A 72,089-nucleotide genomic window follows, 5' to 3' on the forward strand; every position below is an offset into this window, starting at 1 on the left:
ACGCAAAACGCCTGAAAAACAGATGGAGACTGCTTAGAATAGGTTCGGGGTGATTGGAATAGTGTCTCTCCTTTTGGAACTTTAACTGATCATTGTTAAAGGTAGCATAATCAGTTTTTGAATCTGTTCTGTACAGCAGCTTAAAGTATGTTTCCTACCCTGCTTAGTTTGCTAAACAAAATACGTGTGCAGAGTTACATTCAAATTAAAACAGTTTCAATAAAATGTTGCTTATGTTATAATCATGTTGGCCGGGAGTTCATTGCTTGTTTTGAGTAGTTTACAATGGGAAAGTACAAATGAAAACAGTTTTATAACGGTATAACGTAACCTACCTTACAAAATAACCTCATTATAACGTTATATTTTTCTTCATATAATGTAATTTTTAATTTTTGAATTAAAACTAATCAAAAGATGCTTGTGGTCCCCGTAGCTATGTGGTTAGCGATGTCGATCGGCTTGCTTTCACACGGTTGTTATATCGGGTTCGATTCCCGATCAGGTCGAGGATCTTTTCTAGCTGGAAATTATTTCGATTCACTGGGCACTGGGCAAGGTTTATTGTTGTACTTCACACGTTCCTACACACGAGTTCTGAGGTGCTAAATTTTCGTTTATGCGTATCTAACTTCAAATTTTCAATTGCGTTGAGCTAAAGTTCTAAATTGTGCATCATATTCCAAAACTCCAGACCTCAGATGTGTCTCTTCAAAGAAAAATCCTGAAAAATGTTCGTCTTTTTTCCAAACGTTACACTTATGCGCCATCATTTGAGCTTATTTCCTTCTAACTAATTTTCGTAAAAACAAGTTTAATCGTTGCTTGAATGTTGTATAAAAAAGTGATGTAACCACTGACAGACAAACGTACCACTCCATACAAAATTATAAGAAAAATGTGGTTCCGACTAACTTGTGCGACACCTGCTGCACGATCTTCCCGCAAAAGATAAACATTCTGCCTTTCTGCTGTTTTTGGCAGCACGGTGAGCAACAATTGTTAACTGAGTTTTGAGGAAAAAAGCATATCAGCGCCGTCGCCACTGCGGCAGAAATATTCCTCATAAATTAAACTCATTTGAATTGACTGTTATTTTGATCCACGAGACTAAATTTCGTGGTACGTCTGTTGGTCGGTGGTGTAACGGTATGAGAGTAAAATCAACCGACATGTTGGCAAAACATTGACTGAGAAATAGTTTGTCTATGAACAACCAATGCCACACAAATCGGTGAACATCACAAATCGGGTTTGCATTGGGGAAAAAAAAATTAAAAAATATTTAAGTTGTAAATATGACAATGCTACATACCTTGCTACCAATGCACGTGCTTCTAAAAAGAATTGAAAATTGAAACATTTCTTCCTGTACTGAAAATAGTTCTCAAGCTCATAGTAAATTATCTTTACGAATGAATGCCAATAAACGAGCCCAATTATTTCATCATGTAGTTCCATATCGATTTTTAATATAATCTATCATTTGACGTGCTATGGCATTGTAATCTGAATGTGACGGAGAAAACCGAGAAGAAAAACTTGATTTTGTGCTGCGAATGAACCGCAAGTGTATTGCTCGTCGATATAAAATGTTTAATCTAGTAGCACAGATGTAAATGGAATCCATTTCACAGTAACGTGTCGATTTCTTATAGTGTGGTGAGAAAGGATACATAAACAAACGGGGAATTTTTTCCCTCGAATCACAAACGGTTTCGTCCTACCAATTTGCCGTTGGGGCGGAAATGCTGAATATAATATTTTCATTTCAAAAAGTTCAACAGCAACAAAAAGTTGTTAGAATCACGATGGGAATTGGCAAACTCAGTTTGTTAGAATATTGTAGAAAAAAAAATGAAACCAATAAGACTCATTAAGAACGCGACTTCAGTATTTCATCGATTATGATACAGCAGAATAATTTAATTTATCGTACCACCAGTCCCTCCACAAGATCATAAACTGAAAGATATATGTTTAAGCTTGGTGAGGCCAGTATGGCATACAAAAGCCCAGCAGTAGGCTAGAAGTAAAAGGTATTAGGCTACTAATTGATCGGAAAAAGAATATTTGTAATACTTTATTCAATTCAATTATGTTGCGATCATGAGATAGTTTTAACCTTTTTAGATCATGCACAGCAAAAATTGATCTAAGAAACTAAGGTGTTGGAAACAGTGATAAGTTACCATTCCTAGCGAAAGAAAAAATATAATGCCCCTGGGTCTAGCCGTTTCGCACGATTGCTTTCGTTGCGTTTTTCACCACCTATGGCTTTGGGTCTCAACTATAATTACACTGATAATACAACCGACTGTACTAGCATGCAAACAACTCGCCGCGGCACAGATTATGAACAGACGGATTGCAATGTCGGATGGAAATCGAACCGTTACTTGCAGTCTAAGTTGTTGTCTGTGGCCAATCGACAGCTTATCACTTGCACTTTCGTGTGTATGATTAATGCGTAAGAAGCGCCTTAGGAATCGAAGTTGTGTTCTTCGAGCGTCGGTTTTTTTTTTGCTTTGATACGAATGTTCGATTAAAAGGGTATTGTTTTTTGTCGATTTCCGCGATTATTTTTACGGTTATGTGAGCTACGCTTATAAATAGTTTGGTAATCGGAAAGAAAGTGGTCAGTCCGAGGATTGCCGTGAAAGGTGTCGAAGTTTTTGCGGTTAATTTCAGCATGGTCCAGGTGGGTTGTGATTAACGATCGGTAGTGCATTTTTTTGGTGACTTTTCGTGTCTATGTTTTACAGTGGTTTGATCCAGTTCTACTGCTGGCAACACTGCTGGTAACCTCTGGAAGTACGGCGAAACGAGATGAGTATGATATCAACATTAAGCACGGTTCCTTCAAGATTCACCAGAAACACATCAATGCACGACCTTTCAAGGAAAGCAATCGGGAAGAGCATGGATCTATTGGTCAAAACAATCCACAGATTGGTTACAAGAAAGAAGTGTCAATGTCAGGAGATTCGCAACAATGGATGAAAGGTGAAAGGCGTCCTCTTGGTAAAATGGAAATCAAAAAGGTTACAGTTATCGGAGGTTCCAAGAATGGATCATTCAACCAGGGATCTCGAAGTGGGAATCGAGCGATGAAGGGTACGCGGCAAACCGGTGGCAACATGGGATGGTCCTATTCAACAACGTATGGCGCTGATGAGTCCATGACCACTGAACTTCCCCTCCACAAGTTCGGAAGCAGGCAAATGATGAGTTCCAAGAAGGTAATTAAACCCCTTAAGCGACCATTAAAGGAGTACAACTGGATTTCTACCACTCCCGGATATCAGAATTACGTTACAACGATCATGTCGAAGGAAGAAGAAGTTGAAAAGGAGGGTTTTATTGACGGTCTAGACAAAATTCCACTGCGGGATACGTCAACTGCTATATATGATAAAATTAACCAACAAAGTTCTGGAAAAAAAACCATTTTGGAGGACTATGACCTACACCGAACGACGAAGGCAACTACTATGGCAACGTCTACGGAAGCAGCCAAAACTACTACTGTTGCTCCAGTTACTCCAGATTTATTATTCCGCAATCCTCAACTAAGAGTTCCTTTCGATAGTGATAAAACTGGACCGGTGCAATTTCCGACTGCGAAAGAAACAAGTTCAACGACTTTATTTCCTTGCGTAAGTACTACTAGTACCACGACTACAACAACTACAACTACTCCAGCACCTACGACTACGACAACCGCTAGGAATTTTATTCTGTCACAGTATGCTAAAGAAGAAGAAGATAAGAATGCCGTTTATCTTTTGATTAAATACGTAAAACCAAAACTTCCTGGTGAGAAACCAACAGCCCATCTTGTAGACATCTTTGGTCCGCCGAGTCAAACAAAGCTGAACAAGGAGCGAGGTCGTTTCCGAAACAATTTTGAGCGATCTGATTTTGGGTTTTCTACCAATGACTTGTTGGAAAGCTTGAGAAATATACATTTTGATAGTGGTGAGAAAACGACAACTGGTTACGCAGTCAGCGAAGAGACGGACGATGATGAACGGTTGGTGGTCACTAAACCGCCGCTCCCAGTAGGGAGTTCTCCTCAAAGTAAACAAAAGGCATCGAGTACTGGTTCTAATGACACCCGATTCAATCAAAACGGACCAACTGTGGGTCAAGCAAATACGTCCGGACTCTCCGCGAGTTTTACGTTTCAGCCAGATCGGCTAGCTCAGAATTATGTCGAGCAGCAGAAGGAGAATGAGCGTCATCGTCAGCGGCTTAGTCAGATTGTAGTGAATGATGTGATAACAACTCAATCTAGTCAGTTACCGAACTCACCAGACGTTTCGGCAACATTACCAAATCAAATCATTCCACTCAGTCAACCGACGCAGGCGATGATTCAAGCAGGGTTCCTCCTTCCCACTATACTGTGGGGAATAGCAGCCACTCAACAGCACGAGCGTCAGCAGTTGCAACTACAACAGCAACAGCAACAACAGCAACTTCAACAACAGCTATTGCAGCAGCAGCAACTCCAACAGCAGCAACTTCAGCAACAGCAGCTTCAGCAGCAGCAAAGTCAACAGCAGCAACTGGTGAAACAGCAGCAGATTCAACAACAGCAAATCAAACAGCAGCAACCGGAGCAACAACAATATCAGCAACAGCAACCAGAGCAGCCACGGTATCAACAACAACAACAAGATCAGAGACAATTTCAACAACAACAACCAGAGCAGGAACAATTCCAACAGCAACAACCAGAGCAGCAAAGATATCAGCAACAACAACAGCAACCAGAGCAGCTTCAGTATCAACAACAGAAGTCAGAGCCGCCACGGTATCAGCAGCACATAATATCTGACCAACGACAATTTCAGCAACAGTCACAGCAGCCCAGGTTTCAACAAAAATCAGAACAGCAACAATTCCAACAACAGCAACCAGAGCAGCAACGGTATCAACAGCAACAACAGTTGGAGCAGCTTCAATATCAACAACAGAAGCCAGAGCAGGCACGGTATCAGCAGCAAGAACAGCCAGAGCAGCGACAATTTCAACAACAGGCAGAGCAGCCAAGGTTCCAACAAAAAACGGAACAGCAACAATATCAGCAACAACAACCAGAGCAGCCACGGTTTCAACAAAAACCAGAGCAGCAACAATATCAGCAACAGCAACCAGAGCAGCCACGGTTTCAACAACAACAGCAGCCAGAGCAGCAACGATATCAACAAACCCTGCCACAGATTCAACCCACTGTCGATTTGTTTACCCCTCGTCCAAAAGCAGTGCAAACCCAACCGCCGCGGAGCTCTGAAAATAGGTACAAAGAGCAAGACCTGTCCAGTATACACCTGAATCATGATTCTATTAACTCGCTAGAAGAATCTGATGCAAATGATATTGGTGCATTGCGAGACAGTTATGGACGATTGCTGGGTGAAAATGCTCGAAATTTCGATGAAAACGAGCCGACTCAGCGTCCGAGTACGCAAAATATAGAGAACACGAATGCATCGTTCGAAGAATTCGACGGAACAACGGACCCACTTGAACTAACAGAAATACTCGTGCGTCGGAACGGAGGACTGACCGTCGATCAATTCAACAAACTGTTTAGAGACTTTTTAACAAGAGAACTTACAGAAAGTGACCTTCGCAATAATTACGAAACTGTGAGTACTATTCGCGAAAAAGGCACGGATGAAGAGCAGATAGAATCAAACAGTTCTCAGGAACAGCAACAGTCGGAAGAAGGTGTAAACGAAATCTCAAACTCATACGAGTCGAATGATTCTGAGCAGGGAATTAAAGTGCAGATCAATAAAACACCTGTCCGGTTCGAGCCGATCGTCAAAATTGGATATGGAGGTTCAAAATCTCATCAAGGCGTCTACAAGTCACCAAAGTTCTACGAAAAATTCAAGGGAACCAGTAGTCAGGAGATTCAGCAAGAACAACAACAGCAGCAGTGGGCTTCTACTGAGCTATCGCAAAGTACTACAACTGGGTCATACACCGATAGTCCCCTGTTTGGATTTGTGGCTTCTAGAAACACTGCCAATCAACAGCAGAACCTGGAAAGCAAACAAATTCAAGATACTCCCCCTCAGCAGCAACAAACGCTGCAGGAAAACAACTTAGGTACTGGACCTAATGAAAGTGGCCATCGGGAAGCCGGACTTAGTTATATTAAGTTTGAAAAGTTCAACTAACCAAACAGACTGAGAGCTAACCAAGTAGTAAATTGTTGATTTAGTGCTAGTTGCAGTTGTTACATGTTAATAAATCCAATGTTTAACACGAAAAGCCCGATTATTTTCCTTTTGGTTTCTTTCACGCTAGCACCACATGTTAAGGAATACCAATGAGGAAACGACGGGCCCGATAGTTCACTTTTTAGCATATCCGTAGCATGTTCGCGCTTCGGATACGCTCGCTTTACTTTTATGTTTACCCACTCGGAATGATGCAATTCAATCAAAGCACAGGTGTTTCCACCGGCAAAAAATGAGCCAAGGCATTGTGAAACTGCTGGACCTTGCGGAAATGGAAACCAACCAAGTGTAACTATCGATATATGCATTTTACTTATATAGAAGAAATGTTTACTTTTTGATAATAGATGAATACATTAATCGCAATTATACGTCGATTTTCTTCACTGCAATGTAACTGTGAGCTATCCCGTTTAACTTTTCTCGGCGATTCTCTCCGCTTTGCCTACCTTTACTGTTCTTCTTTTCGATCTCCGTCACGATGGCCTCGAATCCTCGTTTGCTATCCCCTTCGTACTCAACTACACGTTGCTTGCCGTCCGGTTGATCTAAAGCGTAGACGCCTTTCACATGATCACCAATACGCTTCTCCCATTGATCTTTGTGATCACCGGTGAATGGGTCGTACACTCCGTACGCGAATTCATAGTTAGGCAAAACTATTTTCCCTGCCTCTTGCCCACCTTCTTGCTGATTACCCTCTGCTACTTCTTGTGCATTGCCTTCCTGTAAGCCACCTTCACTACGCTGGACGACTTGTTGTTCAACTTGCTGCTCCCCTTCGCGTTCACTTTGCTGCTGTCCGTCTTGTTGAGCATTTTGCTGTTCTCCAACGCGTTGCTCTGTTTCTGCCTGTCCTCGTCTGCGTTGGTTATTTTGTCCTACACCACGTTGTCCTTCGCTAGGTTGATTGCCTTGACCTTGTCGCTGTCTGCCAACTCTTCCTTGTGAGGCTTGGTTTTGAGCACGTTGACCGCCTCGTTCGCCATTGCGTTGGGAAGCTCCCCTCTGCTCTCCCCCTTGTTGACATTGCCCCGCATTTCTTTGTTGTCCTCGCTGTTCACTTTGTTGACCACGTTGCTCTGTGCCACGTTGACGATCGGCCTGCTGCCCTCGCTGTTCATTTTCGGACACTTCACCTTGTTGTGTGTCATCCTGTCCACCATTCTGCTGCCCTTCATTCTCAACTGCTTCTTGAGCCTCTTCCTGGGGAAATACCCCATTCACATCTTGTTCAGCATCCTGATTTTCTCCTTGCTGCTCTTGTTCTTCGATGTCTTCTACGCGTTCCAATTCATCTGCTTCCTGCTCCCCTAAGGCAGCAGTTTCTTGTTGCTGACGTTGTCGATTTCTCTCGGCTGCTGCGGCCGCCACGACTGCTTCTAAACGACGAGGCACTTGACCTTGTCGTCCGCCTGCTCTGCCAAGATCCCAATCTGTCCGAGACTGCCATCGTTCCTGAGGAGCAGCCTTAATGGCGACTACCGCTATCACAAGCAGAACTGTTGTAACCTGAACCAGAACAAAATTAAAAACATTTACACACTACGTTATTTTACAAAAAAAAACTCACCTTAAGCATTTTTTGCTACTCGGTTGTTCTAGATAAGCACAGAAGTACAACTGATAGTGTTCTGGTGGAATAACAAATCTTTTATACAGAGCATTTGTGCACTAATCTAAGCACCGGCAGACATGCGTTTGCCGGGCGGCTCCTCTTTCCGGTGATTCAAGCCGATCGTGCCAGTGGAATGTGATGTTGACCTCTGGTAAGGTGAGGGAAACCACTGCGGGCCGATTTCGTTGTCTAGACATTTTGTCTAGAATAGTTTGCCGGCTATGAAAGGTTCGGCTTGACTGCAGCACGTTTTTCAACATTACAGTCTGTGTTTTTATTGGAAATTGAATGATACACAAGCAGATGTTGGTTTTGTACAACGTTTTTTATGGGTTGTACCAACAAAATATTTGCTTGTTTTTATACAACAATATCGATGGTATATTTGTAGCCAATCAAACAATTTATTGAGTTGCACAGAATGGAACGGCTGTTCAGTTATATTTGTTCTCATGCTAGTACGGATTTACTTGCTGCTTTCTATTCACAGGGGCGGACGAAGGCTGATTTGAGCTGCAGGCGAAGACTGATTTTGCCGCCCCCTCTCAAGTTTTTATTTTATATGAAACGCATTTTCTATAGACTCGAAAATTTGATTAGACAGCATGTGTTGTGTTAACAATTCAAAAATTTACATTTCGCAAAATCCTACGCTCAAAATTACCAAGAGCTCGCCGATCAGCCTCTTTCAGCGTCCATGATTCATGGCCGTAGAGAGCCACCGGAAAAATCAGTGTTTTATAGAGTGCAAGTTTTGTACGGATTTGCAAACTGCGGGACCTTAGCTGGTTACGTAATCCGTAAAAGGCCCTGTTTGCGGCTGCTATCCGCCTCTTTATCTCACGGCTAACCTCGTTGTCACATGTCACTAATGTTCCCAGGTAAAAAAATTCGTCGACTACTTCAAATGTTTCCCCATCTAGCACCACCGCAGCACCAACCTCCGACGGACTACCACGCACTCTGCCAGCCACCATGTATTTCGTTTAGGCAGAGTTTATAACAAGCCCTAATCTCGCAGCTTCACGCCTGAGAGGTCCGAAGGCCGCTTCCACTGCTCTACGATTAATACCAATAATGTCGATATCATCCGCAAAACCTAGAAGCATGTGCGATTTCGTAATGATGGTGCCGCTTCTCTGCACACCAGCCCTCCTCATAGCACCTTCCAATGCGATGTTGAACAATAAGTTCGACAGCCCATCACCCTGCTTAAAACCATCTAACGTCACGAAAGGGTCCGATATCTCACCGGTTATCCTGACGCTTGATGTAGAACCTTCAAGGGTGGCACGTATCAGCTTAATCAGCTTTGTTGAGAAGCCATGTTCAAGTATGATCCGCCATAACTCATTCCTCTTAACTGAATCGTACGCTGCCCTGAAGTCTATGGACAGATGGTGCGTATGCAAGTTGAATTCTCGAAATTTTTTCGAGAATTTGTCACAAGGTAAACATTTGGTCCGTCGTGGAGCGTCCCCCTCGAAAACCGCATTGGTACTCGCCAACAAAGGTCTCCTGCAACGGCCTCTGTCTTTGGAACAGGATGTGGGAGAGATTTTTATACACGGTATTGAGAAGAGTTATGCCCCGATAATTGCTACAGTCCAGGCGATGACTTTTTTTGTAGATCGGGCATATGAGACCCTCCAACCAGTCCGAGGGCAATTCTTCATCAGACCACACTCTCAGCATGATCCGATGGATGGCACGATACAGCTGTTCGCTCCCGACTTTGAAGAGTTCGGCGGGAATGCCGTCCTTCCCAGCTGCCTTGCAGTTTCTCAGCTCTTTAACTGCTTTCTTCACCTCGTCCATGGAAGGTGGATCCACAGCTTGGCCATCATCCTCAATAGTCATCCCGCTCCTTTCGACTCCACTGTTTCCCTCACCGTTCAACAGCACACTGAAGTGTTCCTTCCAACGCCTGGCCACCTCTGTTTTATCGGTTATCAGGTTCCCCTCCCTATCGTTGCACATGACAGGAGCTGACACGTTTCGATTCCTAATTCCGTTGACCTTCTTGTAGAAGCTCCTCGCATCGTGCCTGGAGAAGCAACCTCCCGCCTCCGCAAGATGACGCTCCCAATGCTGTCGTTTCTTCCGGCGATGGAGTCCCTTTTCACCGGCTCTAGCATCTCGATATCTACCCACGCTCTGACGAGTCACAGCCGTGGCCAACATGTGACCCCTGGCGCGGTTCTTCTCCTCCGTTACTCGCTGCACTCAGCGTCAAACCACTCATTGGACGCAGCTGCCGCAGTTGTACCCAACACTTCTCGCGCTGTAGTGCTGATCGAACTGTGGATGTGTCTCCTGCGCTTTCATTGTATGTCTTTTCCAGGAGCTCAAAGAACACCACTTGTTACACTAATGGGTAAAGTGAGTTAAATTCTCAAGGATACAAGAACATTTGGAAAAGTATCAATCAGTTGATTTTTTGTGATGTAGTTTAACGCATTCATTGGAGTCGTCTCAGCTGGCAACATAGGTGATAAAATAACAAGTTCTTGGAGCATTTCATGTCCATCGATGTCACACTCTTTCTTGTGTGTGAGGATTTTCTGTGAATGTAGACAACTTTTCTCTAACTGATCTGTACTACAACCCATTAAACTGTGAATATCATACAAGAAGCTGAAATTGTCACTGTGATTTTTCATTAACTGGAATCGATCATCGAACGATGCAATAGCTACATCCAATACAGAATAGAAGAAATTCACTTTGAAAGAGAGTTTTTTCGATGTAATTGGTTCATCTGACTGTTCGTATGCAAACTGTTTCTTTATCATTCTCGGCCGAATTCGTGTTTCTTTTTGAAACTCAGGATTTACTTCTAAAATGTCGGCACGTTCTTTAGCATCAGTAATGACGCTATTCAAACCTTCTATTCTCATATTTTTCAAGAAGTTTTAAACGCTGCCTCTCAAGTCTATAGTGTTTTCGAGACTGCTATTTATTTTTTGAAGGTACTTACTCACTAAATTGATTTTGAACAAAATTGAATGCCAAGCTACTAAACTGCATAAGAATTTGATTTTTTTTAATTTTTTTTCGCTAGGCTTTTTGCAGTATTTCTTGCAAACGCATCTTGCTTCAGATCCTCGATTGCTTCATATAGGGCATAATAAATTTCTCCTATATTAAACCTCAAGGGAGTGACAGCATCAATTCGACTTTTCCAACGCGTTCCACTCAGAGGCTTTACCGTAAGAGAAGTAATGTGTTTTTTGAACGATGAGTTGAAGCAGAAAAGAAGTTGAAAATTTCTTGCACGACACTGAAAAAGTCTACTGCATCAAAACATGATTTGGCACCATCGCTAACAACAAGACTGAGAAAATGGTTGCTGCATGGAACGGATTGATTTTTACAAAAATTGATTTTTACAAAAATTGATTTTTACAAAAAAAGTTTAAGATAATTAGCTTAAGAGATTATGACAGATCTCGACGTTTCATGCATTTCTAAGACCATTTTTTTCAATATCGAACATTTTACGAACTACCTGTGCATTTTTTATCGGCCGAAAAAGTGAAACTTTGACCGCTTCGAGGCACCACTTTTCGAAGTCCGACCGAGCTGAAATTTTGCAAGAAGACTGTGGCATGTGGAGTGTTAGTACAACGTTAGCACATGAAAATGTGGTTGGTCGCGTCGCACGTGAATGGAAATCCTGCGAGAGAGAGAAAAAATTTCCTCGTCGCTTAAAAAATAAGCACACGCATTAGCCGTCTGTTTGCCGCCCCTCGATGATTGACGAGCAGGCGACCGCCTGCTTCGCCTACGCGTTAATCCGCCCCTGTCTATGCAATAGAACGTAATATGCCGAACTATTTATTTTGGTGTTATGGATTGCGCTTGAAAAGCACGCTTAATAATTCTGTTATTTCCGCAAACACAATTATAATTAATTATTTGGAAAGAACTAATGTACCGTGCTGGATCGAAGCCCGTACAGTATCGAAATCCGTACACCTTAAGGTTTTTTTCAGTTTCAAGCATTATAAAAATGAAAATTCATATGAAAGTTACATGTACATATTCGTTGAGCTGTTGGCCTTCTGTTAAATCAAACTATGCGCCAGTAGGCCATGAAATAAAAATATTAAAAATGAAAAACCAATCGTGTATCGGTTTCAGTTGTCATTTCGTTGTATCGTTAGAGAATTTACTAAGGAAACGTTCTTCAGATAAAAACGACTTTCAAGTGGGATATAAGTGTTTTACTCTGTGAATCTTTTTGAAATTGATGGAAAAGGTAAGTCTTTGTCATTTTCGAGCTGTATATTGTCTGGTAAATAGTGTAAATTGTATTTATTCAACAAAAACTGTGCAGTACGGATTTTGATTCTTGTTAATTGCTTGAATCGAAATCCGTACAGCGTGTGTATCATGCATATATTGTTGAACTTTCTTCGTATTTTCAGCATATTTTGGAAGAAAACAAGTATAAATTTACGGCAAACAATTTCGAAGGAGCTGTGACTGAGGAGCGCAAGGGAAAGTAGTACCGGGAAGCTTCGAGAGGTTCCGGCGTTCCTGTTACTACGATAAGGGGTGCCGCTACGAAACGCTACGAAAATTGCACTATTTCAGCTGATATAAAAAGTTAGAAAACCGTGTGAAACTCTAGGAACCAATTGATCCTCATAATATATCTATTCGTTAATTTAAAGATAAATTATAAATAAAGGATGTTTATTTTTGTACTTCTATATATATACGGATTTCGATTTATTGTTGTATGGTCTTTGATCCAGTCTATATCGCGTGTGTGCGGATTTCGATTCAAAAGTGTACGGGTTTTGATTCAGACAAAAAACTGTGTACGGATTTCGATTCAAAACATGTTCTATTTAAATATGATTTCTCCGAGTTTTGGAGTGATTTTATTCATTTTACTTGAAGATAGTGATAAAATATAAGTAGATCTATAAGTAAACATGTCAGTTTAAAGCAATATGTGATTTCTTGATTTTATATTGACCGTCGAAGATTATCATGTACTTAGGTGTACGGATTTCGGTCCAGCACGGTAATCATTGCGCGGTATTAAACGTGTTCAATAACTCATCAAACTGGTAGTGCACAAAACATTTCTTATCTTGACATTTGCTTATTAGTTTTTGGGACCAAATCTTCAATAATAAATTTTTCTTGTGCATCTACAATGAGCCTCACAATTGTAAGGCCTTCATTAATTGCTATTTTACAAGTTGCATGTTTGTCTAATTAACTTGAGACGATTCAATTCATGTCATTTTTATTTTTCCCATTATTTTTGTGGTAATAATATCTTGACATTCGTATTTCGAATTCTTTCTATTGAGATTCTAACTAGCCCAGTTAAACGTGACGAATACCTTGATGGTTGTATATACTTATACATTGGTTGGTTATAAGTGATAACAAAATGCATAATAATATTTTGGGGTTCACTTTGTTAGAACTTTTTAATCACGTTCGTTTCAAACGCCACTAAATAAATCAACCAATATAACCATTTATAAAGTATCATTGTTTCATAACTACGAGTTTTGCTTGAAGTGTTTCATTTTCCAGAATATTAAATTACCATTCAATATGAGTATTTCCGGAATCGGGATGATGCTTAAGGCCTAAACACACTGGGTACTGCGTTTGCGGCAATTTGACAGTTAGCCCATACATTTTTTGTCAAATTAACGTCAACGCAACGCAAACGTATCCATTGTGTTTGGGCCTTCAGAAATTAACTCCAGATGCATCTTCTTAATCAAAGCAAGCGATTTTCAGTTTCTGAAAAACTGCTAAAATTGGGAGGGTACTATCTAATTCAGGTATTTTCGAAACCGGGAGTTATCCCTACGCCCATTTTGAAATTCAAGATGACAACCTCTGATTTTACATAAACAGCCTAACGTAATCGAATATCATGCAATACGGGTATTCTCTACATCGGGATGATACCTAGCAGTCATAAATCAATCACAGATGCCATTTCGAAATCCAGATAACGAATTACAGTTTCTGGAATACTGTTGGCCAAATATTAACTAGGGTTTGCAATATTTCCGGGAATCGATTTCCCGGGAAACGGGAATAAATTCTCGCATTTCCCGGGAATTCCCGAGAACTGGGAACGGACAAATTTTTTTACAAAGTGAGATTTTAAATGAAGTTCATTAGTAAAAGGTAACAAAAAGTTGTTTAAAATTTCATTCTCGATTTGCACGAAAAAAAAAAAACGAATGTAATACAAAGCATATTCAAGTCAACATAAAAAATTCGCGATCGATTTTTGTAGCATATATGTGCAGAAGAGAGAATTAAGGATCTTCATGTCGTCAAACAATCGCTTCAGATCCACTGACAATTTTCCGTTAAGCTAAAAAATGTTATGCCCTTCTGTAAAACTTTGCTCAAGTCTGCTGAATCACCGCTGATGTTCGATTTCTAGAATACTTTCATATCACCGATTACAGCTTTTGCTACACTTAATTGAAAACTAGTGTCCAATTCTTTCAGTTTGTTGAAGAGAAAACTGAGTGTTAGGCTGGCATTGGACGCGGAAAATATTCGCTATATTCGGTACGAACTGTTTGGGTAAAATATTTTTTACACTACAATGAATATTTACTTTTTTATTTGAGCGGTAGCAAACCTATTCGCTATTTTTCTTTTTTCATTTAAATATATTTGCTATGTGAGTTTTTTTACAAATAAACTGCGTCTCGAATCTAGTTTTTTTTTTGACAGAACAACATTTCAAACCCATTTGAAGTTTATATCATTATTGATTAGAACGTAAAATTCCAAGGAAGAATTTTGGGTAATTAACTACGTTATTTCGTTGATTCGCCGTTCGGTGATTTTCTGTGACCGAGAAAAACCGGAAGGAAACGATAGAATACTAAATAATCAGCTCAATACGACTCAAAATAAGTCAGTCTTAGAACATTTGAATGCTTACTTATTTACATGCAAACACTATACTAACTTTGAGTTTTATTTAATGATTAATTTCAGGTCGTACCAGTTTGACGTATTTAATTTTATTGCAATATTGCATAGGAAAATATAGTGAATCTTAGAAAATTTTTCACGGAACTCGGGAATTCCGGGATCCCGGGATCCCGGGAATTAATATTTCTGTTTCCGGGATCCGGAAATCCCGGGAAAAGCTATTTCCCGGGAAATTGTTCCCGGGATTGCAAACCCCAATATTAACCAAGATTGGTATATCGATGAATGCCAGAATTCATTTTTAAATGCAGGATTCATTTTTAATCCGACTTCTGGTTTCTCAAAAACATCTTGAAATTGCTATTTCCAATCTAATTAATCTAATTCCACTCTGTGCGCTCTAAGAATATTGATGTTAAACTTGAATTAATAACTGAAGTTATACTATATGGGTCATTCCATGTCAAGTGTCCGAGAAAATGCATCGACCATCTCCGATTTCGACTAAAATTTGTGAGTCGATGTATTCTGGGCCGGAACTTATAAGTACAAAGTATAGTACCGATTGGTGGACCCCTCGGCCAATGGGAATGGCTCCACTTTTTGCAAATTTAGCAAAGCACTTTTTTCATTTTGTGAATATCTCGGGACCCTGAAGAGCTACAGGTGATATTAGCATATCATTTTGAAGGGTTTGAGACGTAGAATCGTACTACGTGATCAATTTTTTTTTTCTGTAGTGTTGCCAACATTGCATATTTTTCGATTCAAAACTTAATTTGCGATTTCCTCAAAATAACCCCCTTTGATTTTGATTTTGACCACGCCAATGTGTTTAGCAGACGATTTTTCATAGGAATCACTTATCAGCAAAAAACAGAATGTAGCGTTCTGGAGATACAGCATTTTCAAAATTGCAAGATTTTTGATTTTGTCTACGCACGAAAGCGCTTCTGCATAAATTGCTGCAATCTTAATGGTATCCTAGCAGGCGTTTGTGTAATCGAAGAGATGTACCTTAGAGGAGCATCCGTTAATGATGTAACGCAAAAAATCCCGCTCTAGAATCATTTTCATGAAAGGTTACAGGAGAGTTTGGGCCACACTTTTCGTATTTAAATTCAAACTGTTTTTTGTTAAATGCAGACTTTTGTCCATGATTCGAATTTTGAAACCAACTTGTGACATTGTTAATAGCGTGAAAAAATGCTGATTTCAGATTTCATCGATGGAGTTTGTTATAAAGCTACGTAATTATCAATAGGGGGTCTGACTTTGTGACGAAGTGCTCCGGTGGGAGAGGGCGAAGGGGAGTATAAAAAACCTAAAAAAAACCTACGTCATTTATGCATGCTCCCTTAGTAGCTAGTAAATCTCATTGCGTAAGCTGCTGTGATAACCAATACGAAACAAATTTGTTTTAAATACAATCCAATTAAACACACCATCTCCAAAAATGAAATGACTGCACACATGATAAGACACATTGTTTACAATTTTGAAATCATAGCAAACCTTAAATCAGAAAAAAAACATGACAATTCGCCAGTTAGGAAACGGTTTTAAATTGGATTATTTTTACAATGTGATAAACCAATAAAATGAAGAATCATGGGAAAAGTGTAACCAAAACTCTCCTGTAACCTTTCGTGAAAATGATTCTAAAGCGGGGTTTTTTGCGTTACATCATTACCGGATGCTCCTTTAAGGTACATCTCTTCGATTACACAAATGCCTGCTAGGATACCATTTAGATAGCAGCAATTTATGTGAAAGCGCTTTCGAGCGTAGACAAAATCCGAAATCTTGCAATTTTGAAAATGCTGTATCTCTGGAACGCTACATTTTGTTTTTTGCTGATAAGTGATTTCTATGTAAAATCGTTTGCTAAACACATTGGCGTGCTCAAAATCAAAATCGAAGGGGGGGGGGATATTTCGAGGAAATTGCATATTAAGTTTTGATTAATAAAAAATGCTAAGTTGGCAACACTGCAGGAAAAAATTGACCACGTAGTTCGATTCTACGTCTCAAACCCTTCAAAATAATATGCCAATACCACCTGTAGCTCTTCAGGGTCTCGAGATATTTACAAAATAAAAAAAGGTGTTTTGCCAAATTTGCAAAAAGTGTCCGAGGGGTCCAATAATCGGTACTACACTTTGTACTTATGAGCTCCGGCCCAAAATACATCGACTTACAAATTTTGGTCGAAATCGGAGATGGTCGATGCATTTCCTCGGACACTTGACATGGAATGACCCATAAGTGAAATTTTAAGTAATGTTCGCGAAGTGACTCATACTAGAGAGGCAGTAAAATGGAAATAGACCCGTTTATATAAAATAAAATTATAAAATTATAAAACGTAGTATTCACAGGGTTTTTGATATTGGACTTAGAAGTGTAGTGATTTGTCCATGTTTCATCCATTGTCACAAATCGTTGCAAATTGCTTTCTATTGCACGTTATCAATGCCGGATTGTTAGTCAAGAGCCGTCAATGTGGGCACCGGAAACCGGAAAATTTCTAATAGAAGCAAAAATTAAATGTAGAAAATGTTCCGGTCACCAATTTGCCAAAACCCAAATAAATTCTACTGTTTAGCATCAATGCTGTGTTATAAAGCCACACAGACCGGTTCATTTCACTGAAGAATTTTGCGGATATTCCGAGAAAGTGTCATTTGAGATCTAAATGAAACATTCGACGGGTTCCATGATGTTTGGCTTGGTGGTGTCCAACGGTCTGCTTCCGGCGTCGTTGATAAAAAAGGAGAACACATCGAGTACATTGGTTTGAAAGAACGTAATAGAAGGGAGAGGTAACTGAGCTCGAACATTTTGATATTATTGCCTGAAGTGGTTGAAAATGGTATTTGCATAAATACCATACATTTTCGCATTTTTTCCTTTCGCACCTTGTGTATAAAAAAACCACGTTGAGATCGGACAACTGTAAAACGATTCATTTCATGTTTTGACGTAGAAGTACGTCTTACAGCAACGTTCTGGAATAGGGCTGCAAACTGAACTACCAGAAACATCAAGAGCGTCACGATAATTATCCAATTTCAAATACTTATAACTCAGTCAGTTTTTAATGAATTTCCTTCATCCTTGCGGTAATCGGTCGGAAAATCAGCTAAGCGGAAATTTGTGATTTTATTATGCTAAATATTGTACTATTGGAAAACATAGCGACTTGTTCTAGACGCAGATTAGCAGAACTGAAGTAAGGTCGAATAGCAACATTTTTGAGTTCAAGATGGTGACTTTTGGTTTCCTTAAATCGGCCTAAAATGACTGAATACCACTCAATATGGTTATTTCCGTAACCGGGATGATGCCCAGAGGCTTTAAAGCAACTTCTGGTGCCATTTTGATAACATAATGACTTCCAGTTTCTACATCAACGAACGTAAAATAAATATTTTATTTTGTTATGTTACTTTTATGCAGTGGCGTAGCCAGAAAATACTTTAGAGGAAAGAATGGGTTAAGTCTTGAGAAGCAAAAATAAATAAATCAGACTTCGATTGGTTTCAGACATAGTAACATAGATGCCGGAAAGGATAGTAAAGGTAAAAAATCAAAATATAATTAAAAAACAAGCAGCAAAAAAAAGTAATCGGATAATTGAATCCCGGATAATCAATTCCGACCTAATATGAGTAATTCGGAACCAGGTCGAATAGTATCCAAGGAACGAGGGAAAATCTATATCACATCCTCAGCCCGTGTTCATTTGTTAGCTATTTCGAAAAATCACACCTGCAATCTCCGATGTCTCCGGCATGGTGTTTTGGCCAATTGAACTACTGGGAGAGGTAGTTTCCCCTAAGACCAATATCGATCACTCTTATCTATTGCTCTATGCTCCACACACGCCTCGATCAACCACAAATTCTGCCTTGTGGAAGTATTTTTTTAAAGTTATATTCTGTGGTTTAGCTGTGGTTTTTCTATTTTATTTGTTTATTTTTGAGTTGAAATGGTATATCACACTCAAGCTAGACCGGGAGGTCTCCCCTCTCGAACGAAAAATGTGTGTTTCTGGCAACCGTTTTCAAACAACATTCATTAATCGATTTCATAATAGAAATAAATTAGAAAGTAACCATTTTTATTCTGCTTTGTTTATACCATAAATTTTCCTTCGCCTTGATGCTACATTTCAATTCGGAATTAGAACTTCTATTTATCATACACAGACTTCGCAGCCAACTGTTTAGTGTACAGGACAATTGCGGGACCAGCGCTACGGATCCTATCGACACCAGTGCACAGTGGTCCAATAAGGCTTAGTTAAACATGCTATAGCTTTGTAAGGAAAAGTCCTAGTGGTGTGTGCTCTTCAACAAAAACGTGTATTTTGTATGCCTGAATGCAACTTTGGAACAATGTTTTCTCGTAAAATGTAACTAACAAAAGTTAAGTACAAAAAACTAACTTTTAAGCAACTTTTAAACAAAATACACTGGGGTCTTTTTTTACGCAGTTGGTTGTACCGCGTTGAAAAAATCCGCGTATAAAAAAAACCGCGTAATTTAAAAAAATCGCGTAGAAAAAACTCCATTCAATAATAAGATCCGATTAAAAATAATGGCACGTAAGTAAATATAAACATGAAAAATGATACAAAAATGGTAACGAAACACACAAAATAAATTTTAGTGATTCTAAAATGAAAATTCATTGAAGAACATGGCAATAACTTTTTTATAATAATTTTGCTACATGTTTTAAGCTTTCGTTTCTTAAAAGGAAGTAAATCGCAACGACCCTGACTCGTATCGTTGCACAATTATTTATGTATTTTTGTTTCTTCTTACCGAATCAACGGAATTTGCCTATTTTTTGATAATAACAGCAAATATATTAAAAATATGCATTATTTAGATTAATTAAACAGAATATCTTATTGTCATGAACCATATGATTGATTTTTACTTTATTGGACTTACTTATACTAAACTTATTTAATACCGCGTAAAAATAATCTATCAAATCGTGTAAAAATAATCCGCGTTATTTCAAAAAACCGCGTAAAAATAATCCGCGTTATTGAAAAAAATCGCGTAAAAAAAGTCACACTCGAATGAGTGTGTGCAAAAAACTTGAGAAGCGCAGCATATGTCTCGTTCTCAAGCAGAAAGAGTGAGTAAAATTTTGCTTCTCGCTCGTTGTGCAACGCTGATTGATAATAACAGTCTCTCCCGAGCCCAAGACTAGAACCTGTGAAAACTGGCTTGTTAGACCAGCATCGTACCACGCGACCAACTGGCACCCCACTGGGCACACAGGATACAAAAAATTACAATGTTCACCTGCTAAAGATATCCGTCACGATGAAATATCATTTTGGACAGTATTTAGAGAACTCAGAGACGTTTTCGATGGGATGATCGTGATTTAAAGTGCAATATGTTTCTTTGGATAACAAAAGAGAGAATTAGGTTTTCTATATTCCATCAGAAATAATTCCTTAAGGGGTTATAAACCATTTAAGTTATCAAAAAATCGAAAAAAAAATTTGCATTATCTTTGAGACAACTTCTTGAGAAAATTCTCACAAATTTTCATAAAGATCTGAGCAATAGGGGAAAGTTAGATGGATTTTAAGCGCGCCTTGTCACGGCCGCATAAGCAAAACTTGAAACTTTATATGCGTTTATCTCGGAATGGTGTTTCTGAAAAAAAAAAAGACTTTCCCGTGTTTACGATTGCGGTCAAACTACTGAACCGATATGCTTCATCATTTTTTAATGTTTGTTCTTAGCTCGTTGAAGGATCGGTTTTTGATGCACGAAGTTTGACTTTGCCGAAAATTTTAATGCAATTTTAAGCCCTCAAAACATGTTTTTTCAGGAAAAACGTTTCCGTTCGCACTGAAAATAAAATACTTATAAAAATGATCGGCACACTTTTTTTTTATTCTCGCTTATTTTCCGTCGGTCTAGTTCCGCCACTGTTGCGGCCAATCACCGACGTCCAGGGAGACGACTCCACACCCAGGACCCTAACTCACGACCCGTTTATTAACGGACCGGCGCCAACGGCTTTACTTCCTCATGCGATGGAAGGCCTGATCCCAGAGATTTTTCGCCTCAGAAAATCTCCCGGTGTCGGCTAGGATTGAATCTAGACCAGTTGGGTTGGTTGTAAACCATTGACACCTATGTCGGCGGTGGGATTCGAACCCAGGCGTCGAGCGTGGTTGGCGGAGACGTTACCAACCACACTAGGCCCCCGCTCAGATCGGCACACTTCTAAACTAATGAAATAATATGACTTATTTGATATCAGTTGATCTACTAGGTATCTATTTTAAACACCGCAAACCTCTGCAAAAACAGCGTTTCGGGGAAAAATTTCGTGAAAAGGTCATACACTTAGTTTTTTTTCAAAAGCTGTTCCTTTTTGTACTTCAATTTTACCACGCTCAATATCGAAGCGTGTGTTGAAAACATTTATTCAAAGCTCTTCATGAGTCGAGCTGCTATTGATTGATCGCTGGCTAGCGATTTCTCTCTGTACCATAGACTATAATAACTGGTACTGAAGCGCCACACGACAATTTTCGTATGTAATGAGTATCGCGTCTGATTATAAATACAAGACCGGTTCTTCAAACAAAAGAATTACTTTTTATGAAAGATAGAAAAAACGTTAGAACACATTAAATATATTTTTTAATATCTCAGTTCAGTATATACAATTAACATAGTTGAACGATTTTAACTTATTCGATCCCACCAATAGTGTTCACTATCTAACGCGTTCAGTTAACGTTCTGTTTCAAATAGCTATAACTATGTGCTAACAAACTTCCCTCTTTCGTTATGCCTTTCGCTTCTTCAATGCTTTCCACCTTTTCCACGTTTTTCACTTTCGCCTCGAAGCCCTTCTTATCGTCAGCTTCGTATTCCACCACTCGTTGCGTGCCGTCGGACTCGTCGAACTTGTAAACCCCCTTCACTTTCCCCCCGATACGCTTTTCCCACTGATTTTTGTGATCACCGGTTTTAAAATCCTTCACCCCGTAACCGAACTCATAATTGGGAACGGAATGTTCGTCATCCACTATGGCTTCTCCTTTTTCTACTGCTTCCGCTTGCAGTTCGGTTTTGAGTGAAACATCCGTCTTGCGACTCATTTGACGTATTTTCTGCTGCTCTTGCTGGTGATCCTTTAGCATCTTACTGAGAACTTCCAATTTTGCTTCCAGATCGAAGTCTGCCTTTTCCTCGGAATGCTTATACGGTTTTACCTCATGTATCGTTTTCACATCGTAACCACTAACGCGCTCCAAATGGTGATATGACGAAACGCAACTCGACATTGCCATAATTGCGATTATCAGCTGCTGTTAAGAAATATCAGAATGGGAAAATAGTCAGTTCCAGTATAAACCTCAATAACTCACAACTAACTTTCATTTTATCGACACTGTAGAGGAACTATAAACTTGTGGGAGGTTGAGAGAGCGTTTTGATACTGATGAACTAAAAAGCATATCTTAGAACATTTATACTAGAACCAAAATTGATTAGCATGCACATATTATAATGATCAAAACTTTTCTCATACTTCTACTGCTGTGGAATCGTTACCGCCGCAGAAAGTATATATTGCGTGCGAAATTTTCTTTGAAACGCTTTCTCATGTTTACACCCAGGTTAATGATATTCTATACGAAGCACGTTCAATGCCACGAAAAGTGTTTCTTGCTCAGGTTAGGTGCTGGGGCAGATCACATGTGTTAATTTGTCCCAATTATTCGAGATGCACAGTTCAAGGTAATATGGCTGGTATCGGTACCATTTCTCGATAATTGAGCGAAGTTGAAAAACAATGAAGCTTTTATTTGAAAAATATTAAAGGAGGAGACTTCTTGCAATACGAAAAAGTCTTGATCGTTTGAATTATTTTTCTGCACCTAAAAACGATCGTCCATATACTTACCAAACAATTTTATTGCAAATCGTTCTCATACCAACCAAATGAGTGAACAACGCGGTGCTCTTTACTAGCTTTCAGCTCACTTGCAAATGCCTTAAACCCTGGTTGTGTGCTACAAGAAGTCCAATCTGAGTCTGCAATCGGTGCAAATGAGATTCGTTCACACATTAGCGAGAGAAGCGTGTGATGCACCCCGAATCCGTGCCAATCGAAATCAATCGATTCGGACAGTTGCTTTGTTCGCAGCTACACAGGTGTAAACATATGTGGCACTTTGGAAACAATTAATTCACACTTCGCTTGTTCGAACAGTCAAGCCATTGCCAGTAGCAACAAGCTTCTTTGGATACGCCGCCGCGGCTAATCGATGCAATATCCGAACGCGGTAGCACTTTTCTACCGGTGCAGTGGGTCATTGTCAGTTTCATTCTTGATGATGATCAGCCAGTTGGTGTTCAGCGCAAAAATGATGAGATTGGTTACGATTGAGTTCCAAATGGCCAATCATTGTGGTGTGTATTTGTTTTTCTCTAACAATCGCTGTTTACTGTTATTATGTGATTTCTCGGAGCTAGAGCATAATAATCTTGGGAACATGCCGAATTGATGTGAATTGCCTTACCGATTAGAGTCCAGAAACTCCACTCCGAAATCTTGGTAAAATGCTCGCCAGAAATTTGTTCGAATCAAAAATTGATCAACTGCACTGCATTCATTTGAAACGTGTTAATTTACTCATAGATGCTCATGTATGCTTATCTAAAAATGTATGCTTATGCTTATCTAAAAATAATTTTGAAGAACGTAATTCAAATAACATTGGATTATATGATTTTCTACTCATGCATCACCATTAGGGTGCCTATCGGATGCAATAGGAAAATTCGACGAGCAAGAAGTTACGATCATTCTACAAAATGGAGTAGCAGAGCGACGAAACACCGGTATCTGGTGAGCTGGTGTCTACTGTTCGATTGAGAATTTGACCAGAGCTATTAAGCGGAAGTATTGAACACGACTGGTAGTACTGCCTAAAATCGCATACCAGTCCCATATGGATTTTCATCGTTTTTGAGTTAAATATCAGATTACATTTATTACTTGCTTTACTGTCGGTTAAGGAAACCAAAAAGTATGTTTTATTTGAAAAAGTTAGAATAAAATGTGAAGTCAGATTGTCCCATCTTAAAAATAATCGCATATTAGTCCCACCAAATGTTTTTCCTGAGTATGGGCTATATTTTTATTCAATTCATATAACGAATATTTGGTGTTGTTTTTTAGCTTTGTAATAATAAAAAATCATCAGATAATTAATGAATGCAAGATTGTTATAAATAAATTTCACACAAAAGTTAATTTTAAGTATTCACTAAATTTACAACTTTTTCTGAAAGTTCGTTTCCGAAAGGTTTCTGGTTTTTTTCAACGACGACCTTAAAGTCGGGGAAAGTAACGGGTAGACGCCTCCGCCATTTTCCATGCAGCATAGAAGCTGTCTGCGGCCATGAAAGTCTGCCCATATTCAAAATACTTGAAAAAAAAAATTACTACTACACCGAGCGATTGAAAGTAAGACTGGTATGCAATTATTTTGCTACTCGATAACCTAAATAATCGCATATCAGTTTCTTCCTTATTTTTCATTGTAATTTTCACGAAAAAGTCAACTCTTTAATAAAGAAGTTATGATTAAGGTCTATTTCATTACATTATGTCATAAAAATAAGAATAACCCACCCCAAACAGGTGGAATACCAGGAACAAGGAAAATATCCTCAAGCGCTGTTTTCTCCACTCGACGATTTTCTAGATGGGACTGATATGTAATTGTAGGCAGTGTACGCATGGCAAACTAGACTCTTCATGCACACCTACGTCACTTTTCGTGCAAAACGTTGAAATGGCTTTTTTGTTTTGCAGGAAAAGTGCCGTTGATGCTCAAACTCAATGCGTTTATAAAAATAAACGTGTTAGAATCATGTGATATATTTTTTAACATATTCGCTTAGATTCTATCAGATCAGAATGCGAATAAAAGCGCTCCTATTAATTTGCGAACGATTTGGAATAAATCGCTTCTGGAGCGATTTTTTGCTTCTGTCGCTTATGTCAAAACGCCAGCCCACCGCAGTACCTGCATATCTGCAAAATATATCACCATCATAAAAATTGAAAGTACGTTTGAGAAGATGAGGTTCAAGTTAGCCGATTCTGTACGTGAGGACGCAAAGTGGTATGCGCAGCTACATTATCGTCTACGTTGACAACATATACTACCACACACAGTAAGAGTAAGAGATGATCACGAAAGTGGTGGTGAAGCAGTTAAAATTCTCAAGTCTATGAGAGCCTCGACGACGGATTCTCGGAATCCGAATCGAAAAGCAAGACACTACGCGTTGAATCGGGTTGGACGCATCGGAAGGATTACCAACTCGACTGAGGGCTTGTCACCATGCTTTCAGATTTCAATGAAATTTTGTGAGTGTGGCATTGTTATTTATTTGTACCAACATTTAAAATGGATTGTAGTTTTTTTAATAAATCGAATTATCTGAAATTAACAAGAGCCCGAGAAAAGTTGTCAAGGTATGACTTCTAGGGAATGTAGAAAACAATGCAAAGTTTTTCTAACAAACACTTTTTATGTCCCCCTGGAAGGATGGCAATTATAAGAGCTAGAGAAAAATTGTTATGAAATATCTTCTAGCGAATTGTTTGATCTGTTTATTAGAAAATATATGAAAAACTGAATTCGAGATTATACATTGAGAAAAAATAACTTGTAAAGCTAAAAGTGATTTGAAAAGAAATCGGTTATTTTAGTTTTTGTTCAAAATAAGTTTTTAAATAATAAATTTAGCTGCCGAAAACTCTTCTGAACAAACCAAAGTCGACACTCTTAAGAAAAAAAGTCTCTCTAACAAAATCTTTTCATGTTTGACGAGGACAGTTTTTCTATACAACCGACAGTTTCTGAGTTATAGTGCTTTGATTATAACCTATGCCAAAATTTTCATTCCAAGTTTCATTCAAATCTTAAGAATTCATCATCAGATCATTTGGTTTAATTTTGCTTTTTGCTTATGTTGGGCATAATACAAGGTTAGAGGCGAACCAGTAAAAGCTGAAAGCGTCTTTAATAAAGACAAAAAATAATTCAAGGCGTTCAATTAGATTGAATACAACTTTTCATCGTTGTGTAGGTGCTCATCATGTGCATTCTGTGTATCGGTATTGGTGTCAGTTTTAGTCTCATATATAGGCTAATCGACGCGTACGGGATCAACTTGCTGTCATTTATTGTTTGCTTACCGCGCACCATAAAGGAGTACTACGACCTCGTAGTAGAGTTGTTTGAAAGAGGTGGGTGACCCGGTGACGAATTCCAGCAGTTGAAATCCCTCGAAGCGAAGCGGAGTTTAATTTATACCACCTGTCGGTACCGAGAGACGGGATCGGCCAAGAACCATGCGAGATCCGGCAGGCCGCGTTTGATGAGGGCGCCAGCAGTCATCATGGTGGCGAGGTGCGGGCTCGTAGAAAAATGTACCGCTCGATCCGAAGGATCGTTGTTGAACTGAATGTGTCGACAGGGACGAAGAAGCTGGGATACAAGCCGTGCAAGAGACGGATGGTTCACGGGCTAACAGGGGCTACAACGAAGAAGAGGCTGAACTAAGCCAAACTTTTGCGGTACGCAGGTCAGAAATTTTTATTTGCGCCAACGTTGGCCACCATTCCTCTGCCCCTCATAAACATTGCAAGGTTCTAGTACACCTCGTCGATGATTATTTGGTAGGCCACATCCAGGCGTGGGAAGCTCCTACTGGTATTTATCGAGGAAACCGTGAGAATCAACGCCGCGTGCTAAAGACCGAGGATATGGCGAAGGTTGCGGCCCCGGCACTTTGGAACCTCTACGGGAAGGATCATTACGTCTTTCAACAGGACGACGCACCGGCCCACAGTGGCCACCCCGAGCGAACATAAAGTGAACAATATGGAGCAATTTAAGAAGCTTATTTTCAAGATCTGGGACGAGATGCCAAGGGACCAAATGCGTGCCTCGTGTGATTCCTTCAGCTATAATATACTAATACAGTACAAAAGGGGTAAGCTAATATATCGTGAAGATTCTCAATTATCATTACTTCAATACAAATTAGCTCATGAAAAATATCTTTTCGTATTTTAATTTTTTAACACATAAAAAGCATTCGAAGTTATTGAACACACCCTGTATGTATTCATTGAACTTGAGTTTCATTCATTTTATAATTTTAATCAGTTACATACGGGAATTGTCCCAAATTTTTCTAAAGGGTGTCCACGATGAAATTGCCACACCATGAAATTGCTCTAACTTTTTAACCGTTGGGTAGAATTTAATGAAAATTTTGGTGGATTTAGTTTATAGTGCATTATTTACATCCTGCAAGTTTTAAAGTCCTGTGATCAAAACTCGCGAAAATGGAGTCGAAAGAACAGCTCCTGCGTGATAAAATCTTGCGCATTCATCACGAAAACAAGGATCTCACGCATCGTTCCATCGCTAAAACGTTGGGATTCGCGAATTCCACGGTGTCGCGAGTGATTAAGCGGTTCGAGGAACGATTGACCACCGATCGGAAGCCCAGAAGTGAAGGAAAAAGTATTCCGTACAACACCAAAAATCACAACCGCGTAGTTGAGGCCTTCAACTGAAACCCGAACGCCTCCGCTCGGGATGTGGCTAAGATGATGATGATGATGATGATGAAGCTGCACCTAAGCCGAAGTTTTGTCCAGAAGGCCAGAACTAAGGCTGGGCTTCGAACGTTCAAGGTACAAAAGGCCCCTAATCGCGACAAGAAGCAGAACAAGTCCGCCAAAACCCGTGCCAGGTAGTTATATCTCAACATGCTGACGAAAGTTGAATGCTGCATCATGGACGACGAAACATATGTGAAGGCCGACTTCAAACAGATCCCCGGCAACCTGTTTTTCACGGCCAAGGATAAGTTCAGCGTTCCGGAGCATGTCCGCACTCAGAAGATGTCCAAATTTGCGAAGAAATTCCTGGTTTGGCAAGCCATCTGCACGTGCGGGAAGCGGAGTGCACCTTTCGTGACCCAGGACACGATGAACGGACAGGTGTACATGAAAGAGTGCCTCCAGAAGCGGCTGCTTCCTCTCCTGAAGGCCCACAACGTCCCAACAATCTTCTGGCCAGATTTGGCCTCATGCCACTACTCCAAGGACGTGCTGAAGTGGTACGCGGACACTAAGGTCAATTTCGTGCCGAAAATGTTCAACCCTCCCAACACTCCGGAGCTCCGCCTCATCGAAAAGTACTGGGCGATTATGAAGCAGCACCTTCTTAAACAACCTAAGGTAGTGAAGACAGTCGAGGAACTGAAGAAAGTATGGGTTTACATGCAAAAACGGTTGATTCACAGGTTTTGCACAATCTTATGGCCGGGGTTAAGGCCAAGGTGCGGGCATTCGAGTATGGACTGTAAATAAAATACGAGTAAAATGGTAAAATGAAGTTTAATAGTTATTTTTCAATCCCTGAAAATTTGATGGCAATTGGATGAAAACTCGAATTTTGCGAATCAATTTTGCGTGTGGCAATTTCATCGTGGACAGCCTTTATATGACAATTATTACAGCGAAAATTTAGAAGAATAATAATTTATTTCGGAAAATAGTTTTTTTTTAGCTCGATGAATTTTTCTCATCTGCTCTTCATTGATGACAGCTATTTTACCGCCCAGCCATTTTCACAAGTTTTGATACAGAACATACATAATCTGAGAAGGGCTAAATCTGTTAAATGAGGAAACAGTTCGAATTGTATTGATTGATTTCCTTATTATGAAATAATGCATTGTCAACTGTCTTGATGAAGCAACACTTCCTTTAATCAGGCAGTCTTTTAATGTAGTACTGATTAGTTTTTCTGTGTGGAAAAAAATCAATAAGAATAATCTAACTCTCATCCAAGAGAACTGAGGCCACGATAATTCCAGCGGAACAACGTCAACGTGTTCATCGCATAAAACAATTTTTTTATGCACACTACACTGGGGTCTTTTTTTACGCGGTTGGTTGTACCGCGTTGAAAAAATCCGCGTATAAAAAAACCGCGTAATTTTAAAAAATCGCGTGAAAAAACTCCGTTCAATAATAAGATCCGATTAAAAATAATGGCACGTAAGTAAATATAAACATGAAAAATGATATAAAAATGGTAACGAAACACACAAAATAAGTTTTAGTGATTCTAAAATGAAAATTCATTGAAGAACATGACAATAACTTTTTTATAATAATTTTGCTACATGTTTAAGCTTTCGTTTCTTGAGCGAAGTATGCAGTTCAAAAAGGAATTCATTTTCCTATCTCAATCCCATGTAAAATTCAGGCACTGAATCAGGCAATGAAATCAGGCAATAGCTAGTACGCAGCTAAAAAGAAATCTTAAACCGAAATGGAAAACAAAGTTCACTTGCTGTGAACACTGCTGTGAAGCAAAATGTCACTTTTTCTTGCACGGAATAATAAGCACTGACATTATTCAGGTACTGAAAGTGTCAGGCAGTTGGTTGGTCGTCTCACACCCAGCGCTGCCAGATTGGAAAACATTAGCCTACATTCGAAATATTTTTCACGTTATAGTTACCGGAAAAGTTACGTGAATATTTTCCACTATCGTTTTCTAGTAGATTCTACGTGATTGTCATTTGAGTTCATGAAATAATATTAAAAAATAAAAAATTAATTAAAGAAAATAACTATCGGTTTCCGTTAGACTCTATTAGAAATTTTGGAAATAAATATTGAAATTCAGTCCGCGCCCAAATTTGAGTTCATCATGACCTGGTGAGTTGAATTATCCTTTGAAACTTTCAGTAGATGCATGCATTTCATGTGAGTTTCACGTAGAACTCATCTACTGGTAAACGAATTTGCATACCTGATTTATAACGCAACATATTTCTCGATAATTTCTAAAATCCGTTTCCTAGCTCATAAAAATTAGAGAAATAAATGAAAATTGTACATTTCGTAAAACGTGATTGCTATCAGATATCACTCAGGTATGCAAATTAGTGAATGAATGAAACAACAAAAAAACTGATAAATATTACGACATTCCCGGGGATTGCTATTATCCGCTGCAGCTGTTTGACGTTGTCAAGTTCACGTAGATGGTACGTGATTAACCATGGTATGCATGAGATTTTCACGTAGATGTTATGTTTGTCACATAAATCATGCAAAATGACAGGAAATGAACAAGTATAGGAATTTTCACGTAACAATAACGTGAAAAATATTTTGAGTGTACGATGAAGACATCCATTTTTGTGACGACAACGTGAAGACATTGGAGAAAACATGTGAAGACATTGAAAAATATGTGAACGACCCGAATTTTGCATTAGTGCATTAGTGGTGACCTGTATTTTTTTTGCTCGACAGTTTTCGATTTGCCGGAAATTTTTTTCAGCCTTCGGGCTTCGGGTAGGAAGACATTTTTTCGCGGACCAGACTTTTGAAAAAATAACCTGGCATCCCTGCTCTCACACCAGATCGCGGTAAACAAGTGTGTTCGAGTGTTTTAGAAAAAAGGAAAAATCATACGCTCACTCACGTCAGATATCGTTACTGTGAAGCATTCTCTGCTGTCAAAATTCCGTTTGGTAAAAAGGGCAAAATTTCGTGAACCTCTTTTCTTTTCAACTGCGTACCACGCTTTAAAAGGAAGTAAATCGCAACGACCCTGACTCGTATCGTTGCACAATTATCAATGTATTTTTGTTTCTTCTTTTCGAATCAACGGAAATTGCCTATTTTTTGATAATAACAGCAAATATATTAAAAATATGCATTATTTAGATTAATTAAACAGAATATCTTATTATCATGAACCATATGATTGATTTTTACTTTATTGGATTTACTTATACTAAACTCATTTGATACCGCGTAAAAATAATATATCAAATCGTGTAAAAATAATCCGCGTTATTTCAAAAAACCGCGTAAAAATAATCCGCGTTATTGTAAAAAATCGCGTAAAAAAAGTCGTGTATAAAAAAACCGCATAAAAATAACCCGCGTAAAAAAAGATCCCAGTGTATTTAATTGATAATATATTATTTTGTATTGTAATAATTGTCTTACGAAAACGCTACAACTGAATGCAACTCGCATCTTATTCCTGATGAATTCTTTACTTCGCTGATAACGTATATTGGCAATGCGTTTAACATGTGTTTTAAGATATAGTACTCTGCAGTTTTTGACGAATCAAATTCAGAAAATATTCGTTGTCGAATATTGGTACATGTTTAAAAAAAACAATGAATGTAACTTGTATCTTATTACTGATTGAGTTTTTACATTGTTGATAACGTATTTCGGTAGTAGCGTGTTTCAGAATAGTACTCTGCGGTATTTGCAGAAGTAAATTCAGAAAATATTCGTTGTCGAATATTTTTACATATGTGAATAAGTAATCTTAATTAGTATCTTATTGCTAATGAATCGGTTACGTTGTTGATGACATATTTTGGCTGTGCTATGTTGCAAAATGGTACTCTGCGGTTAATGAAGAACTATCTATCGAAGCTGGAAACTCTAGTGGATCTTCTAACTGTAGAACTTTCCAGTCATAAAGATTCGGGAGAACTTTCTGGAAGACATCTCTATTAAGTTTGATTGTCAACATATTCGCCAGGGTATCCTCGCCCAGTCCTGTTCGTGAAACAGTCAGAATCAAGACTAGAGTTAGGTCAACCGATGCCTTGCTTGACGGTGTAGCAAGCACTACTATTGCTACTGCATGTAGTTCTGGGTAACATCGTAACTGTGCTTTGGCGTTCCTCTGCATCAAGCCCCTTAAGCTGTTATTTAAACCTGGTCGTGTTTTAATTTTCGTCTGAATTCAATGATCCGCCAAACATTTCCGTCATGACTAAATCAAAATTGGAGTCGGAAGTTGAACGTGTTTTGACTACAGTAATGCTCTCCGTTAAAGTTACAGGGCTTAGTCGGGATATCCTTTCTTTTGAACTTGTACACACCTACACACACATACACACACCATGAAATTACCTGAGTTTCATCCTTTTCGTTGAGCGTGAACAAATACAAATCAAAAAATATAATATAATATCAAATATATAAGCATAATTGGTAATATGTTTTACCTAGAGTCTGAATCACAACTACATCCGACTGGCTGTATTGGACATTAATTCCAAGAACGCGTCTATCATGACGGGATGCCGAATCTCGACTCTGCCTGCTGTCGTTGCCAGATAGTCCTTGATATTTATTCTATTTACCTTGCAGTTCAGCGATTCCGAAATCGGGTTAAGTAATAATTTAAATCCGTCCCAATCCAGACTTAAAAGCGGCATATTGTGGAAGCAGTCATTTTTAGAATTGCTTCCAGGAATAGTTGTCGGTCTATAGCAATAAATCGCTTTGCAACAGCTCGTCGTGTTCTCGGCGCTTCTTCAATATGCCTGAACAACCCTTTCAGGAATGTAGCCTCCGGGTGTTTGACGCGGCAAATGGCGGATATAATTTTGGGCATCAAATTTTTTCTGCTCGTAAGTGCAATTACTGCCCACTTCAATTGCACAGCGGGCCTTTGATCCACTAGAAACTACTTGCTCAGAAGCAATTTCACTTAGCGTTTTTTCGTTTCCTTTTGTTTTCCTTCTAGATAGTCCTGGTGTGGATCTTCCGGAGCCCGTTTCTTTTGGCGTAATATTTGTGTCCATTGTTGTCGTCGATCACTAATCCGTTCCACTCAGCCAACAGTAACCTCACCGAAACACTTTAACATTGCCACTGACCGATGACTTGACAATCTTCGTTAACGAATAACAAAAGAACGAAGAAATATATGATCATTGCATGAAAGTGAAATATTTCATCGGCATAGTGAAGAGAAATAAACTAATCTTGCTGTCTTGCTCCATCGCATGAAATATTGGGTTGGGAAAAAGGAATGTCGTATTTCTGATCGTAATTTGACGCTATATTTAAACATACTTAGAATTATCCGATTTATGTCAAATATGCACCATTTTGTTCGCAAACTTGTTGCCATTTAAAAGGGAACTTCATTATTCCCCCTTTACAACCCCCCCCCCCCCCCTTCCTATTTGCAAAGAACTCAGACAGCCAGTTTTCGCAAGTCTCTTTCGAGGCCAACTTAGCATTACCAAGAGCGTTTTTCATGGACCGGAAGAGATGGTAATCACTCGGTGCCAGGTCCGAACTATACGGTGGGTGCGATAGGACATCCCATCCGAGCTTCCGTAGCCTTTGGCGGGTTATCGAAGATGTATGAGCAGCTCATGGGTCCAATCCCACCAAACACACAGCAAAACCTTTCTAGCCGTCGATCCGGGCGATGGTTTGGGCCGGTTCACCGCACCGTGACCACGATTTTTTTCGCTTGAGGTTGTCGTACGTGATCCACTTTGCATCACTAGTCACCATTCGCTTCAAAAATGAGTCGAGTTCGTTCCGTTTCAGCAGTGCATCGCAGGCGTTGTTTCGGTCTAAGAGGTTTTTTCTCCGTCAACTCGTGTGGCATTCAGACATCCAGCTTTTTTGGAATCCAATCATCTGCAAATGGTTCTAAACAGTTTTATGGTCTATACCCAGGCCAATCGAGTGAATGCTCACATGCCGGTCTACTTGGATGATTTCCCCGATATTATCGGTTTCTATGACGATTGGCCTACCAGTACGGGGTGTGTCTTCGACAGCCACTACACCAGAACGAAATCGATCAAACCAACGCAGTGCTGTGCGAATCGTTACAGTATCGGGCCCATAAACGTCACAAATTTTTTTTGGCCGCCTTCATTGCATTTTTACCTCTCAGGTAGTAAAAACGTAAAACATGACGAATTTCTTGCTTGATGAACTCCATCTTTGGCGCGCTATAACTTGAGACTGATACGTACGATCACAACACTGTCAAAACGTTACTTGTAAAACAGAACATTCCGATAAACCAGTTTGTGATATTTACCAAAAGTTTGTATAAGGCTCTAAGCTCCGCCTTTTCGACGCTGTTTAAACATTCCTGACCATTTACAGAAAATATTCTTCGTACAAATATGAATTTTCACGGGAGGGGCCGAAGCACTCAACCGGCGGAAATGCCCCTACTGAAGAGTCCTTCGAACCATATGTTCATTGGCGATTTCAATGAAGAGAAATTGTTTACTTAGTGCCTCAAAATCATTTTACTGTGATAGTCATTTTTTTTTTCGTTTCATTTTCTCTGGTGCCAGGCTTCAATTCCCGGCTCGATTCATCGCCTGCAGTGCAAAGAAAGTTGCTCAGATGCCCGTCTATACGCTAGCTGTGAAAACTTAGTAGCCGATGATGTTCTTAAAATGATAGAAAATGCTGTCGAGATAACAACAGAATGATAATCATCCTACATCTTACGCAAATGATAATGGCGAGAAATTAGACAAAAAATTACCGGAAGTCACTATCTAGTACCCCAAAATTATTTGATTGTCAACAACTTAAGTATTTTTTTTTTTACACTCGCCTGAAAATTGAGGATAGTGGTTAAACTTAATTTTATCCGCAGCACTACAAAAGGATATTGTTTCTTCGCGTGTATTAAAATTGTTTAATACCGCTAATAATTCATGGTTCATTTTTTACGTATCTTCAAAGGTCTAAATACTCAATAAACCCAAATAGGTTCAATGAGAATGCAAAGTTTTAAATTTTCTTGGGAATTTTAATGGTAACATCGAATGCCAATTTCCAAACATTTTTTTTTTATTATGGATTATGAGTTGTTCCAGCTTTGAACGAAAACAATGACATGCATTTTTTTTTTGCCGTTTTGTTCGTTATTTGTTTTGCAAAGTGACTGGGAACCAAGTTACGACACTGGTCCTGTGTTTGCCTGCTATGACGCTTACAGTTACTAACAGTAATTAGCACTCCGATTCTTGTTAGTAAGCCCACGAGTATTATAGTACTGAGATGGGGACATTTCTGTATTACAGTACTTTCTACACAGACGGAGATCAAAAATCTAGCGTTGTGGAAGGTAATCTACAATTTCCAGTATGTGATTCGCCGGTTTCCTCTGCTGGTCCGCCCGCTAAGGAAGGTTGCGAGATATTTGAAATCGCCGCCTGCTGCGCTGAGACTTGTTGCTAGCAGTGTTGCGAAATTTCGACACAGAAAAATGAAAGTGATCCAACAGCAGTTTCACTCTCACTCACTTCAAACTGATATTTAGTGTCACCCAAGTCAACTATCAGTCAATAATCATGTCAGTCATATAAATGATATATCTTAACTAATATCGAAATTATTTTATCTGAGCCAATCTATTGCATGAAGTCAATGAAGTAGGTAGGTACCTTCATCCTACACCGCATAAACATCGCTAGAGCAACATAGCGTGTGCGAAATCACAGTGATGCTGCTAGTTAGCATCACCACTGTCAACTGATTGGTGCTGCAAGCAATTATCACTGTCAGCTCGTTCGTGATGATACTGATATTCGTAGTATTCAGTTTCAACTGAGAATCTATCACTGACAGAGAAAATTTGCAACCCTGGTTGCTAGTTAATAATGTTGGATTTAATATATTTTATTTTGTTATTTTGTCATTTTCAGTAAATTGGCAAATTTTTTGTACAGTAACACAAACGCGACAAAAAGACAATGGCGATAATGACCAAAACAAAAGTGACAGCTACCTCTGGTATTACGCACACCATTGCAACTGCTCGGAAAGTGTTTTTTTTTTCAGCTGCAAATTGTAGTCCGGGACGGTATAGTCCTGCCGTAAAAACGAATTCGACATAAGAAAAACCAAATTCTTAAAAAATCACCCTTTAGAAAGGGAACTATGACATTTTCCAAAGCTGCACCGATCAAAATTTATACTAAGAAAAAACGGCAGAGCTTAATTACACGCTTGTTGCGTAGTTTTATCACTCTCAGCAACATTTTGGTGAATGGCAAGAATTCAATTATATGATTATGGGAGGCTTAAAAGTGCCATTGATGTTTCACAATGGTGACGCCGGCAAGTTTGTTCAATCTACTGTCATTCTGTATTACCATTTGTCGATGCCACGGAATGAATCTAGTTCTTTTGTTATTTCTTCACACATACTGCAAGTAAACAAACAAAACATTACAAGTAAACAAAGGAACATACATACACGCCACTAGCACATGCATACGCGCAGTGGCCAAACGGCTAAAAACGAACGCGCCAGATGCAAACAGAATCACTAACATATCCAGACATGTAGAGCAATGTTGTACAGTGTGGTCCGCCGGTTCCCTCTGACGGTCCGGTTGCTGTGAAAGGTTGCGAATGAAAAACCATACAAACATGTTTTTGCAATCACCGCCTGCTCAGTCCTGCTGCGCTGAAATCAGCTGCTGCTCTGCTTGCTGCGGCGGGTCTAGCCAGTTTTCAGTGAACCATCTTCTCACTGCAGCGATCTGTTATAAATGAAGACTACGTTTCTGCATGCTACCTTTTATACGTGACTACTGAGAGTTATACTTCCGGTGAGCGTGTCGTTGTGCACTCGAGTGAGCAAAACAACAACAATAATAACAAATCGCTTACAAAGTCAAACAGTGTGTATACTTTGGTGTCGGCTGTCCCCTGAAGAAAAGGAAGTGATTTGTGGTATAGTTCAATTTAAAATACCACTGAGAGTTTCTCCTGATATTCCAATTTGTTTTCAGCTTTGATTTGACGAAATATGGGTTTAACAAGGCTTTACATTTTTAAATGGTACAATAGATGGCTTAACATCATGAACACATTCTTTCGCAAATTTGGCGGACGCACAGCTTAATTTTCAATTGATTGTTGTAAGAATGATGGAAATCCGTTTGAAACTGGCTGAGTTTTAAGCATTTGAGAGTGGACCATTTGTGAGTAGATTTTCGTGATGCCCTCGATTTTTTTTTCGATTTTGCCCCTATATTACCGTAAGACGTAATCATGCCTCAAAAAATTTCTTATTGCTGCAAATATTCGCTGAAAAAAAAAGAAAAAGCGTACAAATACATCAACAAAAAAAATACATCTTGCTACACATACTAATGCAACAGTACTGAAGATTTATTGTGCCGTGTCAAATAAATGTGTGAACAAAAAAAACAGTATTGAAGATTTTCGTTTTTTAGTTGCAAAGTGTAGTACGGGTGTTGCATCCTGCATCTTTTTGACAAGGTAAAATGCTGATGTTTCCCTTTAAATATTGTCCCAAGTTTTCATTCATTGTTTGTTTGATGGTTCAAAGATTTCTGAGATATAAGTCAGATATAATGTGAATTTTTTTTTTGAAATAATTTGGTTTTAGGTGCTTCTGCTGTTATTGGGTTCTAGTGCACCGATCCTGATTGAATTTTGAAAAAGAATTAATAGTAGTAAGAAAGTACTTCACAGGTATGCACCATTTTCTTACCACCTAATATGCATCCTCTAGTTATACAAGTCATTAGATACATTTCATAAAGGAAAAATAATCGTAAAGCAACGCAAAGCCCTTGTGGAAATAGAATTTATAAACAGGAGCAACAGGCTTTGAAAAAGATGGTAATCAAAAAATAAACATAATTGCTTTGAAAACAAACAAGGAAAAATATTTACAGTTTGTACAATCAATGTTCAAACTATTTATTACATAACTTATACGATCATCGAATTGCAATAAATTACTCATAATTATTCTATCAAATCAGCTAGTAAGCAGCTTGACCACTCAACCTACAGTTGGCCTCTTTTCAGTCTTAATTTGGCCAGTGCCGCTCTCCGCTCATCTTCGTTCTCCACTCGACCCGTCACTCGAGATGCGAGCCTGCGACCTTCCTCGGTGCCAAGGTCTACAAGCCGCACGTTTCCACTGGCTTCCTCAATCAGTACAATACTGCGAATGACACTGGCCAGCTTCGGAGGAACTTCATTGCCAGGGCCGTCTACTTCGTTTTCGGCTTCATTTGGTTCTGATTGCAGCAGACGTTCCTGTCGCAGCTTGATTATTCTTTTTTGTTCTCTGGCGGGGATTCTGCCAACACGGCGGGCTTCAACTTCGTCCCGACGAGCGGTGCGCTGTTCCTCTGAGGTTTGTAATTTTTCGAGACGTCGGAGTTCATAGTCTCTTCGGCGATCGCTTAAATTATCTAAGTTTTTCAGGATATTTTCCCGGCGTTCATCGATGAGTTTCTGACGCTCTGTGCGCCTTCTTTCGATTTCACGTCTTAGTGCATTCATTATTTCACCGGCCAACACAGCAGGAGCATTGGATACAGATGTAGTTTCACCTTCTGTCGTACTAGCAACACTGGTTGTTTCTTCTTGTTTAGGTGCCATTGTAGTGTTAGATGCAATCTCGGTATCTTGCCTTTGCTGAGCATTCACTGATCCCAGCACGAAAAGGAACAATCCAGCCAATGCAATCAATTGCTGTATTAAAAAAATAAGACTGTGAGGTACCAATTCTTTATCAATCACTACTTGACAGTACCTTCAACATTTTGACACCAGGTCACTCTCCCGTTTTTGGTAACGGTATAATTCACTCAATCAATGATATAAGTAATCGTTCAAGGAAAATATTCACTGTCGCAAAGCAAACACTAGCACTCCGGAATTTCGGAAAAACACTTCACACGCGTCGAACCAATCAATCGCAACTGATACCTTTCGGATGGTTGCGCAAACGTTTTATAGCCATAATTATGCCGCAATGTAAATTTTTGTGTACCTCACCGGGCAGGCTTGCTTCCTCGATTGCGGTCGGCAAAAGTTGAACTGCGAACCGGGCTCGAATCGGTGATGTCGAACATTGAGAACGAGAGCATTTGTGAACATTCATTGTGCCCCAGTTCGGATGAGCTTACCGTGCCGTGCTGTCTTATCGGATGGTTTCAACCTCGTCGGTACCTTTTTTCACCTGCCGGCAAAGCCCTGCTTTGTTATGCTAACTGGGGGCAGTGCATAATGAGTGTACACCCACTGTGCCGTACGAGGAGTATATGCGGCATTCGAGGAACTAGGTTTGCTTAGGCAAAAGTGTGAAAACCGATTGAACGTCATGCATGATCGACAAGTTTGATGGAGAGAAATTCGTTGGGTAAATCGGTTGAATATGGTTATGGTAAACTAGTGGCATAGTTGTGAGTTATCAAGGCAAACAATATCAGTTAATGATAGGAGTATCAATAGGAACCGATAACAGAAAATTGTTTTTTTCCTGGGAAAAGCAATGTTTTATGCTTGTATCAATCCGAATGTTAGTTAATGGACAGTTAAGGTTAAGACAAAATAAAACCTTTAAGCTACTACTATTGGCGAGTAAAAAAAGTATGGTGATTCATATCATCAACAGCATTAAAAGTATAAGCATCTGCTTCTGCTAAACTAATTCTCATAAGCGAATGTGTATACAGTCAAACCTGTTTTTGTGCGACTTTTTTATGCGATTATTTTTTTGTGCGACTGTTTTTGTGCGAGTTTTTTTCGCGTGGCATATGAAAAAGGATCACTTCCGACAACATTTTCAGCCATTTAGTTTTACTGATTCTTGGAATGAATTCCAACGCAGTACAGAAGTGTTGCGTCCAAAAATTACTATTTGAGCCAGTTTTACGTAGGAAAAGTCACGAATTACTCTTACACGCAAAACTTTTCCTTATTACCTTAGAAGCCTTTTAGGTAACAAATTGCCTTTTAGGTAACAAACCTATTACTTAAAAGGCAATAAAATTCTTCCTCAGTCAAGTAACAACACATACTGTCATATATTTAGCACGTGTTACGGGAATACGACTATCTAATAATGGTCGTTTCAACCACATGCAAGATTTTTTCTGTCAAAAACTGCTCCCTTTCCATCTCAAGTAAAAAAAAATCACACACCGTCGCATATATTGCACATGTTGCAAGTTCCTTCAATCTCCAATTCATCCGGTGAGCGTGTATTAGTTCGCTCATTGTATGCATACGAAGTAGAGAAAGAATATGACAAGAGCTGCCAAGCAGCATTTTCCCCGTCATAGAGTATGCAAACGTTGATGATTTCAAAGACTTGAAATGCGTCTTGAAATGACATCACGATCTGTAAACTGCGTTAGAGAAAAACAAAAACATTCGCTTTCTTGCAAAGCTATCTAAAACACATACTCATTGGTTCATGAAAACTCATTTGCACCTGTTTGAAAATACAAAACTCGTGCCCATCCAGAACAATATTCGCAACTTCGGCAACTCTGTTCAGACAGTATAACATATTTTCATATCATGTAAACATTGGGGGACGAAACGAAAGTGTTTCTAATTAGACATTTGAGGTTGACGGGTGAAATTCTCATTATGTGTGGATGAGGGGGCAAAAATGAATCTGATCGTTGCATCAATACAAATGCAGCGAGTAAAGTCTTGCTAACACATGCATTGCGGTGCTTGGCTGTATGTTCTCCTGCAGAAACCCATACAAGCGTGTGCCCGTCATAATTTTTGTTACTTTTTGGTTATTACTATTTGTGTATAATGCGCAGTCATAAGACACAATAAGTAATAAAAAATTGCCCGAAAGTAATAAAATGTTCCCCGTTTGCGTTGGGTGCATGTTTAAAAATGTTTCGTTTATCAATCCGATGTTTTAAAATTGTTCTCATAGGTATTCTAAATCAGAATCAACAAGTTTCGAGTTATTTTTAATTGAAAATTTATTTTATGCGGTCCCTATCCACCGCATAAAAAAAGTTTTTTTTAATAATGCTGTGGAAATATTGTTTTGTAGCTACACATGAAGTTTCAAATGATTTTTTTCTATGCGATTTTTTGTGCGGTCCCTATCCCTCGCACAAAAACAGGTTTGTCTGTATATTTCTAGCGATAACGTTTCTCTCAACTATATTCCGAATATTAATATTGGAGTCCCAACCAATTGAGTCTGAGTGGATGACGGAGGGAAAAGGAATTATAGACAAACAAATACAGGACCACAGACAAACAGACGTCTGTGATATAATAAAAAAATGTAAAAATTTAGAATGTATTTGAAAAAAAGGGACACCCGGCTATATTTGAAACAAAATATTAACTGACAACTTAACTTCGAAATTTGGTATTAACTGATATATTGCGATAACTTTCCATGGATCGTCCGTTTTATATTGGTCATTTTCAGTTTCTTCTGGTCAGTTTCTTTTATTTTTATGCTATTTATGCATTTCATATTTATTTACTCGTTATTGCTTCTTTTTTTCGAACTGAATTTCTATTTTAAACAATGGCTTTTTCCCGTTTTTTAGGCATACAGTATGTGAAGTAGAGAAAGAACGAAAAATAAGCGAACTGGATATATGATACAGATTATACCGCATCTCGATGTCCCGTCCCGCGGTATATTTTTCCAAATCTGTATCATATTTCCCGTTCGCTAATTTTTCGTTCTTTCTCTACTTCACATACTGTCTGCTTAATGAACCCGTTATTGCTTTGTTGTTGATATCTTCTGTCTAGCCCGTTTCACATCGCATTTAGGCTTCTTTTGCAACTTTTCTATTTCTTTTACTTGCTTCCTAAATAGTCTTTCCTCTCGTTTCTTTTCCTTAACGATTTCTTTATCTCTATTTATTTGTACGATTTTCTCAAGGTATTGCTGATACGCTTTGCTTGTGGCGACAAACAGAGGCTGCAATTTTGGTTGTCTATCTATCTTCGAAGTTGATGTAGAGGGGATATGAAAGCTTTCCTAAAATGGATCCAATAATAACTCCTGGTCTGCGACTTCCGGCACTGGTACTGAAAAGCGAAATATGATAATTTCTGCTAAGTAATGAAAAAATATATATTTGGAATTTTCAGCACCTGCGAAAGAGGTAGTTTCCTGGTACGGATTTGCATTAATGAGCAATAATTCTGTACTGGATGGCGTTGCAAATCCTTTTTTAATTCTTCTCCAAATCTGGAACAAACTGGTATCCTCAACCGCAACCGTCCAGTTATTGTGGTTTTCCTGCTGGTTAAAACTTTCGATTTGCTGTGGAGATAAATATGCTTCAAGGTTCTAGAGAAGGCTTGGCAGCGCTCTCAGTTTTGGATCTTCTCGAGGGTCAGTATTGGTTTGTATATATTCTTCCTGGGATTGAGAATCGTCTTTTTGGCACGTAGAGTTGGTTGTCGATTTTATTTCGAAGGCTTTGGGTTTTGTTCAGTTTAAAGTGACGTATAATCAATGGCATTTGAATCAAATGAGTAGAGTCCACACTTTTTGAAACCATTTATTAATGTTTCCCCGATTTTATCCATTTTATTCGTGGCTTGCTTGACGAGTGGCGCAATTTCTTTTCTTCGTAAGTTCTGACCAGTATGACTGATCCGTTCTTGATTCCAGTAGACTTTGAGCGGACGAAAGAAACTCACATCAAGTGGTTGTGTAATTTGTGTGGAATTGAGGGGCAAACACACCAATTCTATATTTTTTTCCTTGCAAAAGTCTACAGTGTTGTGTGAAACGTGGGACTTGTGACCATCAAGAAAAGTAATGATAGGAAACTTTATACCCTGCCTTAGGACCCATGGATAGAACACGTCTTTGAGATACAGGTAAAAGGTTTCCCTATTCATCCAACCGCTTTCCGTTCTTCCCGCTGCCCAGCCTTCTGGTAGGCTTTTCCATATGTCACCGGGCATGCGCTTGTAAATTTCCATATATCACCGGGCATGCGCTTTACGCCGCATGCGGGTAAAGTATCAAGGTCGGCGCAAGCAGTCCGGCTGCGTTTGCAGCGAAGAGCGCGGTGTATGATTTTTTATCCGAGTTACCTACGTACGTGTACGTAAGGAACTTCCTTCTCCGCAAGAACCACTTTTTTGTAGGAATCGTTTGTACTGCCGTCTCGTCCATATTGAATACGCGACTAGGATCCTTCATTACATCCTGCAGGTTTTCATCAGTCACAAATGGTTTGATATCCTTAAACCATTTCCTTAGCATTGCTTTCGAAACAGCGGCATGGTGCTTGGCGAGAGCAGACGGAATTATTTTACTTATGATCGGGTGTCTTTTAAAAAGTCCATCCATCTAACTTTGTGACGGAACCGCATTGCGAAACATGTCTTGTCTGTTAGTTTTCTTGGCAAAATTTGTGACACAAACTCGAATTGTTTGTGTGCTTACGGGAAAACCAGCATTTGCAGTTTTGATAATCCATTCCTAGATTTTTAATTCTTCTCTACCGTAAACTCGCAGACTGACGTAAGCGTCAAAGTGGCCGATTTGTGTTTTTTGAGATTTAACGGTAGAACACACCAAACCGGACCTATAGGCACCAAAATTTTATCAAAAGTGCAAAAAATAGCGTCATTAATTCACGAAAACGCAATGACGTAACCGCCATTTCTACTCAACGTGACGTAAATCCAAGCCAACTACGTTTGTGATGCTCTTATTGCATTCAACGACTCGCGAATAAACCAAATTTAGGATGTAGATGCTTATAGAAGCAGGAAATATTTCTATGGTGGTACGACACCTCTCTCTACTCTGCAAGAGAAGGGTTTCGTCCAAGTAAAACACCTTTTTGAAACAATATTTCCGGAAAATAGCTTAAAATGATCGAAATGATGCCTAGGAGCCAAGAATTGCCCCCAGAGACTATTTTGAATTCTAGGATGGCAAATTCTGGTTTTTTTAAGAACAGACCAAAATGGCCAAATACCACCCCTTTTTGAAACCCAAGATGACGACTTCTGCGTTCCAGAAAACATTCCAAAATTATCGAATACCAGGATGACGAACAGAAGCCTCTAATGGACCCCAGAGAAGACCATGTTGATCTCCGACCACGGATTCAGCTTAGCGGGGATGAAATTGAGGTAGCTGGCAAGTGCGTGCACCCAGGCTAACTGGTGATTACCGAGAACGACATTAGCAGAGAAATTCGTCGAGGTCCTATGGCGGAAAACCGTGCCTTTTTTGGACTCCTGAGGACGCACTGCTCGAATAAAATTCGCCGCAGCACGCAGTTGACTGTCTACAAAACTTTGATCATACTGTAGCCCTCTAAGGCCACGAAGCTGGACCAAGCTCGTGGACAACTAAAGCGCACTTGATTTTTGTGCGGAAGAAGTGCAGATGTAAGATGGCAGAGGCCACGAATGCTATTATATTCCAAACCAAATTAATTTCCTAAAAAGTATTCTTGAATCGCGATATTTTGCCTGATTATGAAAAAAAATGTTGAGCGACTTGTCGCATACTACGATGGATTAACGTCAATCGGTTGTAGAAACAGTGAAATAAAAATCGCTGTTTCTACAACAAAATGGCGTTGGCAGGGCCGGCGTTTCATGTGGGTTGTATGGGTAGTAGTACCCATTCGGAAAATATTCATGTGGGTACTTACCCACACGGAACTATCGGACAAAACCAAAAAAAAAAAAAATAAAATGTTGCGAGTGACAGATTTTTCGAGGGATATCGTTAAGCGAGAGGTTATAAATCTACAAATTTATGTACAGTTGTATTGTTTCTAAGGGAACATGATTATATTTTCAATTGTTTCATTTACGATAGAAAATTTCATTTACGATAGAGTTCTAAATTTCATTTACAATAGAGTTCTAAAGTTTTGTTTTCTCGTAAAAATTTCCCATGCCAAATTTGAGCTCAATCGGACTTCGAGAAGTAGAGCCTCAAAGCGGTCAAAGTTACAGTTTTTTGATCGATGAAAGAAATGTTCGAGCTGGGAGTGTCTCTTGTGTGTTCTGGTGTTGCTCGAGTCTCCCAACGCAAAAGTTTCCATGTCCCTGAAATTGATTTTTTTTTAAACAAATTTTTATGAAATAACATCAGATCTCGATATTCCTTGCATTTCTAAGCGATATGCTATAAAAAAATCGATTTCGAAAACTTCAAGAACTACTCTTATGCATTTTTAGATTGGTCAAAAATGTAAGACTTTCACGACTGTAAGTGAAACCTCATCAGAAGTCCGATTGAGCTAAAATTGTGGATGGAGACTTTTTTCGAAAAGACAAAATTGTTGAGCCCTAACGTTTGCATTAAAAAAATGCTCAAAAATGCCAATTTTTCATGGGTTTACCTTTACACCCACTGACGAAACTACCCATGCAGTATCAATCATAGGAACCCATGAGTCAGCAGAAAAAATTTGACTCGAACTCTAACCGTAATGGAAAAAACAGTGAAGCTACTCCGTTGAGAAGTGTGCGCGATCAAAGAACGGTACCCCGCCGCGTCGAAAACGGACATCGTAAGGAAAAGGGACACCGCTTACGCTTGTTCCGGTATTTACATCATCTTGGCACTGCTGGACTACAATCAGAGCATCGAAAGAAAGACCAGTTCCGTACGGCCAACGATTCTGAGCGACAAGAAGCTCCAAAGAATGCTGAAGAGAAAGACCGAGAGAAAAGTGGCTACATCGCTGCGTACGCAACCGGCCAAACAGTGGAAAAGTACCTGGCGAACATGGACATCAGAAAGCGGCAGTCCCGTTCATTGGTCTCGGAGCTGTAGGCAATGACGAAGTGTCAACGGCTGAATAAGATGGTCGAGTCGAATTTTCCGGTGAATCGCGACGTGATGGTGGTGGTCGACGCCGAGACCTATCTTACCCTGGATGCCAACGACTGGCAGGGCACTCCGTATTTTACTTCTCCCCGAAGGAAGTGAGCTCTGAGGTAAAATTCATTTCACACACCAAGTTCCCAAGAAGGTGCTGCTGTGGCTGATAATCAGCGAGAAGCTCTGTACTGGCCGTGAACGGGGAAGTTTATAGTACGAAGTGCCTGCCGGAAGTTGCGTCGTTCACTAAGAAATACCATAGGGGCAAAGACGAGGTGCTCTGTCCGGATCTGGAGTCGACTATTCGATGCAATCGTTGGAGGAGATGAAGCGGCTGAAAATTGATGCGGCACCCAGGTCGGCCAACCCACCCAACGTTCCCCAGCTGCGTCCCATCCAGAGTCAAACCAGAAGCGAAAGACTTACTCCAACAATTTTGACGCGAAAATTGAGGAGCAATTGACAAATAAAACGAAGAAAGAACTTAAAAACAAGCCTACACACATGTTTTCGTCCACCATGGCGAATGTTCTGGTAAACTCCCAGAAAGCCGCTCGCAAGGGCGTGGAATTTATTTTGCAAGTGAGTCTATATAATCACCTGTCATTCACCTGTCTTGGATTTTTTCTATCACTGAAAAAAGTCCATTTTTTAATGCAAACTATCACCGGAAAAAGTCCATTTCTATCACCTAGAAAAGTTCATTTTTTCATGCAAACATTACTACTGACCGAACTTCAAAAATCTAATTTCTCTTAAACATTCCATTGGCACCCTTTTGTTATTGCAGTGTAGATTTTTCGCGAAATTATGTTCAGACATCAGCAGGTCGCCCCCTTCCCCTCGGCTAAGCCTTTGTCACCCATGAACCTTCCCTATAACTACCCACTCGGGAAAATAATGCGACGCCGGCCCTGGGCGTTGGTAACATAACTTCAGTTAATGAACCGTTTTCAACAAAACATGTGTGCGGCAATGTTTTGTGATTATATTAATGCATTATGTACAGATCAGATTGTTGAAATTCGTTCTAACACTCATTATACAAACGATTTTGGAAAAAGCTTCGTACTGAAAATTTTACTCGCTGTCGCATACGTCAGTCTGCGAGATTACGGCAGTTCTATTTTAGAATGTTTGGTATTCGCTCCTGAGCTTATTTTTCATGCTTTGCATCCCGCAAAGTACTGGCCGGAATCCCGTACATTTTTGCTGCCTTCCGAACAGAACCACCTTGCCCGAATTCCCTTGAAGCGTTCGTTAAGATTACCGGAGAGTACCGTTTATTCTGCTTGCCTGTTTGCTTCGACATAATTTTGTTGCATCCGCGCGGAATTATAAACAACACTTAGTCTTTTGACTCCAATTCCGCTCACCGAAATTCCTGTCACAAAAAGAACAAACGAATAAATTTTCCACAGCTTCTGCACTTTATATACTTGTATTTATCTTTTGTGGCACGAATGAATCACAAAAACTGCTTTGATAAACAAGTAAACCTTTCGAAAACCTTCGACTCAGCTTAGCACATTCACTAAAGAAACACTTGAAAGTGACGTTTCAATCTATACGCTGTGAGACGAGAAAAGCTGTTTTTGACAGCAGTATTCAAATAACATGGCCTGCTATGATTTAACACACATTAGCTAAGTTTAAGTAAAGTTTACTGTCGAAAAACAGGTTTTTTAAGCTCAGCGCACGGAAAAATGTGCTGCGCGGAATTACCCGTCAAATATGCGCCATTTTGTTCGCAAACTTGTTGCCATTTAGAAAGCAACTTCATTATTCCTCCTTTATAACCCACCCCCCCTTTATTTGCAAAAAACTCTGACAGCCAGTTTTCGCTAGCCTCTTTTGAGGTCAACTTAGTATCACTAAGAGCGTTTTGCATGGACCGGAAGAGATGATAATCACTCGGTGCTAGGTCCGGACTAAACGGTGGGTGCGTTAGCACATCCCATCCGAGCTCCCGCAGCTTCTGGCGGGTCATCAAAAAAGTGTGAGGCCAAGCGTTGTCCTGGTGGAAAACACAACACCATTCCTATTGACCAATTCTGGCCACTTACGGTCAATCGCCTGCTTTAAACGGTCGAGCTGCTCACAATATAAAACCAAATTGAAGGTCTGGCCATAGTTGAGCAGCTCATAGTGGATAATTCCCTTCCAATCCCACCAAACACACAGCAAAACCTTCCTTGCCGTCGAGCCGGGCTTGGCGATGGTTTGGGCCGGTTCACCGCACTTCGATCACGATTTTTTTCGCTTGAGGTTGTCGTACGTGATCCACTTTTCATCACCAGTCACCATCCGCTGCAAAATGGGTCGAGTTCGTTCCGTTTCAGCAGTGCATCGCAGGTGTTGATTCGGTCTAAGAGGTTTTTTTGCGTCAACTCGTGTGGCACCCAAACATCCAGATTTTTTTAGAATCCAATCTTCTGCAAATGGTTCCAAACAGTGTTATGGTCTATACCCAGTTCCGGGCCAATCGAGCGAATGCTCACATGGTCTACTTGGATGGTTTCCACGATTTTATCGGTTTCTATGAAGATTGGCCTACCAGTACGAGGCACAGTGGTCAGAAAAATTGACTTTTTTCCGGCTTTATGCAGTTTCAGACCACTGTGCGGGGTGTATCTTCGACAGCCACTACACCAGTACGAAATCGATTAAACCAACGCTGTGCTGTGCAAATCGTTACAGTATTGGGCCCATAAACTTAACAATTTTTTTTGGCCGCCTTCGTTGCATTTTTACCTCTTAGGTAGTAAAAACGTTAAACATGACGAATTTCTGGCTTGGTGGACTCCATCTTTGACGCGCTATAACTTGAGACTGAAACGTACGATCACAACACTGTCAAAACGTCACTTGTAGCACAGATTATCGTCTCTAAATACAGTCGAATCCCTCTATTACGACAATTTATATAGCGACGAACCTCTCTATAGCGATATTCTCAATGATCCCTTCTACTCTATATTCATAAAAATTATTCATTTTATTGCGACATTTCTCTATAACGACTGTCCCTTGCGATGTCGCTATAAAGCTGTAGCATCATCTCACGATCGAATTCATCTCACCGATTAGCCTCAACTCACTACCGAAGTCATCACATCGTTCAGCTTCATCTCACGATCAAAGTCATCACATCAAACCACAAGCTACAACAGTGCGACATCGGCAGCAGAGGCGACAAGACATTTGCGGTACAATGACCTTTCTCAGTTGGGATAAAACGCACGAAACGAAATGCGAAATATTGATTTCTATACTTCATATTCAATATTGTATTGACGAATTGTATTCACTTAACAATTGTTTTATTCCCTATATAAGCCAAAATGGCAAGCCTAATAAATCAGTTCTTAACTAGCTCTAAACTACTACGCGTCTTCTTAGTAAGATTTCCGATAACCACCCGACTTGCCATAATTGGTGACCCCGTGTTCGCGAATAGTAACAGTGAAGTCGAAATCGAAAAATGGCAACGGACGATAAATTTTCACCCGGTAACTCGAGCACAACCGGACCGACAGAGGAGGATTCCGCGAACGTAGAAACCATCAACTTTCCTCGCCTAAATCCACCGCTTATGACGTCATCAAATATAGAGTCATACTTTCTGTCTTTGGATTTCTGGTTTGCCGCTTCTGGGATCGGTAATCACCACGATACTAAGAAGTACAACATCGTCATGGCTCAGGTTCCTCCAAATAAATTAACTGAGCTGCGATCCATCATAGATGCCACTCCCGCTACGGAGAAATACGCGTATATCAAAAGAAAGTTAAGTGAACATTTTGCTGATAGCCAACAAAGACGCTTACAACGGGTATTGTCGGAAATGCCGCTTGGAGATATGAAACCAAGCCAGCTTTTCAACGAGATGAGACGAGTAGCTGGAAATTCTTTGTGTGAACCTGTTCTTTTTGATTTGTGGGCGTCCAGACTTCCACCACACGCTCAAGCGGCAGTTATAGCTTCAAAAGGTGACTCTACAGACAAAGCCACTATCGCGGATGCAATCGTAGACTCTATGAGCCTCCGCAACATAAATGCCATAAGCACTCATCATCCTGAAATTGCAACGACACCAGCGACAGTGCCAGTATCGCCGCCCAGTACCATTGAATCACTTCAACGGGAAATCGCGGAGCTAACCAGGACGGTTAAAAAGATGTTTCGTCCTCAAGACACCCACAGAACTCGTTCACGATCACGCAGCACGAGTAGAGCAGGTGAGAAACTCGACAGCGGACCGTCACACGATATGTGCTGGTACCACCGTACCTTCGGAGGGAAAGCACGCCAATGCCGCAAACCGTGCTCCTTCGGACACTCATCTAATCAGCATTGACAACACCCAACTGAAAAGGAGTTGGAAATTGGCAAACTTTCCGACTCAGCAAAAATTTTTCGTCTGAAAATAAAGGACACGAGTAATAATATACATTTCCTCATCGATACTGGAGCTGATGTGTCCGTCATACCGAAAAGTTTAAACTCAGTTCGGGTTAAACCAACCACCATCAAATTGTTTGCCGCGAATGGAACCCCGATTAAAGTGTATGGAGAAGCGTTATTAAAAGTAAATCTTGGACTCCGTCGAGAATTTCTGTGGACATTCCTGATTGCTGATGTGACATCCAGCATAATCGGTGCGGATTTCATTAGTCATCACGATTTGCTGATCGATTTAAAACGCCATCGTCTAATCGACAATACAACTAAGCTCGAAGCAATGGCGGTTTTAGCGCGGACCAGTGAATTTTCTATTCGCACTTTTTCTACAGAATCACCATATGCAGAGCTACTGGCCCAATTTCCATCCATCACACGTTTGGCTCCCCCCGGTTCAGTTAGTAAATCATCCACCGTACATCGCATCGTGACAACAGGTCAGCCGACCTTCGCTCGACCGAGACGGCTTTCGCCGGAGAAGCTTTCTGCTGCACGGACCGAATTTGAAAACCTGATGAAACTGGGAGTTTGCCGTCCCTCATCCAGTAGCTGGGCAAGTCCGCTTCACATGGTAAAGAAAGCCGACGGTACATGGCGGCCCTGTGGAGATTACCGCTCACTTAACGCTCAAACAATTCCCGATAGATATCCTGTACCTTACCTTCAAGATTTCACCACCATTTTGCAAGGTAAAACCATTTTTTCTAAGGTTGACTTGCAAAAGGCCTTCCACCAAGTGCCCATCCATCCCGACGACATTCCAAAGACTGCGATCACCACACCATTTGGATTATTTGAGTTTCCCTTTATGACATTCGGCCTGCGCAACGCCGCTCAAACATTCCAGAGGCTGATACACGAAGTTTTACGAGGATTAGATTTTGTATACCCATACATCGACGACATCTTCATCGCTTCGTCTTCACCAGAGGAACATCATAATCATCTCCGACAGCTTTTTGTGAGACTGGCAAATCACAACCTAGCGATCAATACAGCGAAATGTGAGTTCGGCCGAACTGAAATTATATTCGTTGGTCACTCAGTTTCAGCCGAAGGCATACGGCCGATACCCGAGCGCGTCGAAGCTATACGCAATTTTCAGCGTCCCACCACAGTTAAGGATCTCAAAAGTTTTCTCGCAATGATCAACTTCTATCGGAGATTCATCCCAAATGCCATACTAACACAAGCGCCACTGCTCGAAATGATCCCTGGAAATAAGCGAAATGATCGATCACCACTCACTTGGTCGGAACAGACAGCAGCAGCATTCGAACAGTTAAGCAACAATTGGCACAATCTGCATTGCTCGCTCACCCAGCAAAGGACGCAGAGCTATCTTTATGGGTGGATGCATCAAATACTGCAGCTGGAGCTGTTCTTCATCAAATTATCGATGGAAACACACAACCATTAGGTTTCTTTTCCAAAAAATTTGATAAGGCTCAACTTAAATACAGCACGTACGATCGAGAGTTAACTGCAATTTATCTGGCCACAAAACATTTCAAATACATGCTGGAAGGAAGAAATTGTCACATATACACTGATCACAAACCTATCATATTCGCATTCCAACAGAGTCCCGAAAAAGCTACGAATCGTCAAGCCCGACAATTAGACTACATCGGCCAAATCACCACCGATATACGACATGTAACTGGAAAAGAGAATATCACGGCTGATCTTCTCTCTCGAATCGCGGCCGTTCATAGTGTCCCGTTAGTTGATTTTGATGCTCTCGCAGCTGACCAAGAAACCGACGACGAGCTGCGAAACATACGCGAAGGTAAATTAAAATCGTCGTTGAAGCTTAAACGATTCACTGTTCCAGGCAGCTCCAATCAGTTATACTGCGATTATTCGGGTGATAGGATCAGACCATTTGTCACAAGCAAATTTCGGGATATTTTTTTGAAAGCGACGCACTGCCTGGCTCAACCTGGTACCCGCGGTACGGCCAAGCTGATGACGCAGAGATTCGTTTGGCCAGACATACGAAAGGATAGCATCGCCTACGCAAGAAATTGTGTTGACTGTCAACGTTCAAAAGTTTCCCGTCACACGCACTCATCTCCTGGCCGGTATGCTTTACCTGATAACAGGTTCAGGCACATAAACATCGACATCGTCGGACCTTTTCCGCTGAGTAACGGACACCGATATTGTCTTACAATTATCGACAGATTTTCTCGATGGCCGGAGGCGATCCCAGTTCCCGATATGACTGCGCAATCCATCGCTCATGCCCTAGTAAACGGTTGGATATCCCGCTTTGGTGTGCCTACGCATATCACGACAGATCAAGGACGTCAATTCCAGTCATCACTGTTCGCAGAATTAGTGCGTATTTGCGGAATAAACCATCTTCGCACCACACCGTACCACCCTCAATCTAATGGTATTATTGAGCGGTGGCACAGAACACTCAAAGCAGCTATAGTTTGTCATAACCCCGATCGTTGGACCGAACATCTTCCGATGATTCTCCTCGGATTAAGGACTGTCTACAAGGAAGACATCAGATCGTCACCAGCAGAAATGGTTTATGGAATGACACTTCGGATACCCTCGGATTTCCTCGTGGAATCATCTCGTAGCACATCGGAATCAGAATTTTTGAGTGATCTTCGGAATACTATGCGTGAGCTTCGTCCAGCCGAAACATCTTGGCACAGCAAGCCAAATGTGTTTATGCATCCGGATCTCAACACATGTGAGCAAGTATTCGTTCGTAACGACTCGATTAGGCCATCGCTAACACCACCATATGATGGGCCTTATCCTGTGCTGAAGCGTACTGATAAGTACTACGAAATCAGCATTAACGGACGGACTGCAAACATTTCCATCGATAGATTAAAGCCTGCATACATACTCGAGGATCATCACCGAAAAAAAGCTACATCCGATAATTCTGCAACAACTACATTAACACAGCAGCCGCCTACAATCACCCGTTCTGGGAGACGAGTAAAGATCCCCGATCGTTTTCACTGACCATCGCCAGCTCTAGAAAGGGGGTACTGTAGCATCATCTCACGATCGAATTCATCTCACCGATTAGCCTCAACTCACTACCGAAGTCATCACATCAAACCACAAGCTACAACAGTGCGACATCGGCAGCAGAGGCGACAAGACATTTGCGGTACAATGACCTTTCTCAGTTGGGATAAAACGCACGAAACGAAATGCGAAATATTGATTTCTATACTTCATATTCAATATTGTATTGACGAATTGTATTCACTTAACAATTGTTTTATTCCCTATATAAGCCAAAATGGCAAGCCTAATAAATCAGTTCTTAACTAGCTCTAAACTACTACGCGTCTTCTTAGTAAGATTTCCGATAACCACCCGACTTGCCATAAAGCGATTCAACTGTAGCCGAATAATACCCGACGCGAAAAGTATAACACAAGATATGTTTAAGTGTTGCCATCTATTGACAAGATACGAAATTTCTTTTTCCCCAACCCTCTATAACAACGAAGAAGGCGCAAGATAATAAAAATGTTGGTAGAAACAAAACAACCGTAAAATATGATAGTTGATGAAACAAACTTAAGAAAAAATTCTTTAGTTTCAGTAGGTAAAATCTTAGGTTTAGTTAGTAATGTTGTCAAGGTCAGAAGTAGCTTTCTTAAGTTGATGAACTATCCCTCACTCCGCACCTCCATATTGCTGATTGAGTTTCATTGTGATCGCTTTTCTCCACTTTGACAGTATACAGGTATGTCAGTAAGGACAAGGCATCGTTTTAAAGCGAACAAAAATTGGAAAAGTGACTATCACATATCTATTTTTTTATATAATTTTTCAATAAGTAGACACTTCAACAAAGAAAAGGTTAAAAAGAAATTGATCATAGTAATAATCTAGTTAATCTATAATATTGAATAAAATGGAAGGAAATTGAAGAGAAAAGTATGAAAAAACCATCCCCATGGCAACAAATAATAGTAAATTGTTTTTCTTTACGGACTTTTCTTAAATTTGTTGAAAAAAATATACAGTGACCCGCAATGAAAAAAATCCTCCAGATTGGATACACTTTTCCATAGCTGAATGATTAGAAATGTGTGCGGTAACTTTTCATACGGAAGGTCATATCAATCCTTATCGAACAATGCATAAAAATTCCAATTTTCTTCACAAATTTTTAGGTTCTGGGTAGATTTGACAAATTATGTTTAAAAAGGGTATGACTAGGAAAAAAATCCACCAGAAAATTTTACGATATTTTGTAATTAATCATTGACGCACCCCTCGGCATTAGTGTTGCCTCATGTCAAAACAAATCATTCGCGCCATTCACGTTCAATTTAAGCTGTGTCTCAGTTGTTTATCGCGAAAAAGAGTGTTGGAACTTCAAAAAAGTATGACAGGTGAACAAATTTCGATTCCTATCCAGAATTTAGTAGTAAAAGACTGTAAGGAAAACCTATCCCAACGGAAATTTGCTGCAAAATATGGAATCAGTCGTGGAGCTGTACAGGAAATTTGGGGAAAGTACAAAGAACTCGGATCTGTGACTGACAGAACACGTAGAGGAGGTGCCCGTAAAACGGATCATCGTACTGACACAATGATCATTTGTGAAATTAAGAAAAATCCATCGGTGACCATTCGATCCATCAAGAAAAACCTTCGGCTTTCAGTGTCCGATCGTACGACTAGCCGCAGAATCAGGGAACATGGGTTACAGAGTAAGTTTGCACGCAAGCTACCATACGTCAGTCCCAAAAATAAAAACCTAAATTAATCCACCTAGCGGTCAGACCCAGCCTTTCTCATTCAAACTTTTATTTGTAAAAATTGATTTACATGAACGCTTCAATCCAATAAATGTATGTCACTTTTTAGGTTCTAAAATATTGATGTTGTAATCTAAACATATAAAAATGTAGTCCGGTCTGTCTGTCTGTCTGTTTGATCCATATAGGCTCGAAAACTACCGAACCGATCGACGTGAAAATTTGTATGTAGGGGTTTTTGGTCCCGATAAAGGTTCCTATGATAGTTTGAGACCCCTCCCTCTTCTGGATAGGAGGGGTCCAATACAAATGAAACATACATTTCTGCACAACTCAAGAACAAACCAAGCAAATGAAACCGAATTTAGCATGTGGATGTTTTAAAGGGTAATAAATATGTCCATAATTGTTCGACGCCCCTCCCTCTTATGGAAGCACATGTTTCTGCACAAATTTCTGCACATCTCGCGAACTAATCAACTAAATGGAACCGTATTTGGCAGGTGAATGTTTTTAGTGGTAACAAATATGTTCCATAATCGACCTCAGGCAACATTTTGGATATTGTTTTTGGCACATTTTGCATGTGTAGGATAAGTACAACGATACACCGTGCCCCAGTGCTGAGTCGAGAAAATTTCCAGTTCAAAAAAATCCTCGACATCGCTAACCACAGAGCCACGGGGACCACAAGAAAGATACACAGGAGCTAAATTCGACCACAGATACTATTTTGAATTCTAATATGGCGACTTCCGGCTACGGAAAACCAGCGGCAAACGACCAAATACCACCCAATATGGTTATTTTCGGAATCGTAATGATGCACTGGAGCCACAAATCGACTTCAGACACCTTTATGAATTGTAGGATGGCAACTTGTGGTTTCTGAAAAACAGCCAAAAAATCGGCCATTTCCGTCTAACATGAGTATCTCCGGATCTAGAATGATACACAGCAGCTGAAATCGAAAATGATCAAATTACACCCAATATGGGTGTTTTTTCAACCAGAATGACGCTCAGAGGCCAGAAATTATATTAAATACCATTTTGAAATCCAAGATGGCGACTTCCGGTTTGTGAAAAATAGCCCAAAAAAAACCAAATACCATCCAATATGAGTATCTCTGGAACCAGAATGATGCAATGAGCTAACAATCGACCTCAGACACCATTTTGAATCGCTAAAACTTATAGGAAACAGTCGAAAATGACCAAATAATACTCAACATGGATATTTCCGTAATCGAGATGATGCATAGAAACCAAACATAGACCCTTGACACCATTTTGAATTTAAAGACGACCACTGTTAGTTTCTGGAACACAAACCAAAATAACTAAATACCTCCCAATATGGGTATTTCCGGTGTTAGACTGATGCCAGAAAATTTGCTGAAAATGACCGAATACCACCCAATATGAATGAATTAGGGCGATGTACAGAAGCCAAAAGTCGAGGATGTTGTCATTTCGATAAAACCAATAAAACCGATAAACCAAACGATTTGTCTTTTGACTTTGATCATATCCTATGGCCGATACGTCGTGCATTTGCAGACTTTGAACACATCGCAAGGAATCAATGACTTTGGAACGTTCAAATAGTACAAAACCACATTAAAATTATGTTGAGGCCAAATAAATATATCAATCAAAGCAGGTATAGTTTTGAATAGTCTTTGAATTTCTTTTCTTTCCATAACTTTTGAGCCACATATCAAATTGTTATGAAGTTTGTTATTTGTAAGTTTGAGAGATGACTCGTTCGTATGACTCTAGTTATGTTCAAATAAGTCATGTGAAATAATAGACTTTCATTGTTTTATTAACAATTTAATACATAACGGTGGCTTAATTCAATTATAATCAAATGAAATGGGAACGTATACTGCCGTTCCAATCATAGTAGTCCCATGTTCTACACAAATCTTATGCACGCTGGGTCAACTATGCTTAGAACGGCAGTATAGGGCAGCCAAACTTTGAAACCACGTGTTCAATCTTAATTCATCAGTTAACCCTTAACTAGCCCGCTCATTTGATAATAATATCAAATCGGTTGTGTAGTTTTTGAAATAATGAAGTTTCGTGATTTTCACATTTTGAAACATAACCTCTAAACTAAAAATCCGATTACAATGAAATTTATTAGGGTCTTATGGGACATCAAAGCCTTTCATTTGCAATTAATTTCATGAAAATCGGTCCAGCCAACTCTGAGAAAAGTGAGTGAGAATAAAAATCTGCACATACACACACACATACACACACGCATACAGAAAATGCTCAGCTCGTCGAGCTGAGTCGAGTGATATATGCCATTCGGCCCTTTGGAGCACTTTTATACTTACGGTTTTGCAAGTGATTGCTATACCTTTCTAGGAGAAAGGCAAAAAGCACGATTAAACTTCGTAAAAAAATATCTCAACAAATCGGTATCTTTTTGGAAACGTGTTTTATGGACTGACGAATAAAAATTTGAGATTTTTAACCAAAAACGACGAGTGAGAGTATGGAGAAAATCAGGTGAAGCGTTACAGGAGCGTCATCTACAGTCTACGGTGAAGCACGGTGGTGGAAACATCATGGTCTGGGGCTGCTTTGCCTGGGTTGGAGTAGGAAATTTGTTCCAAATAAATGGTATAATGACAGCTGACACCTACATTGACATCATCAAAGAAAATTTGCGTGAATCAGTCGTAAAAACCGGCGTAGGAAAGGACTTTATCTTCCAACAGAACAATGATCCCAAGCATACTGCCAAGAAAACCAAGGCTTTCTTCAAGTCAAAGCGAAGAAACCTTCTAGAATGGCCTGCTCAAAGTCCAGATTTGAACTCCATCGAGAATCTGTGGGCAATTCTGGACAATAACGTTGAGAAATCTGGCGTAACGAACAAGGACACGAGCTTTACGGCATTGACAAGAGCCTGGAAGGATATTAACCCACAACATCTGAAGAATTTGGTAGAGAGCATGCCGACACGTCTTCAGAAGGTGATTGAGGCTCACGGTGGTCATATTCCATACTGAAGATCCTAATTTGGCAACAAACTATCGTTTTTTTATTGATTTCTAAAGTGGATTTCTTTTCTTGTCATGTCGTTATATGGATACATTCTAGTTACTTACTTCACAAACTTTACTTTAGGAATAAATTATCTGTAATACTGGCTCAATCTCTGTGTTTATACCTTTTTTACTGCTATAATACAAAACCATACTCTCATCTCAGAATATTGTTTATCTATGTGTCATGACATAATAATAGTTTGGGTGGATTTTTTTTCGGTGCGGGTCACCGTATTAGCACTAGAAATTTACCAAAATTTATTTACTTAGTCATAGTAATTACATATTAAATTATTATTGCCAAAATAATCATTCATCAGCATTTACTTGCGACTACCGCAAAATAGTACACCAAATTTGGTTTTCCAAAGCATGAACGGTGAAGTACAGAAAGCAATCGTGCCGTCGGCACACTGTAAGACAACTGCTAACCTCAAACGCACGAATCACTCGGCGATAATTGGCCTAATGTTGCACTATCAATACTATAATTATCGGTGCCGTATGTCGCCTTCTGTTTGTACCAACGATAGTAGCCTTACAGAAAGCCAGCGAAATGCAATCTTGACCAAATCAGAATACGCTGCGTTGTCCCCCTAGGATAACAACTTGGTAAACATCGCCTCTCTATCTCTTGCCTTCTCACTGTTTTTTCAGCGCAATACTCTAATTACAACGGCCAAATGATGTGATTGAAAGACACTTACATGCTCCTATAGTGCACCTAATCGTGGCTGGTTCAGAGGAAAAATACGACATTTTATGTTGCAGTTGACAGGTGAAAGGAATGAACATCAGTGCCTTTTGGTGGTACGTGTTTCCAATTTCATTTACAATACCCACAAACGACATTCTGGTCAACAGAAATCCCAAAATGTATGAGTTTGAAGCTAGTTTTGAACAAAAAATTGTTATAAGAGCTGATTTAAATTGAATTTCCACTTAATCAAAGTATCAACAAATTATCATCATTTAGTCATTTAGTTATCATTAGTGAGAGCGATGGAAGCGGTACGCAACAAACAGATTCTTCGCTGCTTGGTTATGGGAAAAAAATTCTTGAATACGAAGTCGTCATACCGCCTATGTTCCAAAGATCTAAATCACCGGCCACACCGAGAGTGCGAACTTGCTGGCATACGCACTAACTAAGGAATTCATACCCTGCCGGGGTGCTCGCCTGTGTGAAGAAGCCAGTCTTGGAGTGATGATTTATGGTGGTGCTTTCAAAATGGTGACATGTTTGGCACGAATGAAATTGAAACTTTGAAACCATGGCATGTTTTACGATGATGGATTTGTTCTGGTATGTAGCCGTGTTGATGAAAAAGCTAATTAAAGTCATGATGAGGAAATGGAAATTCTTCTGCTGTATCTCTAGAAAGAAGTTGATGCTCAATAGATGACAAAATTTGTCGAGTCAGTTAGAATTGCATCGCAAAGTCGTTACATCAATCAAATGAATAATTTTTCCAAAATTTGTTGCTAATTTTAAGTTCCGTCATAGAATTTGCTTTACTATCGGTAAGTAATTTTTCTGTCCTCCCTAAAAGTCAAGAACCAATTTGTCTCACCATTTGCCAAACATGTTCGACTACACGGAAAATGATATTAGAGGATATCTACAGCGCTTTAAAAATAGTTTCAGGGCTGGATTCAGGAGTACAACAAAATAGAACAGGAAATAAAAATATAAATTTTGGGTTTCACTCGCACTGTTAGGGTATGTTCTCATAGCAATCAACAGAGACATAGCATAACAGACGTGTCACGTAATGAACACTTGGCATACCGCCGCAAAGTACACTAAATTTGCTTTTTACGCGGGGGATACGTGCCACGTAAAACAAAACTGCGTAAATTCCGGAATCCGCATAAAAAAACGTGTAAATTCCGGCATCCGCGTAAAAAAAACCCCTAAAAAAATCCGCGTAAAAAGTGTATATCAGCCGATGAATGTTAATTTAGGAACGAAAATTGTATGTCATAATTAGCGTTGCACCGAATAATAGGGCTGGGAAAAAGTTCTTTTGTGGAAAGTACCGAACTTTTAGTTTGCAGAATAATGGTTTTTACTTGAGCTTGTCGAGGGTAATCCACTTTAAGTCAAGAATAATTTGGTTTTCAATTTTTCTCCGTTTATCATCATGTTTCGTTGAATATTCGGCCGTCTGCTTAGTCGAATATTCGGCCGAATATTCGGCCAAACAGACGGCCGAATATTCAACAGACCATGATGATTAAATGAGAAAAATTAAAAACCAAATTGCTCTTGAATTAAAGTGAATTACTCCAGACAAGATCGAGTTAAAATATTTTACCGGACATCCGAATTTTCGGTAATTTTCAAAATTACCTTTTCCCAGCCCTATTATTCGGTGCATCTCTAGTCATAATTACATGAAACCAATACAGTTAAAAAAACAGAGTGTCATGTTAGTCTAGGTAAATATAATCACCAATAATTAAAAAGTCTTCAGCGTAATAATGATAGTTAAAGCCATATACCAGTTATCATTTTAGAAACTATTTATGGTAGTTTATATTCTATTGATTTAGCCTCATTTCCATCGGCTTCAAGCTCGTATGTCTGCTCTCCAAAATGCTTATCGCTCTTTATTATCCACAAAATTTCTGAGTAGCAGTAAAAGGTGGCGGTGGTAGAATTGGAAACCTAGCAACATCGGACAATACAGTAAGGTCTTTTTACACGTTTTATTCACGCGGGTGGCTATTCTTAATTATTTAAAAATGGTTCAAGATATCTACCTCATACCAGTCACGTTTTCCGTTTAAGGCCATAAGTAATTAGCACAATTTTTGGTGTAAATAATGAAAATTCAAAATGTTGAATTTTGGTCTGTGGATTATTGACGTTTGACTAACGTCTATCTCGGAGTTAAGCACCTGAAAAAAAGTACAATTTGAACATTTCACCCCATTATTTTCATTCCAAAACTCTACCGGTATCATACGCATAAAGCGAACGGTTCTTTCTGAAGCAGCAGAAAGCTGGTAATGGCGAATATTGGTCGCTTTTAAAAGCGGGATGGAATTTCTTATTCGTTCGTATGTATGGATTGCTATAGCACGTGTATGAGTAGCAATAATGTGTGTTAATCGAAGATTTAGTATTTTCTCGTTTATTCATTAACACTTCATTAAAAATAATAAAACGCCTAAATGAACACGGTTGAATAATTCGACTGTACAGCAGCGATTTAAACTTCTTCAGCCAGTATTTATGGCCTAAATGCTTTAAAAATGGTGACCTCGATGCGAAAGATCGTCCAGGTCAATCAAAAAAGTTTGTAGATGCAGATTTGATATCATTATGATGACGGCGCAACTCAAACATTGTTAGCAGAGCAATTGAATGTTGCCCAATCATTTTTTCTACCATCTGCACTCATTCGAATGCCCAAAGGTATGACAAAGTTAAATTTTGACATGACAATTCTTAATGTCATGTTGCAAAATGCGTTAAAAATATTTGGAAAAATCAAACAGAACGTTCTTTCTCTCCCGACTCCTGACTATTATTTATTTTGATCAAATTCATAACCATATTTCCAATTTTTTAAGAGGAAATTTGAATTATTGGATGATTGGCTTCCAAAAACTAACTTCACTTTTGGCAAGAAATCCAGTCTTTGGCAGAAAGGTGGGGAATGACATCTCTAACGATTGCCAATGTTTTATTAATAAATTGTTCTGTTTCTGTATGATAATAAATGCTTGAAACAGGCAAAAATTTGACATTATTAACCGACACATCCGTTGTTTTTGCTTCTGTTAATAATTAACTGCATGACGTGATGAATTCTAACTAGTTGATTAACGAGAATTAACTCACCTTTGGCGTGTTTTGATTCCTCCATCTTAAACAAGTTTTTACCGTTAGTCGTTATTCTGTTAATCAAAAAATTAGGTACGTTCATGTACCTCGAAGCCTCTATCAGAGCCGGCTGGCTTACGTCGAATGCTTGCTTAATATCCAATGAGAAAACATAAAACTGTACTCCTTTATTCCAGAACCCTTCCATCACTTTTCTTGCAGTGAAGATATGGTCTTCTACTTAACGCTTGACAAAAATGCTGATTGGTAGGATGGAATTTCCTCTATAGAGTCGTCTAGCTTTAGCAGTATGTACGAAGCAACAATTTTGTACATCGTATACCATAGAGTTATTTTTCTAAAGTCAGCGACTTCCTTCGGTAAAGACTTTTTGGGGATCGAAATTTGTATTGTGTCCACCAGGTCAAGAGGTGCCTCATTTGCTGTCCAGATTTCCTTGATTACTTTTAAGATTTCTTCGTTCTTGAGCAATTCCACATTTATCTCACCCGATCCAAGCGCCGTTCCATTTTTGAAGCGACGTAGTATCATTTTGATTCCCTCAACTGATGATGCTGGTATGTCTTCTCCATTCTGTCGGAATATTGGCAAATTTTGATCTTCTACCACTGAGTCATATACTGATTTCAACCAGTCAAACTAATTCACACAATTAGCACGTGGTTTCCTTTCTGAAGTTGCTTTACATTGTTTCAAAAATTCCCAGGTTCTCCGTACACGTTGTGGTGGATCAGTTTAATGAAATTTGTCAAAAAATTGTTTCCATTTTTCCCATAGGTGCTCACGTTTTACCCTCTCTAATTTTCTGCGTGCCCGAACTACCTCCTGTTTACACCTCTCCACATCTGGAATAGGTTTACTAGCTGAAACCATGATAACAACTACGCAGAAAGCGTGTAATTGATAATTGAGATTTGTTTGAACATGTGGTCTTGAATGTAAATATGCAAAATTATGAAATGAAATCTGAAATCAACATTTTTTTCACGTTATTAACAATGTCACAAGTTGATTTCAAAATTCAAATCATGGACAAAAGTGTACATTTACCAAAAAACAGTTTGAATTTAAATACGAAAAGTGTAGCCAAAACTATCCTGTAACCTTTCGTGAAAATGATTCTAAAGCGGGATTTTCTGTGTTACATCATTAACGAATGCTCCTTTAAGGTACATCTCTTGGATTACACAAACGCCTGCTGGGATACCATTAAGATAGCAGCAATTTATGTAGCAGCGCTTTCGTGCGTAGACAAAATCCAAAATCTTGCCATTTTGAAAATGCTGTATCTCTGGAACGCTACATTCTGTTTTTTGCTGATAAGTGATTCCTATGTAAAATCGTCTGCTAAACACATTGGCGTGGTCAAAATCAAAATCGAAGGGGGGGTATTTCGAGGAAATTGCAAATTAAGTTTTGAATCGAAAAAAATGCAAAGTTGGCAACACTGCAGGAAATGATTGACCACGTAGTTCGATTCTACGTCTCAAACCCTTCAAAATGATATGTCAATATCACCTGTAGCTCTTCAGGGTCTTTAGATATTCACAAAATAAAAAAGATGTTTTGCTAAATTCTCAAAAAGTGGAGGCAGTCCCATTGGCCGAGGGGTCCACCAATCGGTACAATACTTTGTACTAATAAGTTCCGGCCCAAAATACATCGACTCACAAATTTTGGTCGAAATCGGAGATGGTCGATGCATTTCCTCCGACACTTGACATGGAATGACCCAAATGCATTTAATGAAAAGTTGACTCATTTTGACAACACGTGAGCCGTCTAGTTTTGAGTGTTATATCAGCATTTCTCTGTTTACGAATACTTTGTTCGCAATGTCAGTGATAACGCAAAGATGTAATCGGCATCTTATCCGATACTAAATTAAACAACAAATTGTCCTTTTCAGGATGATATAAAAACCTGATGATTAAAGCGTTAATGTTTTCTCTTGAGTTAATTTACATTTTTAAATTTGTAAAGGTTATTAATTTTACTTAATTTCCGTGTCTCAGCACGTACTGAATTATCTTTTCCTTCAGTCATGAGCACGACATCCGAAAAAATTTCATCTCAAAATTTAAAAATTGTCAAGCCCCAACCATGACAAGCAGCTTACATCAATCCTTGTTGAAGCGTAAAATTCGATTGGTTTGGTTAGTCAACGTTTATTTACTAGAAAAAATGACTGACACGCAAGCAGCCGGGTTATCTTTCTTGTAAAAGTATTCTACTTCAACCTTGCGGTCGTGGCTTTGCACACAACCCTCATGTTATTTCGCACATTAAACGATTACTTTGGCAAGACACTTTATATCCACAAGTCTTTATGGATTTGACGGTTTGACCCGAGCGTCAGTGACATTTCTCAGGATGGATTGGTATGATCGAAAAATTTCTGCTACAAGTAGGGCTTCGGAGAATAGCGAAATATATTTGATCGCGTAGTTGTTCATCTTCCGTTTTCGTCTCATCAATCCTTCAAAATCTTGCAGTTCTTTAAACTTGGGTTGGGTTTTGAGGATATTGGGTGGCATTGCGCAGCTCGATTCGAACGATTTTCGAGTAGTTCACATACTGCCAGTTATGCTTCAAGCTTAAAAGGAGCTGTCATTGTCATTTGTCCTGCAGCTCATCTAACCCGCAAAGTCGAAAAAATAAGAAAAACGAAACATAACGCCCTCCAGTGATCATTTAGTATTGTTCGAGTTGCTCGAAACAAAATGCTCAATGTCATCCCAGCATTTTGAACGTTTTCAGTTCAGTGTCTTCGAGAAATATTTTTCTGGCCTCTCAAGGTCTCCTCTAGTCCCACTATAATTAAGGCGATTAACAAATAGTCAACATATTTGTCATACTGGTGGCTGATGGTTGCAAACCAAGTAGTTGAACCTACGGTTATGGTCTTTCAGAATTCCCCTTTTTGCTGGTCGGTTTCCTTGAAGCCAAAAACGACAAACATGTTCATATTCTTCTTCAGAAAAGCCACAAAAATGAATTGTGAATTGTCATAAAAAATCTTTGTTTCGTTTATTCCCCAACACTAGCAAAACGCTTATATGGAAATAGCTAAAAATGAGGTATTCAATTAAAATATGACATTTTACCCACCTATTGGCAGCGTACAAAGGGTTTTAGAATTATCTATTTCTTGTTCCAAAAAGTGACAAAAATAGACCAAAACGTATACCAGTTTCAATTTTTTTTCAATTTAGATCTGGTATAAAACAAAATTTACACCACCGGTGCAGCAGTGAATTTTGGTTTGTTCCAAAAAAATGGAACAAAACAACGATTTGGACCACCGCTGAAGATGCCCTTAGTTGGTGATAAATTTCTGAAAATGGTAGAAACGCTTCCCGGTTGACAACAGAACGATAATCATTCTGTTGTAACCCGGATGGCCAGCGGAAGCCTCAGAATTTGTCCCGATATTGTCCATTGGAACCATAAATGGACAACAACGGGACAAATTCTCGCTAGTCAGTCACCAGCGGATCACCAGTTGCAGAATGTAAAGCAAATGTATATCTATTCTTCCTCACAATTCTTTAATCTCTTCTGAGATTTGATGATTATGAAGCATATGTTTTTATGAAACTTTCTCAAGTTCTGTGATTCTCACACTTCGCTGTTCTTTTTGTTTCTATCCTTTTCTTTTCTTTTTCTTTTTTCTGCATGGACTTGTAAGGTATCACTGCGACTAGAATCGTTGATCTATTATGACAGCGGTGCTCAACCTTTTTTCTCCGCGTACCCCTTGGCGATATTTTTCAAATAAATTGTAACTATAGTTTGTTTGATCGTACAGTCATGTTTTAAGAGAAAGTTTGAAGAACAAATGAAGTTTTATAAATAAATATTGCTGTGTCTGTGATTTTTCTTTCGCGTACCCCAGGTTGAGAACCGCTGTAATATGAGATAAGCCTGGGTGTCTGCTGTATTCCGCACTTCTCTAGCAATCGTTGTTTGACTATATTTAATATTTTTTTTTTATTTAAAACATTTTAAGTAAACACCACTTATCCCACACGTCATGCCAATGGCAATCTGCTGCAATCTATTTGGATGGGTTATTCTTTTTTTAACATAATATAATGAAATAAACCTGAATTGCAGTGAAAATTGCAGTGAAAAATAAGGTAGAGACTGATGTGCGAATATTTAGACAAACGAGAAACAAAATAATCGCATACTAGTCCGACTCTCATTCACTCTATGTGCGAGTAGCCATAGTTTTCTCAAGTATTTTGAATATGAGCACAACATGACCGCAGACAGCTTCTATGCTACATGGAGAATGGCGGAGACATCCTCCTCGAATTTAAGGCCGTCGTTGGAAACGCAAAATCTAAGGCTAAAGTGTGGAATATACGGCAGGAAAATTTCCTTCCTTGTGTCTTCAGTGTTTCGTAATTCGTGCTGAATAAAATTATTCCGCATTAGCCCACTGAGAAAGTGGTAAATATTGAGCATATTGGAAAAGTGGTATTGAGAAAGGGAAGTTTCCAATTTCATTACAACAGTGACTTGACGGAAGACGACGACGAAGAAAAGAGATACAAGCTGTTTTAAGCCAAGCAACTAAAACGATTTCTTCTGAGTTCTGACAATTTCAGCTTGAATGATGATTTGAAGTGAGCAGATTATCCACGGGAAATTAACACCTTACCGAAAGAAGCATTGGTCAAGGCTATTATACTTCTGAATGATGAAACCAAGAAACCTTTCTAGAACGAACTTTCAAGATAGTTGTAGTTTCATTGTCGACTCAAAATTAACTTATGTATGGAATTTATTTGAAACAACCTTGCAGTCATTGAATATATGATGATTTTTTTACAGTAAAAAGCTAAAAAAATCACACTAAATATTTGTTATATGAATTAGAAAAAAAAGCCATACTTAGAAAAAACATTTGGTGGGATTGTTATGCGATTATGTTTAAGATGGGACAATTTGACCTTAAATTTTTCTTGTACTTTCTCGAATAGAACATACTTTTTGTATACTCAATCGATATTAAAGCAAGAAATAGATGGAATCTGATATTTAACTCAAAAATGATGAAAATCCAGATGGGACAGATTTGCGATTATAGGCAGTATAGTAGTTTTTTGCATGCCAGCTTTTGTACTTGACTACTGAGAGCAATACTTCCACGGTGGGCATGTCGTTTTGCATTCGAGCGAGCAAAATAGCAACATCAACAAACACAACAAATCGTTTACAAAGTCAAATTGTTTGTATACTTTAGTGCCAGGTGTGCTGGGGAAGAAAGGTAGTGATTGGTTATTCAGTTTGATTCAGATTGACACTGACAGTTTTGCCTGATATTGGTAGCGCTTTCAGCTATGATTAGTCGAAATATGCGTATTGTGTATGAGGCTTGTTCACAAAGTTCTACATTCTTCAATGGTACAATAGTTCACGTGACATAGTAATTTGATTAGAACTTTTTGCCAAATTTTCATAAAGATTCGAGCAAATAGGAAGTTGGAGTGTATTGCGGCGTGCCTTGTCACGCCCCGATAGGCTAATCTTGATACTTTATGCGCATTTATCCCGTAAGGGTTTTACTCAAGCGGGTTTTATGTTATCAGTTGACCTGCTGAGCCTCCATCGTATACACCGCAAGCTTCTGCTAAAAGAAAGACTTTTAAGGAAACGGCCATAAATTCACTAACAATTGATATTCTACTAACAAATTCGTATTTTTGTTGTTGGAAAACTGTAGTATTATAAAATATACCATTAATTTTTTTCACAACAAGTATATACTTTATTATACTTTATTACCTTTAAAAAATCAACTTTTTCATTTTTCTCGAGTGAGGAAGTATTCCTTTATGTTTCGGAAGGGATATTTGCTGAAATATGATGAGATATTTTCGTATTGACGCTGTATATCCTCGGTAATTCATTTTTTACAAAACAGCACGATATCAATTAGGCTACGTGAAGTGTATGTATGGTAAAATGAAAATAGCGTGGACAAATTCTCTGAGCAGACAGACATGACAGACATTTGCAAATTCAAAAATTACTATTCTTAGTCATTTAATCTAATACTCTAGTTCATAGGATGGTTACTTACGTTTCATGAAAACAATAAAATCGTTGAGAATTTATTTTCTTGAAACATGTCGCATACATGCTCAAGAAAAGAACGTAGTAAAAGTGTAGTATTACTCACCAACTTAAAACGCTAGTGCATTTGTTTAAATTACTACTGATTAATGTCTAAAACTTGACAGCGTTATATGCTGTCGAGTTTTAGACAATTTCAAACGTGAAGTTGTCCGTCCGCTTTTAAACAGGGTTTGCTGCCAAAATGAAATGTTTATTTGCGGTTTCAAATCTATACGTGGTTTGTTTGCTAGGTTGATGATAAAGATCAATTTCCTTGCTTCAGAAACCACATTTAGATTCATTACATTAACACAATTAGTTATTCTGAAGCATGCAATCGCCACATATATAGCTTCTGCAGTTGGTGGTCACTTTAGAGCTATTTTTGATGATATATTATACATAATGTTGTATAACAAATATAGGATTGGACAATTGAACAAATAAATGAATAAATCATTGGGAAAATAATTGAAAAATAATATAAAAGTAAACAGAAGAATGACATTAGTAATGCAATATAATTTTTATTCTTGAAATAGGAGAGCAAGTATTATGTACAGGCAAACACTATTGCTACGATTTTTTTCTAACCTTAATTCTTCATCATTTTATTTATTTTATCAAACAACTTAAATTTTGATGAATTGCTTTCAACATATCATCCGAGTCCGTCACTGTGATACTCATCGACACGTCGTTCCGGGGGTGGATAAATACTTGGTGCTACCATGGCTGATTCGCAAAATAAAAAATTATACTGACCAACGGACGCAACGTCAGGCGGTTTCTTGAAGCGTGTTGCGAAATGTCACCATCTCTTAGGCGTCGCAACCGGTCGATCAGATGAACGTGGCTGGCAGTTCACATGGAATCATTATTGTTTACCGGCACCCAATCAACTGGCAATTGCACACGCCGCAATTGGGCTGCTCACACCGAATGCTGTAAAACTGTCGCGCACTTCTCGTGCGCAGAAAATCCTACACATGGGCGGGACGCAATGCCAATCTTTGGGCAATTGAATGTCATACTGGTGAATCGATAGCAACTGTTCTCAAGCGGAAAAGTAAACCAATTCCAGTTTCACAGATCAATTAATCAACAGCAAAATTAAACTAGCCTGTAAATAATTGTGGAAAATACACTAAAGTCGCTTTTTACGCGGGGGATACGTGCCGCGTTTGAAAAATCGCGTAAAAAAACGCGTAAATTCCGGAACCCGCGTAAAAAAACCGCGTAAATTCCGGAATCCGCGTAAAATAACCCGCGTAAAAAATCGCGTAAAATTGTTAGTGTTAGTGTTAGTGTATATCCTCACAAATTCTACAATTCACTTAAATAATAAAGACATATAAATCCATAAGATCTCTATAGATGAATAGCTCTTTCTTACCATGGAACGATATATATCCAAAGAATTTTAATCGATTTTCTCCTTGTTTACCGAAGCTGGCGTTTACACGATGCTAGATATCGACTTCGGCCAACAAATTCTCTCACACTGCGCTGTGAAGTGCCGCAGTCTTACTTTGTGGCAACCCGTAAAAGTTCCTCGTGACATGTTGCAATATTGACCGCGGTTCCACGAGCAAGAAAGGTCATCATCAGTGATACTAAATTTTTGATTGCTTCGTTTACTCAGTGCATTGATTTTTTTTTTTCTATGTTCAATTTGTTACTACCATTTGCTGGATGTTTAATTCATTAGCTTGAACACCTAATCTACTGCTGACTAGCTGTATCTCTGCAGCTTAAATGAAGGATGAAATAGAAATGGGTAGAGTCAGCGTATTCATTTACCACAACGTTGCACATTCAACGTGTCGTTTATGAACCATGATGGCTACCCCCTCGCGATAGTTTGTAAGACCTCGACCACAGACTAACAGACATAACACTTCGAACAAATTTGCAATAAAATCATCGTTCGGATGATTCCAGTATTTTACGTTAGTAACACTAGCACCATCTGCTGGCGTGTTCGCGCTGCGTCATGTATTTCGACATCAGCGCTAGCGCTAGCGTTACGTCAAATGGGGAACTACAAAATATGTATGAGATTGCATGACAGCGCCCCAAGCGGCGTTGTCGCGCGAGGACTGTTATTGGATTGAGAATTTGAAATGATCGTTTTTTGTGACGATGGAGCTAGGTTCCAGTGTTACGTCTGTTAGTCTGTGCCCTGAATATACCACGCAAAAACGCGAGATTTTTTTGTTTTCTTTCTTCGGTTTTTATTGCAGTTCAAAAATCAATCGTTTGATGCTGCAGCTGCCGATGCTGTTTTGCGAAAAATCAGATCAAATTTAGAAGCGAATTCGTTATTGAAATTATTAATTTTTGGTGTGCTTTCAACCAAATTCTCTAAGTAAAAAGTCTTCTTTATTTGATATACCACATTCTTTAAGAAAACATCTCAGTTAAAGTCTAGTGGTACTAGACGCAAGTGATGGTGAAAGTACTACCACAGACTAACAGACATAACACTTCGAACAAATTTTCAATAAAATCATCGTTCGGATGATTCCAATACTTTACGTTAGTAACACTAGCACCATCTGCTGTCGTGTTCGCGCTGCGTCATGTATTTCGACAACAGCGCCAGCGTTACTGCATGTGTCAACTGGGGAATCACAAAATATGTATGAGACTGCATGACAGCGCCCCAAACGGCGTTATCGCGTGATGACTGTTAATCGATTGGAAATTTGAAATGATCGTTTTTTTTGTGGCGATGGAGCCAGATTCCAGTGTTACGTCTGTTAGTCTGTGGTACTACTAAGATGAGAAGTATTTTTAGTTCACTTCAACATTTTGCTAACAGTGGGACAAAATCGTCAAAATATTATCATGACACCATAACGCATTAATATGTGTTCAAATCATTAAATTAGTATTATGAAAACGTGCTCTAATTAACACATTATGCTTTCAAAAGTTGAATGGACGCTAAATGCCTTATTATAATATTTGTTATGATTATAAGTAAGAACAAGGCAGAATTTAACATCTAAGATGTGTATCTTTAAAACCGCAATCGCACAGTTACGTTCCATTACAACCGTTATATTTCCGACTCAAAGGAATCATTCGATCATTTTAACGTTTTACGCCTAAATCTAGATTTCCAAGTACTCAGTATAATAGTTCGTATACATGACAAAGTTTTCTTTACAATCCGTTTGAGCGACATTTTTGCGATGTTAGCGTTACCGTGCTACGCGGTGGGTGATGGAAACTATCTGATTTTTTGACGTGGGACTACATCTTTACTCTTTATACTGGGGTACATTCTGTAAAAATATTAAACTGGCAAATGTTCCGTCAAATTTCAAACGATAATAAGAGCATAACAGCTTGTCAAACATGAACGTGCAGCAATTTCGTGCAGGACGCACGCAACGATGCATGATGGGAGCTTTTTCCAACCCCGTAACAGACCCTTTCGTCAACTTTATGCGCCACGCACCGTTATTTGCTCGCTGCCATCATAGTCGTCCTGGCCCTGTTAACGGCGGTTACGAAGAAGTTTCCCAGCCTGCACTTTCAGGCAAGTATCCATGTAATGTAGGACGTTCTCTCGGTGATTTTTCGAATAGTTTCAGTCAGTTTCCGTCTACAAGCCACTACATCAACTATCAGTGAATTCCGAATGCAACAGATTTTTTGATGTCACCCCTGTTCCGCTAACAAACTACTGCGATGAACAGCCGATTCGGATGGTAGCGGATTTTCTGTCCAGCCAGTTTACAATCGTCCTGGTCCGGTGGTCGGTTGTGGTTCGGGAGTCTTCCAACATGTAATTGCAGGCGAGTACACCAGTAACTTATGTAACGAACCCTCGGTATTTGTCGCATCATTTTTCAGTCCATACAACTCGCAGCCAAACTCATGCATTGGCGACCAACTCAACGACCACGATGTGCGTATTTATTACCAAAACGTGGGAGGCATGAACTACGATGTGAATGCCTACCTCCTGGCTGCTTCTGACGACTGCTACGACGTAGTCGTGTTAACCGAAACCTGGCTCGACTCGCGTACGCTCTCTCATCAGGTGTTCGGTCCTGAGTTCGAAGTTTGCCGTTGCGATCCGTTGGACCCGTAAATAGTCGGAAGCTTACTGGCGGTGGAGTACTTGTCGCGGTGACACGAAGGTTAAAGACGAAAGAAGTAAAAATAGATCTGTGGGATAGCATCGAGCAGGTGTGGGTATGCATTGAGCTTGCGAATTGAAAGGTCTACCTGTGTGGGATTTATGTTCCACCTGATCGACTACGCGATGATACATTACTCGGAGTTCACTCCCAGTCCGTTATGTCAGTAATCGATATGGCAACTGCAACC

At 39.4% G+C, this 72,089-nt stretch overlaps 2 protein-coding genes across 2 annotated transcripts; one reads left to right on the top strand and one right to left on the bottom strand.

The window, feature by feature from the left end:
* The first annotated feature begins 2,631 nt into the window (after positions 1–2,631).
* On the top strand, positions 2,632–6,574 carry LOC129725179 (putative mediator of RNA polymerase II transcription subunit 26). Its single transcript, XM_055680693.1, has 2 exons — positions 2,632–2,701; positions 2,766–6,574. Exons 1-2 carry the CDS (start codon positions 2,693–2,695, stop codon positions 6,198–6,200), a joined length of 3,444 nt encoding a protein of 1,147 aa, XP_055536668.1. The 5' UTR covers positions 2,632–2,692; the 3' UTR covers positions 6,201–6,574.
* A 30,994-nt stretch (positions 6,575–37,568) lies between these two features.
* On the bottom strand, positions 37,569–38,597 carry LOC129723989 (uncharacterized). The gene is made up of 2 exons (XM_055678532.1): positions 38,369–38,597; positions 37,569–38,307 (listed from the first exon to the last, which is right to left on the bottom strand). Exons 1-2 carry the CDS (start codon positions 38,375–38,377, stop codon positions 37,612–37,614), a joined length of 705 nt encoding a protein of 234 aa, XP_055534507.1. The 5' UTR covers positions 38,378–38,597; the 3' UTR covers positions 37,569–37,611.
* Positions 38,598–72,089: the final 33,492 nt, after the last annotated feature.

Source organism: Wyeomyia smithii, chromosome 2 (assembly GCF_029784165.1).
Source record: "Wyeomyia smithii strain HCP4-BCI-WySm-NY-G18 chromosome 2, ASM2978416v1, whole genome shotgun sequence".
Lineage (NCBI taxonomy): Eukaryota > Metazoa > Arthropoda > Insecta > Diptera > Culicidae > Wyeomyia > Wyeomyia smithii.